This window comes from Ornithorhynchus anatinus, chromosome 11, assembly GCF_004115215.2.
Source record: "Ornithorhynchus anatinus isolate Pmale09 chromosome 11, mOrnAna1.pri.v4, whole genome shotgun sequence".
NCBI classification, from domain to species: Eukaryota; Metazoa; Chordata; class Mammalia; order Monotremata; family Ornithorhynchidae; genus Ornithorhynchus; species Ornithorhynchus anatinus.
Window position 1 is genome coordinate 3084180 of NC_041738.1, and position 56536 is coordinate 3140715.

The 56536-nt window shown below is 58.9% G+C and overlaps 5 protein-coding genes across 13 annotated transcripts in view; 3 read left to right on the top strand and 2 right to left on the bottom strand.

Moving 5' to 3' along the window:
- Nucleotides 1–820, bottom strand: part of CCDC15 (coiled-coil domain containing 15) — a 25753-nt gene extending 24933 nt beyond the window's left edge. For 2 of the 3 annotated variants that reach the window (XM_039913510.1, XM_039913508.1), the window contains exon 1: nt 735–820. The gene's annotated coding sequence lies outside the window, so the exon portion shown is untranslated. Of the gene's footprint in view, nt 1–31; nt 401–734 lie in introns of those variants that run through there. The other variant, XM_039913509.1, reaches the window with a different exon arrangement.
- A 9480-nt stretch (nt 821–10300) lies between these two features.
- Nucleotides 10301–20974, top strand: HEPACAM (hepatic and glial cell adhesion molecule). Of its 4 annotated transcripts, XR_003762860.2 has the most exons (8): nt 10303–10753; nt 13901–14242; nt 15352–15633; nt 16913–17012; nt 17782–17855; nt 18188–18258; nt 19330–20249; nt 20435–20526. XR_003762860.2 is itself a non-coding variant. In XM_029075312.2 (7 exons), exons 1-7 carry the CDS (start codon nt 10675–10677, stop codon nt 19589–19591), a joined length of 1215 nt encoding a protein of 404 aa, XP_028931145.1. In that variant the 5' UTR covers nt 10301–10674; the 3' UTR covers nt 19592–20602. The 4 variants fall into 4 exon arrangements, 3 of the variants coding, with proteins under 3 accessions (XP_028931145.1, XP_028931144.1, XP_039769523.1); XM_029075312.2 differs by having other exon boundaries at nt 10301–10753; nt 18188–18263; nt 19330–20602; XM_029075311.2 differs by having other exon boundaries at nt 19330–20602.
- A 3712-nt stretch (nt 20975–24686) lies between these two features.
- On the top strand, nt 24687–34941 carry ROBO4 (roundabout guidance receptor 4). The gene is made up of 18 exons (XM_029076301.2): nt 24687–24963; nt 25211–25558; nt 26391–26548; nt 26747–26867; nt 27007–27134; nt 27250–27493; nt 27827–27939; nt 28177–28345; nt 28520–28705; nt 30107–30149; nt 30636–30772; nt 31154–31405; nt 31633–31740; nt 31891–31990; nt 32078–32302; nt 32471–32811; nt 34026–34201; nt 34407–34941. Exons 1-18 carry the CDS (start codon nt 24909–24911, stop codon nt 34461–34463), a joined length of 2961 nt encoding a protein of 986 aa, XP_028932134.1. The 5' UTR covers nt 24687–24908; the 3' UTR covers nt 34464–34941.
- A 3069-nt stretch (nt 34942–38010) lies between these two features.
- Nucleotides 38011–43530, top strand: LOC103164801 (outer dense fiber protein 4-like). Of its 4 annotated transcripts, none has more exons than XM_029074680.2 (5): nt 38011–38103; nt 38475–38691; nt 41301–41447; nt 41630–41761; nt 43156–43530. In XM_029074680.2, the coding sequence occupies exons 2-5, from the start codon at nt 38478–38480 to the stop codon at nt 43416–43418; spliced, it is 756 nt and encodes a 251-aa protein (XP_028930513.1). In that variant the 5' UTR covers nt 38011–38103; nt 38475–38477; the 3' UTR covers nt 43419–43530. The 4 variants fall into 4 exon arrangements, with proteins under 4 accessions (XP_028930513.1, XP_039769595.1, XP_028930514.1 ...); XM_039913661.1 differs by having other exon boundaries at nt 41390–41447; nt 41667–41761; XM_029074681.2 differs by having other exon boundaries at nt 38013–38158.
- A 1227-nt stretch (nt 43531–44757) lies between these two features.
- On the bottom strand, nt 44758–54292 carry LOC100086800 (zinc finger protein 202-like). Its single transcript, XM_029074616.1, is given in 8 exon segments — nt 44758–46215; nt 46217–46767; nt 46916–47032; nt 48692–48821; nt 50664–50755; nt 51001–51289; nt 51583–52123; nt 54235–54292. Coding segments are annotated over 7 exon segments (1956 nt in total). The 5' UTR covers nt 52027–52123; nt 54235–54292; the 3' UTR covers nt 44758–45882.
- Between the last annotated feature and the right edge of the window lie 2244 nt (nt 54293–56536).

Here is a 56536-nt window from a genome sequence, read left to right on the forward strand (position 1 = left end):
TGGGGCACCATCCTGATGGGCATCGGGGTACCTGGGCGAGAGGAAGACACAAATTAGGGTGTCGGGGCAGCCTGGGGGTGCCGTGCTGCCTCGCTGGGGGCACCACCCTGATGGGCGCCGGGGGACCTGGGCAAAAAGAAGACACGTATTAGGGTGTCGGGGCAGGCTGGGGGTGCCGTGCTGCCTCGCTGGGGGCACCACCCCGATGGGCATCGGGGGACCTGGGCAAAAAGAAGACACGTATTAGGGTGTCGGGGCAGGCTGGGGGTGCCGTTGCCTCGCTGGGGGCACCATCCTGATGGGCATCGGGGTACCTGAGCAAGAGGAAGACACAAATTAGGGTGTCGGGGCAGCCTGGGGGTGCCGTGCTGCCTCGCTGGGGGCACCACCCTGATGGGCATCGGGGGACCTGGGCAAAAAGAAGACACGTATTAGGGTGTGGGGGCAGGCTGGGGGTGCCGTGCTGCCTCGCTGGGGGCACCACCCGATGGGCATCGGAGGACCTGGGCAAAAAGAAGACACGTATTAGGGTGTCGGGGCAACCTGGGGGTGCCGTTGCCCGGCTCGGGGCACCACCCTGATGGGCATCGGGGGTCCCGGGGGGGAGGAAGCCACGTATCGGGGCTTGTAAGGACCGGCCGAGGGGTCGGGCCCAGAAGGGCCGGGGGCAGGGGGTGGGAGTCCGAAGGGAGGGAAGGGGGAAGGTGCAAGGGGGGGCGGGTCGGGCTCCTCACACGGAGGCTGGCGGCGAGAACGGCTCCCTCGGGGCCCCGCTGCTTGTCGGGAAAAACAGGCCAATGGGCCGCCCCTCGACGTCACTTCCGGCCCGGCCAACGAGGGGGCGGCCAAGGGGGAGGTCAAAGGGCGGGGGTGGGCGTGGAATGGGCCCCGGGCCGGGCCTGCTCGCAGGCGCCTTGGCGGAGCCCTTGCTCCGCGCACACCCCCCGGCTAAACGCTCGGAACGGCCCGCTCGGCCACACACACCATCCCCGTGGCCGAGCTGCCCATTCCAAGCGCCCAGGACAGTGCCCTGCCCATAGGAAGCGCTCCATAAATACCACTGAATCCCCGCCCCACCACGGCCCGAACGGGGGGAGACAGACAACGAGAAACGAGGAGGCTGGCGTCCACAGCGGCGACATAAATGGGAATCGTAGCTGCGCATCCTTAAAATAAATAGAGGAATAAATAACATTCGTTCTTTCAGTCGTATTTATTGAGCTGTTATTAATAATGTCGGTGTCTGTTAAGCGCTTACTAATAATAATGTTGCTATTTGTTAAGCGCTTACTATGTGCAGAGCACGGTTCTAAGGGCTGGGGTAGACACAGGGGAATCAGGTCGTCCCACGTGGGGCTCACGGTTTTCATCCCCATTTTCCAGATGAGGGAACTGAGGCACAGAGAAGTGAAGTGACTTGCCCACAGTCACCCAGCTGACAAGGGGCAGAGCTGGGATTCGAACTCATGACCTCTGACTCCAAAGCCCAGGCTCTTTCCACTGAGCCACGCTGCACTGCTCTTAAGCGCTGGGGGAGAGACAGGGTCATCAGGTCGCCCCACGGGAGGCTCACAGTTAATCCCCATTTTACGGATGAGGTCGCTGAGGCCCAGAGAAGTGAAGTGACTCGCCCACAGTCACACAGCTGACAAGCGGCAGGGCCGGGAGCTCTGACTTTACTGTGCGGAGCGCTCTGCTAAGCGCTCGGAACGGACGGTTCGGCAGCACAGACCACCCCTGCCTCCCCAGGGGCTGAACGGGGGAGACGGAGAAGGAAACAAGGAAGCCGGCCTCCACAGCATCGAGATAAATGGAACCAAAGATAGATACACATCGTTAAAATAAATAATATTCTTTCAGTTGTATTTATTGAGCTTTTACTCTGTGCGGAGCGCTCTGCTAAGCGTTGGAACGGACAGCTCGGCGGCAGAGACCGTCCCTGCCCCGCCACGGGCCGAACGGGGGAGACGGACAACGAAACGAGGAAGCTGGCACCCGTAGCATCGAGATAAATGGAATCGCAGATACACATCGTTAAAATAGAGTAATAAATATTCTTTCAGTCGTATTTATTGAGCTTTTACTCTGTGCGGAGCGCTCTGCTAAGCGCTTGGAACGGACAGCTCGGCGGCAGAGACCGTCCCTGCCCCACCACGGGCCGAACGGGGGAGACGGACAACGAAACGAGGAAGCTGGCATCCGTAGCATCGAGATAAATGGAATCATAGATACACATCATTAAAATCAATAGAGGAATAAATAATATTCATTCTTTCAGTCGTATTTATTTAGCTTTTACTGTGCGGAACACTCTGCTAAGCGCTTGGAACGGACAGTTAGGCAGCGCAGACCATGCCTGCCTCCCCACGGGCTGAACGGGGGAGACAGAGAAAGAAACAAGGAAGCTGGCCTCCATAGCATCGAGATAAATAGAATCAGATAGATACACATCATTAAAATAAATAGAGAAATAATATTCATTCAATCGTACCGAGCTTTTACTCTGTGCAGAGCACTCTGCTAAGCGCTTGGAACGGACAGCTCGGCAACAGAGACCATCCCTGCCCCACTACGGGCTCACAGTCTAAATGGGGGAGACAAACAACAAAACAAGTAGGCTGGCGTCCATAGCATCGAGATAAACGGAATCATAGATACACATCATTAACAAAATAAATAGAGTAATAATATTGATTCATTCAATCGTATTTATTGAGAGCTTACTCTGTGCGTAGCACTCTGCTAAGCGCTTGGAATGGACAGTTGGGCAACAGACACCATCCCTGCCCCACAACGGGCTCACGGTCTAAACGGGGGAGACAAACAGCGAAACAAAACAAGTAGGCTGGCATTCATATCATCGAGATAAATAGAATCGTAGGTAGATGCACATCATTAACAAAATAGAGTAATAGATAATATTCTATTATCTAATATTCTATTTAGTTGCCATTGTTTTCACGAGATGTTCTTCCCCTCGACTCTATTTATCGCCATCGTTCTCGTCTATCCGTCTCCCCCGATGAGACCGTAGGCCCGTCAAACGGCAGGGACCGTCTCTATCTGTTGCCGACTTGTTCATTCCAAGCGCTTAGTACAGTGCTCTGCACATAGTAAGCGCTCAAGAAATACTATTGAATATTCATTCTTTCAATCGTATTTATTGAGCTCTTAGTTTGTGCGGAGCACTCTGCTAAGTGCTTGGAACGTACAATTCGGCAACAGAGAGGGACCATCCCTGCCCAATGACGGGCTCACAGTCTAAATGAGGGAGACGGACAACGAAGCAGAATAGGCTGGCGCCCATATCATCAAGATAAATAGAATCATAGATAGATATGCATCATTAACAAAATAGAGTAATAAATAATATTCATTCATTCAATCGTATTTATTGAGCGCTTACTATGTGCAGAGCACTGTATTAAGCGCTTGGAATGGACAAGTCGGCAACATAATAATGTTAATAATAATGTTGGTATTTGTTAAGCGTTTACTATGTGCAGAGCACTGTTCTAAGCGCTGGGGTAGACACAGGGGAATCAGCTTGTCCCACGTGGGGCTCACAGTCTTCATCCCCATTTTACAGATGAGGTAACTGAGGCACAGAGAAGTTAAGTGACTTGCCCACAGTCACACAGCTGACAAGTGGCAGAGCCGGGATTCGAACCCACGACCTCTGACTCCAAAGCCCCTGCTCTTTCCACTGAGCCACGCGAGACCAACCCTGCCCAATGACAGGCTCACAGACTTAACGGGGGAGACGAAACCAAACGGAACAAAACAAAGCTAGTAGTCTGACGTCGATATCATCAAGATAAATAGAATCATAGATACACATCATTAACAAAATAAATAGACTAATAAATATATACAAATAGGCGCAAGTGCTGTGGGGAGGGGAAGGGGGAAAAGCAGAAGGAGGGAGTCAGGGGCGATGGGGAGGGGAGGAGGAGCAGAGGGAAAGGGAGGGCTCAGTGGGGGAAGGCCTCCCGGAGGAGGTGAGCTCTCAGGAGGGCTTTGAAGAGGGGAAGAGAGTGAGTTTGACGGAGGTGAGCAGGGAGGGCGTTCCGGGACAGCGGAGGACGCGGGCCAGAGGTCGACGGCGGGATAGGTGTGAACTGGGGACGGTGAGGAGGTGAGTGGCAGAGGAGTGGAGTGTACGGGGTGGGCAGTAGAAGGTGAGAAAGGAGGTGAGGTAGGAGGGGGCAAAGGGATGAACAGCTTTGAAGCCAAGAGTGAGGGGTTTTTGTATCGTGCGAAGGTCGATAGGCAACCATGAGGTTTTTGAGGAGCGGAGTGACATGTCCAGAGCCTTTCTGTAGGAAGATGATCCGGGCAGCGGAACGAAGAATGGACTGGAGCGGGGAGAGACAGGAGGAAGGGAGAGCCGAGAGGATGCTGACACAATAATCCAGTCGGGATATGATGAGAGCTTGTACCAGCAAGGTAGCAGATTGGATGGAGAGGAAAGGCCGGATCTTGGCGATATCGTGAAGGCGAGACCGGCAGGTTTGGGTGACGGGTTGGATGCGTGGGGTGAATGAGCACTGTACTGAGCGCTTGGGAGAGTGCAACACAACACTGTAACAGACACCTTCCCTGCCCACAACGAATTTACGGACTAGAGGAGGAGATAGACGTTAATTTAAATAAATTACGGGTAGATACATAAGTGCTGTGGGGCTCGGTGCGGGGGGGCGGTGAATAAAGGAAGCAAGTCGGGGTGACGCAGAAGAGAGTGGGAAAAGAGGAAATGAAGGCTTAGTCAAGGAATACCTCTTGGAAGAGATGTGAGAAGTCGGAACACTGAGTATTTGCTGACCGTAAAAACAGGTCGCTTCCCCGTTGGCCGCTGATGCCCAGGTCCCCTCCTGGACACCTCGCTGCAGCACAAAGGGTCGACGGGGCGGGTGCAGGGTTGAGTATTCGTTTATTCGTTCAATCGTATTTATTGAGCGCTTACCGTGTGCAGAGCACTGTGCTAAGCGCTTGGAAAGTACAATTAGGCAACAGATAGAGACCATCCCTACCCAACAACTGGCTCACAGTCTAGAAGGGGGAGATGGACAACAAAACAAGTAGTCAGGCATCAGTAGCCTCAAAATAGATAAATAGAATTATAGAAATATACACAATTATAGATTATATACATGGAGTATGTCCCCTATCCTTGGGGGATCGATAAATCTCACTACTTCCAGAACATTTCAGCAAATTGGGGGGCGGAAGGGGCAGATATCTTTCCAAAATCAAATGTTCACCCTCTACATTCTGTCTTTTAGGCCACAGTAGAGTCTACCACCGCTGCCCTGGAGCTTTCTCAGAGGCTCTAAATTTCCTCAGGACCTCCTCTTCCTTGCGCCCCCACCTCATCCCTGAATTCTCAGCCCTCCTCAGAAGTCACAAGGAATAAGATTTGGGAGAGTCTAAGGCTACTCGCCTTCTCTTTTTTTTCCTTTTTTTTAAAAATGGTATTTGTTAAGCGCTTACTACTCATTCATTCATTCAGTAGTATTTATTGAGCGCTTACTATGTGCAGAGCACTGTACCAAGCCCTTGGAATGTACAATTCGGCAACAGGTGGAGACCATCCCTGCCCAATGCAGGGATAACAGTTTAATCAAGGGAGACAGACAGCAGAGCAAAACAGAACAAAACAAAAACAAGATGACATTATCAAGATAAATAGAATCAAGGGGATGTACATCTCATTAACAAAATAAATAGGGTAATAAATAATATGCATTAGGCACTTTACTAAGTGCTAAAATAGATACGTGATAATCGGGTTGGACACATTCCCCGTCCCAAATGGGGATCCCAGTCTTAATCCCCATTTTACAGATGAAGGAACTGAGATACCGAGAGGTTAAGTGACTACCCCAAAGTCTCACAACAGACAAGTGGCAGAGATGGGATTAGAACCCGGGTCCTTCTGACTCTCTACCTGGGTGTCTGCCCGCCACCTAAAACTCAACATGACCAAAACTGAGCTCCTCATCTTCCCTCCCAAACCCGGTCCTCTCCCTGACTTCCCTATCACCGTGGATGGTACGACCATCCTTCCCGTCTCTCGGGCCCGCGACCTAGGTGTCATCTTTGACTCGGCTCTCTCGTTCACCCCACACATCCGATCCGTCACCAAAACCTGCCGGTCTCACCTTTATAATATCGCCAAGATCCGCCCTTTCCTCTCCACCCAAACGGCTACCTTACCGCTACGGGCTCTCGTAATATCCCGGCTAGACTACCGTGTCGGCCTTCTCTCTGATCTCCCTTCCTCCTCTCTCTCCCCGCTCCGGTCTATTCTTCACTCCGCTGCCCGGCTCATCTTCCTGCAGAAACGATCTGGGCCTGTCACTCCCCTTCTTAAACACCTCCAGTGGTTGCCTATCGACCTCCGCTCCAAACAAAAACTCCTCACTCTAGGCTTTGAGGCTCTCCATCACCTCGCTCCCTCCTACCTCTCCTCCCTCCTCTCTTTCTACCGCCCACCCCGCACGCTCCGCTCCTCCGCCGCCCACCTCCTCGCCGTCCCCCGTTCTCGCCTCTCCCGCCGTCGACCCCCGGGCCACGTCCTCCCGCGGTCCCGGAACGCCCTCCCTCCTCACCTCCGCCAAACGGATTCTCTTCCCCTCTTCAAAACCCTACTTAAAGCTCACCTCCTCCGAGAGGCCTTCCCAGACTGAGCTCCCCTTTTCCCTCTGCTCCCTCTACCCCCACCTCACCTTTCAGGAGCTAAACCCTCTTCTCCCCCCTTTCCCTCTGCTCCTCCCCCTCTCCCGTCCCCTCCCCTCAGCACTGTACTCGTCCGCTCAACTGTATATATCTTCATTACCCTATTTATTTTGTTAATGAAATGTACATCACCCTGATTCTATTTATTTGCTATTGCTTTAATGAGATGTTCTTCCCCTCGATTCTATTTATTGCCATCGTTCTTGTCTGCCTGTCTCCCCTGATTAGACCGTAAGCCCGCCAAAGGGCAGGGACTGTCTCTATCTGTTACCGATTTGTACATTCCAAGCTCTTAGTACAGTGCTCTGCACATAGTAAGCGCTCCATAAATACTATTGAATGAATGAATGAATGACTCCCAGGGCCGTGCTCTATCCACTAGGCCACGCTGCTTCTCTGCTTTCTTCCCAGTCCTTGTCCACATGAGGTTTTCCAAGAAGAGGAGAGGCCTGGGAACGGGTTAAAGGAAAGCCTCCTTGGGTGGGGGTGGGGGCCGATCCTCCCTGTCCTTTTCCAGAAAAAGGCTTTTTGTTCCTGAGGGAGCCAGCCAGCCACTCTGCCCCTTGCCCAGCCGTTGCTGGAGCAGCCCAGCCAGACCTCCCCTCAACACAAAGCGATTCACAAATTCCTGGTTTCCCAGGCAGAGCTCGGTCCGGCTCCAGCTCCTGCCCCTCAGATCTCCCTGTCCTGTCGAGTGGGGCCCCCAGATTTCCTGAAGCGGAAATCCGTCCACCCTGACCTCGTTGCTTGAGGGCCTGCCCTTGTGGGAGCCTTGGGGGGGGGGGGGTCCTTTGTGACCCCGGAGAGCTGGGCTGGGGTGTGAGCTTGGAGGAGGGAGAAGAGAGGCATCGACATTTCACCACTGGGGTGGGGGGAGGCCTGTGGCCTCGGCCAGTAGGACTAGAGGAGGGGCAGAGGTAAGGAAACCTGATGGGCATTCAACCCCATCTCACACTTCCTTGCCATCTGTGGTTGGCATGGCGTGAAAGCCTATCCCTATCCTTTGCCCCTGAAGTCCATATCATTCCCCCATGGGGCTCCTCTTGCACCCCAGAGGGCCACTCTCCTTTCAGCCCCCAAACGGGGTGTATCTGGGACCGGGGCTCACACATTCAGGGCTTCATGGGTAACGCATAGGCCCCCATTTCCTTTTCTCCTCTCTCTTTTGTGTTACCCCTGTACTTGGATTTCCTCCCTTTATTCACCTCTCCCTCAGCCCCACAGCCTTCCTGTATGTATCAGTAATTTATTTATATTAATGTCTGTCTCCCCCTCTAGACTGTAAAGCTCACTGTGGGCAGGGAATGTGTCCTTTTCTTGTTATATTGTACTCTCCCAAGCACTTAGTACAGAGCTCTGCGCACAGTAAGGGTTCAATAAAAATGACTGATTGAAATTGCTTCCTTTGGCTCTTCAAGATGAGGTGGCCCGGAAGTCCTTAACTGTTTGCTGGTCCCGCTCTGTCTCCAGGTCATCGGATTTGTGACTTTTGCACTGAAACGTGTCTCCATGGCAAGACTTTGCAGTACTGGGGAGCAAATCAGACCCTTCAAAAATCCAAAGCCCATCGCAGGCAGAGACAATTTCTGGTTATTTCCGATCACTCTGGAGTTATGGCAACCCCCAACCTCCTTTAGCGGTTATGCATCTATACCCACACTCAGAACTTACGCATATGTGGATGTCCGACTGTTCATCTGATCATTTATTCCTCTAGTTAATCCCGACTGCTCATGCTATCACCTGTTGAATCCGTATTCTTCACTTTCTAGTTGTAAATGGTTTATGTCTGCCTGTCACCGCCATTAGATATAAAAGGTAGAGACTTTTTACTTGTGATGTACTCTTCCAAGGGCTCAGCACAGTGCTCCGCGCCTAGGAGGTGCTCAATAAATACCGTCGATATTTACATCATTGATATCACATCATACCACATCAGTCAATCAATCGTCACATATATTTCACATCATACCAGCCCAGCAACCGAGCGGCACCTTATATATTAGTGGCTCAGGGAGAAGAACATGAGACTGGGCGTCAGAAGACCTGGGTTCTAGTCCTAGTTCTTCTACTGGGTGACCTCGAATGGGACACTTAACCTCTCTGAGCCTCCGTTTCCTCATCTGTAAAATGGGGATAAAATACCTGTTCTCCTTCCCTCTTAGATTACAAACTGAGTGGATTATGTCTAATCTGGTTGTATTGTATCTATCCCAGCCCGGAGCACATAGTAAGCACTTAATACATGCCATGATTATTGCGCAGTTATCCTTATCCTTCCCCAGCACTGGTCTATATATAGTTCAGTCCAGGATTTATTCTGATGGCTCCAGTAATGCCTGTTTACTTGTTATGATGTCTGCTTCCCCCCTCTAGACTGTAAGCCCGTCGTGGGCAGGGATTGTCGCTCTTTATTGCTTTTGTACTTTCCAAGCGCTTAATACAGTCCTCTGCACACAGTAAGCGCTCAAGAGATACGATTGAATGAACAAATGAATGAATAAATATTTATATGTTGGACTCCCCCATTGGGGTGTAAACTCTTTGCGGGCAAGGAGCACATTTCATGTTTCTGTTGTGCTTTCCCAAGTGCTTAGTTAGTTGTTAAGTTTTCCGATGCCAGTGGGTACTCAATAAAGACCAATATGTTACCACCATAGATAATGTCCAAGTCCAAAGAGTTATATTTTAAGGGCCTTTTTTTCATGGTATTTGTTAACGGCTTATTATTTGCCAGGCCCTATACTAAACTCTGGGATAGGCACCAAATTATTAGTTCGGATGTGGTCCCTGTCCCACGTGGAGTTTACAGTCTAAGTCGGAGGGAGGAGGATTTAATCCCCATTTTACAGATGAGGCACAGAGGAGTTTAGTGATTTGCCCAAAGTCACACAGCAGTCAAGTGGTGGAGCTGGGATTAGAACTCAGGTCCTCTGACTCCCAGGCCCATGTTTCTTTCCACTAGCCGTGCTGTTTCTCATTCCATTCCTCCCTTCGAACCAAGTTTTCCCTGGGGTCTCCATCCGCACACACTCATCTGTGTTTGCCCAGAGATCGGGACTCTCACCAGACGTAGAATCCAGCCGACGAACTCTGTAAAGACAGCTCCCCAGTCAGGGCTGCAGGGACTCTGAGGTCATTCAAGGTCAAAGACGCACGCGCTGTGGAGGGTCAGATCAGTGACCCCAGGAAGCCTGGTGCCTGGGCCGACCTCTTTTAAAGAAGAGGAGAACTACCTTGTCGCCAACCCGTTGGAGACGGAGTATCCTGTCAAGAGTGAGGGATGAGCCGTGGTCCTGACAAGACCCTGTGTGGAGGAACTGATTGCAAGGCTAGTGGTTTTCACTCTGCCACTCACACTTTCTCTCTTTCTCATTCCCGCCGGTCCTGTTCCTACTGGGGCCCAGAGTGCCACGAACCAATGGGAGGGCGGGGGTGCAGCACGTGGCAAAATGCCCTCAAAGGACCCCGTTTACGGCCCAAGTGTCCACGGTACAGTGCCAATTCTGTGCCAAGACACTCTGACCCAGCAGACGGTGGCCTCGGCAATCGCCGAGGTCTCTGCCGCTCACGAATCTTTGAGGCTACCAGCCGGGCCCGTCCACCTCGCGGAAGGCCTTCGTTGGTTCTTCGGTCGGAAATCTTCCCCCCAGAGGCCCGGCCCCGGCTGACGCTCCCCCGGGGCCCTCAGCGGCCGAGGTGGAGCGCCAGGGAAAGTGAGGGTGTCGGGCTCGGGAAACCAGAAAATGTCAGGTCGGAGCGGAAGAAAAGAGCGAAGAGAGTGAGTGCGGGAACACACTGGGCCCTGTGTATTCTGGGAGGAGTTGGCAGCGACGTCCGAGGCTGAGAGACTCCTAGCGGTGCAAAGGGACGTGCCCGGAGTGGAGAAATCATGCTAATTGTCTGCGCCAGAGCCCAAGAGCACGACCCAAAATGAGGAGAGAGAGGGGAGCCCTGTCCAGAGGCGCCCGGCGGCCGGTGTCCCTCATCTTCCTCCTCCTGCTCCAGTCAGGTATGAGCTGGAGGTGTGTGGGGAGGGGGGGGGCGGGGAGGGGAACGACCAGGGCAGGGACCCTGGAGCTGGGTTGGGAGGGGAGGGCCCAGATGCCTTTGTGTGTGGGGAGGGAGCTCAGTCCGTGGGAAGAAGCCAGGCATCCAGGCTGCTTCTTACCCCAACCTCCCTCCTCCCAGCGAGCCGCTGGCAGGCCGCTTCCCGGCTCGCCCGGGGCTCCCCTGGCCGCCGAGGCCCTGGTGGGAAGGCTTCAGGCCCCACGGTCCCCATGTTGGGGGGCTCCTCCAGAGGCGGGATGGGGCGTAGGGGGGCTCCGCTCAGAGAGGAAAGGGAAACTGATCGGAGGGGCCGAGAGTCCGGCTTTCCTCACCTGCCCGTTGACTCTCGTCGGGTATGGAGTCCACCTCACCTGACCCTCGGCCTCCAAGGGGGATCCTGGGAACTGGCTCGTTCTCCCGGCCCCTGGGTGTGGATCTCACAAGGCAGTGAAAGTGTCGGGGGGCGGAGGCGGCCGTCTAAACACAGGGGGCCGGACCACCTCCCTCCTGCCTGCCCCCATCGACGTCCCACCGTCTTGAGTTGGCGGGGGGGGGGGTCGCCCGCCGGACTGGGCCAAGTGGGAGTGGGGTCTCAAGGGCAGAGTGACAACTGGGGCTGCGCCCTCCCCTCACCCAGCTCAAGTCTGGCCTCAGTGAGGACCCGGGGGCGGGGGTGGGTCTTAGCTTCCTGTCGGGTCTTCCCTCTCCGAGGTGTGGGGCCTCGGTGCCAGAAGAAGTCCGGGCCCAATCCCAGCAGGATCCAGCAGGACTCTGCCACTTGGAGGCAGGAAGCCTGAAGACCCTGCCTCGGCTGAAAACTCTCAACTGGAAGCTCTCTGTGGGCAGGGAATGTGTCTACCAACCCTGTTATATTGTACTTGTCCAAGCACTTGTGATTGCTTGATTGATTGAATGGCCAGAGCTGGGGGGGGGGGGGCGGCGGAGGCTCCTCTCTCCAGAGACCACCCCCACCAGCTCTAGATGAACCCGTTTCATTTCTCAGCCAACCCCATTTGTCCTTCAAATCTAATCCCACTCCCTCTTATTGCAGTCGGAGCCTAGCTTCTCTCGTCCTGCTTTCAGTACAACAGATTCATAAAACTGAATCCCACTGCTACACAAACGTTCACAGGGCCGAGTACTTCACCTGTGCATAAGAACGCATACAGGCAGATTCGTACAAATGGATTTACGCCCAGGTATTGACGCACAACACACACGCACGCACAGGGTGGTGTACATTCTCACCAATCCACATGCGCACCTGCAGTTTCGTACACTTTGTCACATATACTCGCCTACCCTTACAGAGCCTCACTGTGTGTACAGATGCACGAATACACGAGAAGCAGCGTGGCCTAGTGGATAGACCCGGAGTTAAAAGGATCTGGGTTCTAATTCCGGCTCGGCCACTCCTCTCCTGTGTGACCTAGGGAAGCAGCGTGGCCTAATGGTTAGAGTACGGGCCTGGGAGTCAGAAGGACATGGGTTCGAGTCCCGGCTCTGCCACTTGTCTGCTGTGCGACCTTGAGCACGGCATTTCACTTCGCTGTGCCTCACTCACCTCATCGGTAAAATGGGGGATTAAGACTGAGAGCCCCATGTGGGACAGGGACTGTGTCCAACCTGATAAGATTGTATCTACCTCAACATTTAATACAGTGCCTGACACATAGTAAGCCCTTAACAGACACCATTAAAAAAGGGACCCAGCCTCCCTTCAGTTTGAGATTCCCACAGGGTGACCGGCGCAGAGCTGGACAGAATGGGCCCGCCTGGAAACCACTGGAGGAGCCACTTGGTCCTGGATCCACAGCCCAGATGGGGTTCATCGGCCGGATTGAGATTTTGGCTCACACTCCTGCTCTTCCGGCCCGTAACGGGATCCAGAGCGGGCAGACGCCAGTCAATCAGTCAATCAATCTATCAGTAGAAATTATAGAGCGCTTATCCCCTGCAGAGCGCTGCACTAAGCATTTGGGAGAGTCCAGTAGATATTTACATTCTAGTCGGGGAGTCAGACACGAAAATAACTTGCGAGCTGGAGGAGTGTAAAAATATGGATGAAAGTGTAGCATCGGGGGGGAGGGATAGAAAGGGCCAGAGGGAGGACAGGGGCAAAGGATCAGTATGGAGGTAGAGGAAGTCGACGGACAGAGCGTAGATTAATGTTTGAGGAGCAGAGCGTGTAGACTGGGTTGTAGTAGGAGATCAGCGAGGAAAGGTAGGAGGGAGAGAGCTGATTAAATGCCTTAAAAGCAACGGTGAGAGGTTTCTGCTTTTTGCGGAGGTGGATGGGCAACCACTGGAGGTTTTGAGGAGTGGGAAGATGTGGACTGAACGGTTTTTCAGAATAATAATCTGGAATACAGAGCGAAGGGTGGACTAGAGAGGGGAGAGGCAGGAGGCAGGGAGGTCAGCAAGGAGCTCTGGGTGTGAGTTGAGGTACAGTGGAAGAGGAGCAAGGATAAGTAGTGGGGAGAGAGCCAGTAGAGGGACTCAAAGCCAATGATGAAGTGCTTCCGCTTGCCGCAGCTAGAATGTGAAAATATGTTTTAGAAAAATGATCCAGACAGCAGAGTGAAATCTAGATTGAAATGAGGAAAGGCTGGAGGCAGAGGGGACAGGGAGGAGGCCGACGCCACGGTCGAGTGGAATGTGGCAGGCGTTTAGGCCAGCGTGGTGGCCGCTTGGATGGAGAAGAAGCAGTGACTTCCGGAAATGCTGGGGAGAGGAAGGGGCAGATTCCGGAGGTGTCTTGAAAGCAGAGCCAGGGGTCGAAAGAGACGAAGGAGTCAAGGATAATGCCAAGGTTAGGGACTTGAGAGACAGGGAGTTTGGAGATGGAAAAGCAAGTTGGAGGAGAAGATCTGGGTGGGAAGGGGAGTTGCGGTTCGGACCTGTTGAGCTTGAGGTGCCGGCGGGCTAGCCGGGCAAAGGTGCCCTGGAGTCAGGAGCAGATGTGAGATGACACGGGAGGAGAGACTAGCGAGGAAGGTAGCGATGGGTTGGTAGCTGAAGCAGTGGGAACGGACCAGCTCCCTGACGAGGGCCTTCCGAGGGCCCCCTCCCGCCACGCTGCCCCGCCTCTCCCCCCTCCCCCCCGCAGGGCGGCTGGCGGCCGTGAACATCACCAGCCCGGTGCAGGTGGTCCACGGCACGGAGGGCCGAGAGGCCCTGCTCTCCGTCCAGTACAGCAGCACCAGCAGCGACCGGCCGGTGGTCAAGTGGCAGCTGAAGCGCGACAAGCCGGTGACGGTGGTGCAGTCGGTGGGCACCGAGGTCATCGGGACCCTGCGGCCCGAGTACCGCGGCCGCGTGCGGCTCTTCCCCAACGGCTCCCTGCTGCTCAGCGGCCTGCGCCCGGCCGACGAGGGAGCCTACGAGGTCGAGATCTCCATCACCGACGACACCTTCACCGGCGAGAAGACCATCAACCTCACCGTGGACGGTGAGGCCGGCCGGGCGGGGCCCGGACCCAGCCGGTTGCGTCCTGGGGTGGCGGGAAGGGGTCGGCCGGCCGGCCCCGGTCTTGTGGCCTAGTGGAAAGAGCCCAGGCCCAGGAGTCGGAGGACCCGGGTTCTCAATCCGGCTCTGCCGTTTGTCTGCTGTGTGACCTCGGTTGAGTCGCTTCACTCCTCTGTGCCTTGGTCATCTCATCTGTGAAATGGGAATTAATCGATACTCCCCCCCCCCCCCCACTTAGACGCTGAGCCCCATGTGGGACAGGGAGTGCATCCAACCGGATGATCTTGTATTTATCCCGGGGTGTAATACAGTGTACGATAATGGTAATGATGAGGGTTTCCGTTAAGCGCTTACTATGTGCCAGGCACCGTACTAAGCGCTGGGGTAGATACAAGCAAATCAGACCGGACAGAGTCCATGTCACGCACGGGGCTCACTGAAAAGTGGGGCTTAGTCAGGGGAGGCCTCTTGGAGGAGACGGGCCTTCAATAAGGTTTCGAATGGGGGGAGACTAATTGTCGGATTTGAGGAGGGAGGGCATTCCAGGCCAGGAAGAGCACCGGGAGCAAGTCGGGGAGACGCAGAAGAGGGTGGGAGATGTAGAAAAGTGGGGCTTAGTCGGGAAAGGCCTCGCAGAGAAGATGTCCCTTCAGTAAGGCTTTGAAGTGGGGGAGAGTAAATGTCCCTCGGATTTGAGGAGGGAGGGCGTTCCAGGCCAGAGGCAGGATGACGCTGTCACGGGATGGTTTCAGGCTCATGTGGTTGAGCCCAAGACAGCTGGACCCCGACCCTAAACGGCCCCAAACTTCCCCAAGTGGGGCCGGGACTGCCTTAGCCAGGTGCAGCCCTCAGACCCGGGGCCCACTAATCCCTGGACTGTCCCTCGCCCCGCCAACAGGAGTCCAGCACTGGGACCACTCCACAGTCTTCCTTCCCCACCGAGGAACAGAGGCAGGGGGCAGGAGCCGTGCAGCAGGAAGGATTTAGGGGAGACGTTTGGGGAAGCCTGGCGGGCCGTCGGGAAAACGGGGAGGGCCAGGGAAGGGAGCGGAGGCCCTGACCCGGCCCTCTCCCCGCCCACCCCCGGCCCAGTCCCCATCTCGAAGCCGCACGTCGTCCTGGCCTCGTCCACGGTGCTGGAGCTGAGCGAATCGGTCACGCTGACATGCGCCCACGAGAACGGCACGAAGCCCAGCTACACGTGGCTGCGGGCCAGCCAGCCACTCAGCAACGACTCGCGCCTGCAGCTGTCCGCCGACCAGAAAGTGCTGACCATCACCCGGGTGCTGCTGGCCGACGACGACGTCTACAGCTGCCTGGTGGAGAACCCCATCAGCAAGGGTCACAGCGTCCCCATCAAACTCACCGTCTACCGTGCGTCTCCCCCTCCCGCCCCTCGCCCGGCTGACTAAATCCCTCGGTGCTATATCCCGAAACCTCCTCTCCTCCAGGAGGTTCTTCCCCTCTTCAATCAATAGATCAACCACTGGTATTTAGCGAGCGCTTCCTGTGTGCAGAGCACTGACCTGAGCTCTCGGGAGAGTACGGTACAGCGGAATTGGTAGACAAGTCCGCTGCCCACAGAGAGTTTATTGTCTAGAAGAACAAACTCCCCACTTTGCATCTGTCAACTCCCTTATCAGCACCTTCGTGCCACCTAGGCACTTTAATCAGTCAGTAGTATTTATTGAGCGTGTATTGTATGAATAGCACCGTACTAAGCGCTTGGAAAAGAATAATACAACAGTCAGTAGACACGTTCCCTGCTCACAAAGAGCTACCGCAACTCACAGCGGCACTTACGGACCTTATCTACGATTAAATTTCCACCTAACCGTAACGTAGCTCAGGGTCCATCTCCCCGGCCCGATCATCAGCTCCCGGGGGGGCGGGGGACGGGGGTCTCTTGATTCTGTTGTGCTCTCCCGAGCACTTAGGATGGTTCTCTTCCTGCAGCGAGTGCTCAGTAAATACTACCGATGAGGTGATTGGTTGATGGCGGGCGAAGCACAGGGCTCAGAGTTTGGGAGTGGATTTATTGGAGAGGGGTCACGACGAGGTGAATAACCCGGGGTCTCTGGGTGGAACTTCTGGGCTAGCCCCTCCCTCTACAAACACAAGCTTCTCTACCCCGGGAAGCAGCGTGGCTCAGTGGAAAGAGCCCGGGCTTGGGAGTCAGCGGTCGTGGCTTCGAACTCCGGCTCTGCCACTTGGCAGCTGTGCGACCGTGGGCAAATCACTTAACTTCTCTGTGCCTCGGTTCCCTCATCTGTAAAATGGGGATGAAGACTGTGAGCCTCACGTGGGACGACCTGATGACCCTGTATCTACCCCAGCGCTTAGAACAGTGCTCTGCACATAGTAAGCGCTTAACAAATACCAACATTATTATTACCCTGATGTCCAAGCCATCTCTTATCCCAGGATTATTGTTATAGCAGACGTGTTCCAGCGGAACAGGAGAGGGGCAGTTTTTATTTCCCCGGCAATCTGAGCGGGTGCCTATGTCTACCCCAGCGCTTAGAACAGTGCTCGGCACATAGTAAGCGCTTAACAAATACCAACCTTAGGGATGGCCCTCCCTGACGCCCCCTGCTTCGGCCTGCGGCAGCTCCGATCCCCCCCAACTGCCCCTGGCCCCATTTCTCCCCAGGACGAAGCTCACTCTACATCATCCTGTCCACGGGAGGCATCTTCCTCCTCGTCACTCTGGTGACCGTCTGTGCCTGCTGGAAGCCATCTCAGAAATCTGGGTAACATTCCCCCTATTCCGGATCTCCCCAGTTCCCTGGTCCAATCCTCCCCTCAAATCTCAATCAGTCATTCAGTGATATTTATGGAGCTCCTACTGAATGCAACGAACTGTACTAAGTACCTATTCCTTGCCTTCAGGGAGCTTAAGGTCAGTAATTTTACAGTCTGTGCTCTTCACCACCCCCCCACTTCCCTCTCTCCTCTGCTCCACCCACCGTACCCGGGTTGGCAGGAGGCACGACCGGCCCGCTTCATGGTGAGATGTGCCAAAGTGCCGCAGGAAGGATTTGAGTTAGGTTGAAGGAAGAACTTTTCAGTAGTGGCAGGTGGTTAAACCCCGTAACAGGCTAGGAAAGTTTGTGGTCTCCATCCCTGGGGACAGATCAGGTCAAAGCCTCCTCTGCCTTCTGGGATAGGGTTGGGCCAGCAGGGTGGCAGAGGCTTGGACTAAATGACCTCGGAGGTCCCATCTTGTCCCGGGAGCCGTGGGCTCCTGGGAGGACATCTTGGGGGCCACGGTTGGGGCTGGAACAGGAAAGTGGACTGGGGGATTTGGGGAGCAGGAGATGAAGAGAGTGGAGGCCAGGCCACTGCCTTCCCTGCTGTCTCTGCACTCGGGGCAGGGGCTGAGGAGGGGCCCGGGGCATGGGCAGTTGCCCAGAACTACTCCATAACTCCACCCCACCCCTGTCCACCCCATCTGGGGCCCCCGTGCCCCGTCCCTCGTCCCTCTCCCTTCACCCGCCGAGCATCTGGACTGCCTTGCAGGACCAAGCGGAAGCTGGAGGCCCAGGGCTCGCTGGACTACATGGAGCAGAGCGAGGACCAGTTAAAACCGGAAGGTAAGAGGGGTCCAGCCTCTGGGGCCACTCCTCCCAACCCGGCCTCCGTCACTCTCCCCTGGCCGGATCCCTCCCCATCCACTTGCCCCTGCCCCCGTCTGGCTGAGACCCGTCGAAAAGATGTACTGGAATTGGGTGGGGGCAGGCGGCCCTTCTGAAACCCTCCCATCCCAAATCCCTCACGCCTATAAGGGGGACGGGGTGCAGCGGTGACCAGAGAAGCATAAGCCCCCGGGAGCTGGGGAACCAACCCCCCATGGGAAGGGGAGACCGAGGGGACCCCGGGGGCCGCCGTGGCCCATGACGGCCGCCCTGACCTTGCCCCTGAGCAGTTGAGACCCTCCCTCGCTGTGGGGGCGAAGAGCGCAAGAGCCCGCTGGCCCTGTACATCCTCAAGGACAAGGTGAGGTGGGTGGACCTGGGGGGAGGGCCCGGTGCACAGGTGGGTGGGGCCCGGAGCGAGGCATGTGGACAGGGCCGGGAGTGAGGCATTCATTCATTCAATCGTATTTACTGAGGGCTTACTGCGTGCAGAGCACTGTACTAAGCGCTTGGAAGGTACAATTCAGCAAGAAAGAGAAACAATCCCTGTCCACACTGGGCTTCCAGTCTAGAAGGGAGGGGGAACATACTGCAAAACAAGGAAACAGGAATCAATATAAATAAATAGAATTATAGATATAGACACATCAACACAAGTCAACAAGCATCAATAATATAAGTAGATATATCGATATATACTATATACATAAGTGCTGTGGAGTCGGGAGGTGGGGAATAGCACAGGGAGCAAGTCGAGGTGATGCAGAAGGGAGACTGTAAGCCCGTCAAACGGCAGGGACTGTATCTGTTGCCGACTTGTTCATTCCAAGCGCTTAGTACAGTGCTCTGCACATAGTAAGCCCTCAATAAATACTATTGAATGAATGAATGAGAAGCGGAGGAAAAGGGGGGCTTAGTCTGGGAAGGCCTCTTGGAGGAGAGGAGCCTACAGAAGGGCTTTGAAGGGGGGAAGAGTGATTGTTAGGTGGATTTGAGGAGGGAGGGCGTTCCAGGCCAGAGGTAGGAAGTGGGCCAGTGATCGACGGCGGGACAGGCGAGAACGAGGCCCAGTGAGAAGGTCAGCAGCATCAGAGGAACCGGGTGTCCGGGCTGGGCTGTAGAAAGAGAGAAGGGAGGTGAGGTAGGAGGGACCAAGGCGATGGACTGCTTTGAAGCCAATAGGGAGGAGTTAGTGTTTGATACGGAGGTGGATGGGCAACCACTGGAGAATTTTGAGGTGGGGAATGACATGCCCTGAACGTTTCTGTAGAAAGATAATCCGGGCAGCAGAGTGATTTATGGTCTGAAGTGGAGAGGCATGGGGGCTGGAGAGGCGTATGTAGGTGAGGCCTAGGGCGAGGCATGGGAGCGAGGCACGCGGACGGGGCCCTGGGGCAGAGCCGTGATGGCGGGACCCCGCGTCTCGTTGCAGGACTCTCCCGAAACCGAAGACACCTCCGCCCCCGACCTCCGGCGCAGCGGCGAGCCGGGTCCGCCCGGCTACTCGGTCTCCCCGGCGGCTCCCGGCCGCTCCCCGGGGCTCCCCATCCGCTCCGCCCGCCGCTACCCCCGCTCCCCGGTCCGCTCCCCGACCCCCGGCCGGACCCACACGTCGCCGAGCCGCTCCCCGGGCTCGCCGGCCCGCTCGCGCAGCGCTTCGCGCACCCTGCGGACGGCGGCGGGCGTGCGGGTGATCCGGGAGCAGGAGGAGACCGGCGGAGGTGGCAGGGTGGAGATCAGCGCTTGAGGCTTCCGGCCGAGGCCCCGGGGGCTGCTGGGATGCGGCTGGAGGGATGGGCGTCGGGGAGAGAGGAAGCGCGCGCGACGGCACGTGCCGCACAGGAGGAAAGCGCAGGTCTGCCCCGCTCCGGGAGGGCGGGGATCGAGCGACAGCGGAGCCGATAGCTTGGTGAACCTACACCCCATTCTATAGGATCCCCTTAGGGAGCGCCTCAGGCCGCCTCAGACCCCCCTCGGAGTGCAGAGTAGATTTGGGGTGAGGTCTCCCTCCCTCCATCACACACACACACACGTACTAACAGCTGTTGTTCCCTTAGCCCTCCTTCACTTCGTGTCTAATGCCGTGGGGGTGGGACACAGGACAGGGAGGGCTCTGGGCATGGAGCCAGGTGACTGGCCGCCCGCAAGGGGTAGGCCGTCTCCGGGCAGAGCGATGCCCTGTGAGTGCCGCGGGCCTCGTGTCTGCGAGCACGGGGACGGAGCTGCCGCGGAAGAGGTCGGGGAGGGGGGCACCGAACCCCCTCCCCCTGCAGACACAGTCCTCGACAGCCACTCGGGCAGCTTCCTGGCAGCCCCTGTTCCCAGCCCCTGTTTCCTCCTCCTGGCCCTGAGGTAAGAATCCAGCCCAATCCCCATTCCTCCCAGTCCCCTCATCCCTCACCTCCGGCAAATCCATGGATTTTCCATACAACCCCGCCGCTGGGGGGATGGGGTGGAGGGGCTGGGATGCCCAAATCCCAGGCACCCCAGACCGCGATGACAGTCAGTGAATCAGACCTTCCTGGGCATCCCATCAGACTGCTCCTGCTACCTTATCTTGGTGGGCACCAGAGACTGCACCGGCTGCCCTGGACCCGGACGCTCCTGTGATCTTCGTGGGCCCCACAGCAGACTGTACCAGCTGGTCCGGACACTACACCGGCCTTCGTGGGCACCAGAGACTGCACCTGCTGGCCCAGACATCCCACTGACCCTTGTGGGGACCAGAGTTTGCATCTTCTACCCTGGCCACAGACACCCGCCGTGCCCCCTCTGAGGTGCCAGGAGCACGCGGACCGCCCTGACTCCCTTTCTCGAGCAGAAGTGACCCGAGGCTCTGGGCTCCCAGCAGGACGAAGGGCCTCGTCACTCTCGGCCTGAGCCACCTGCCCTGTCCGCTCTCGGCACTGAGGCTCCAAGGGTGGGGGGGCTTCTCCCCTAATCACACTAACGTCTGAGTAGCGAGGGACTTGGCAGCGCCCCTCCTTAGCAGCCCCGCCGCCTCCCGGTCCGTAGAATCTCTGTGCGTGGAGAGCGCGGGGAGTGATTAAACCGCTGACCGTGTGAGAGTCCCCGACCGGAGCCTGGCTCTGTGCACTGTGTCACCCCCTCGTCTCCAGGGTCCTACTCCAGCCCCACAGACTCGCCCCCTCTTCATTACCCCCCCACAACTAGCCGCTTTCCCCTCGCTCCCCACATCTCGTGCCCCTGCCCCCCGGCCTAGCCAGACATCACCCTTCTTGTCCCTAAAGAAGAGAAGGAGGCTGGCGGGGGGTATGACCTCACTCTGGCCTAAAGACCCCCAGATCAGGGACGTTGGAAAAACTTTCACCATTCCCCTCCACCCCGGGAAAGGAGGGAGGAGAGACCAGCCAGGGCTGTGAGAAAGATCCTGTCGGGAGCAGACAGGGAGCATCCTGGGACCCCCACTCTTCCCACAGTGTACAAGGGTGCCGCAATTTTCCGGGAATTGGAGTATCGATTCATTCAGAGAAAGGCTGGGAGGTGGAAGGCAGCACACCGGCTGCACCCAGGGTCCAGTCCTACACTGGCCATCACACCTCCGGACCCCGGCCGGTCGCCGTACCGGAGCCCTGCGGCACCCGGGGGACGTTCTTACCCCGAGGGCCCCCGAGAGTCAGAAAGTAGCTCTTCTCCCTGTGTGAAATGAGACTCTGAACCCCCTGGAAATTCCGGGAAATGAGTGTATCTGTGGCTGGGAATCAGAAGGTTGTACATCCTTGACCACCGGAAATCCCACGGCCCCTCATTGTGTTTGCTCACCCCCCACTGTTTGCCAATACTGGATTAGGATAAAAATGGGGAGAGGGGAGGGGAGAGGGGCTCTGCTATAACTGCAAGCAAGGATGCGGGGGCAGGGGGAGGCAAGAAGAGTCAAAAGGTCTCCCCCAGAGATTGGCTTCCCATACGACGGTAGGGTTTCTGGGTATCGGTGGTGTCTTGTGGGATGCCATCATCCCTGGATGGTGTTTTGAGCTACGAGGGTGGGGTCATCTTTCCGCTCCCTTAAGTTGACCAGGTGTCCCAAAATAAGCGGGACTGGGCTATATGCGGGGGGTTCTTTCTTTCCCCTCTCTGGGACCCTCTTTTCTTTTCTGCCCTCCTGGGGGGAGGGGGGTCAGGCCACTGTCCTATCTAAGGGAAATCCGGTCACTTTATTCTCCCTCTCTCCCCACTTTCCTCCCTTGTCTCTCCCCACTGAGAGGCAATACCCCTACCCTTGCCCCCTCTCCTGACCCCAATCCAGCCAGCCTCTGCCCCCACATTCTTCATCCACACTTCATCCCAGCTCTGCCCCATCTTCTTGCTCCAGTCTTGTGTCCCCTCCAGCTCCTCAGACCCTAAGGCTTCCCCCGTCCCCCCCCCACTCTGTCTTTAGCAGAGTCAGAAGCTGCCTGATTCACTCAGATTCCCAGCCCTGTCTCTCAGAGGGCTAGCCTCTCCCCCGCTGCCTCCCTGTGAACGGAAGAACCGGGGCACAGAGAGGGTAGAAGGTGGGGGGAATGGAATCACCTCCCACTCCAGAACCTCAACCGGTTCACCGGCTTTGGCCCAGAGACCTGGGGAGCCAGGGTGGGGGCAGGTGGATCAGGTAGGCAGGGTGTGAGCCCCGTGTGAGGCAGGGACTGGGTCCAACCTGATTAGCTTGTGTCTACCCCTAGCGCTTAGTACAGTGCCTGGCACATAGTAAGTGCTTAAAAAATGCCATTTAAAACAACAAAGACCCGATGAAGGCGCCACAGAGAACACAGAGGAGCTTGGAGAAACCCTGCCTCCTCCCTGTCCCCCCCCCCCCACCCCCCCAGCTTCCTGGAAACCGCTCCCGCCAGGAAATGACTGAGATTCCAGGCCTCAGCTGCCCCTTCCCCTTCCCCCACCTGCAACCCCTCTGGCCTGGGCTCCCCCCTCGTCTCTCAATCCCAGCCCCCGCCGCCACAGAAAATCACCTTCCTCCGCTTCCCAGTGACTACGGGAGAGCTGTGGCTGCCCTTGACCTCTAGGCTGACCCCTCCCCCAGGGAAGTGGACGAAGAGCAAGGTGAATTTGGGAGGGCACAGGGAGGGATGGGCGGAGCTCAGACCTCACCCCCACGCTGTGACCCCTGCTTCTGAAGGAATGGGCCGAAGAGTGGAGAGTGGGCATCATGCCGGGCCTGTTCAGGTGTCCCGGGTTGCTGACAGGTGCTTAGTACAGCGCACCGCACCCAGTAAATACTACCACTGCCCCTGGGGCAAACCCCGGTCCAGCTCAGAGCTCAGAGTTTCAGGGAGGGGAGAGGAACAGAACAGGGCTTCACCATTCCCCTCCACCCTGGGAAGGGACCAGCCGGGTCTGGGAGGGAGGTTCCCCTGAGGAGAAGGTGGGGAGCATGCTGGGACCCCCACTCCTCCCACAGAGACTAATTTCCCTCCTGCTGGACTGACCAAAGTCTCCCCGCCCCGTCGAGCCCCCAGCCCCTCCGCACTGGCTCTGCTCGCCCCCTCCTCATGTCTGAAACAGCTGGCCGGACATCCTCCGGGAAGGGGTGGGGGGAAACGTTCTGCAAGGAAGGGGTCTGTAAACAGAAGTCCACTTCCCCTGGGAGAGGGTGTGGCTTATGGGAGGGGAAGTGACCACCATTCTCTCTCTCTCCACTGCTGAGTCTCTGCCTCTCGTCGCTCTCAGTCTCTGTTTCTCTGTCTCCCGGACACTCCCCAAGAAATGGGCAGGCGGAGACTCCATACCGGCCTTGAAAAGCTCCTCAGCACCTCGGCCCCACCTTTCCTCTCGGAGGGTGCTGGGATCTTCTATGGGTCATTAGGCCGGCTTTGGCCTGCTTCAGGACTCCTCCTGGCCACTTGTCCCCCACCTCAAGAAGCTAGCCGGGCCTCCCCCACTCCAACCCCACAAAGTTCCACCTGGGTCGTGGGGGAGGGGGACAGCGAAGATTTAAAGATGAGGTGATATGGGGAAGGGTTATGCTGGTCACGAGGGCATTAATAATAATAATAATAACACTTTTTGTTAAGTGCTTACTATGTGCCAAGCATTAATCTAAGCACCGGGGTAGATACGAGGTAATCAGGTTATCCCACGTGGGGCTCACAGTCTTAATCCCCATTTTATAGAGGAGGTAACTGAGGCACAGACAAGTTAAGTTAAGCCCAAAGTCACACAGCTGACAAGTGGCAGAGATGGGATTAAAACCCATGACCCCCGACTCCTAAACCTGGGCTCTTCCCACTAATCCCCGCTGCTTCTAGAACTGCAGGTCAAGGGTCTGGAAGAGGTAGAGTCAGTGTTTTGGGGGGTACAGACAGGTTGGTGTTAGGAGAGAGGAAAGGGGAAAGGTTAGGTTGTGGTTGGGGGTGGAGATTGGACTGGGGCAGGCACACAAGGGAGGACTGGCCCCAGAGGCAAACACTTTTTGGGATTAAGGGGAAGGGTTAGGGGAAGGGGAGGACACAGGATGTGGCGGGGTCAGGGTTCATTCAATAGCTTTTATTTCATTCAATAGTATTTATTGAGCGCTTACTATGTGCAGAGCACTGTACTAAGCGCTTGGAATGAACAAGTCGGCAACAGATAGAGACGGTCCCTGCCGTTTGACGGGCTTACAGTAGGTCCCGAGCAGACAGAAGGGACTCTAGCGTCGAGTCTGGGATCTCTCGCCCCCCTCCAGGGCAGCCCGAAGGCTGATGTCCCATTGTTCCGGGTCTGCTGTTACCTCACCGATCGGGTCTCAGGTGGCTCTGGGGGCGACAGGGGCCGGACGGACCCGGTGGCCGGGCCAGCCGGGGAGGAAATGGCCGCTTCCTCCCCCTCCTCCTGGGCGGGACTCCTGGTCACAAACAAGGCACAGCCTCCCGGTCCCGTTCCGTCTTCTGCCGCCCGCCGCCCCGTCCCACCCTGAGGGGCCCAAGGCAGCAGAGTGACCTCTGGAGAGACCAGACGGGAGCTTCCGAGGGGCCCGGGGGACCCTGCTGAGAGCGGGGTTTCCCACGGGAAGAGATGAGGGTCTGGGACACGGCACTGCCCTTGCCGGGCCTGCTCCTACTCTTCTTGAGTGAGTAAGGGCCGGGGGCACTGGAGGAAAGCGCAGGGGCCGGGGGCACTGGAGGAAGAGGGGCACGGGGAGGTGAGGCAGGCCCTGGAGCTCCTCAGCAGTGGAGAGAGGCCCGGGTTGGGGTGCTGGAGTCGTCCTTTGGAGTTCGGAGTTCTCCAGCGAATGCCTCCAGACACCGAGTGAGGGCGGGGGAGCGAGGGGAGAAGTGGGCCGGAGGTGCCCAGCCCTGATCGGCCCCTTCCACCAGGCTCCCGGGCCCAAGAATCCCAGCCCCGCGGCCTCGCCCCACAGGAGGGCTCGCTGAGCCGCGGGCCTGGAACCGCCACCCTCAGCTGTCGTGCGCCGGGAGGCCCCCCGTCCGCTGTCCGCTGGCTCTGGGACGGGGAGCCCCTGAGCTCCAGCCCCCCTGGCCCTCACCGCCTCCTCTCCGACGGCTCCCTCCTCCTCCTGCGGCCCCCTGCGAGAGGCCGGGCCCGCTCCGACCAGGACGTCTTCACCGACCAGGGAGTCTACACCGACCAGGGCGTCTATACTTGCGAGGCCATCGATGAGCTCGGCCCGGGGGCCGGAAAGGGGGTCAGGCTCCCCGTGTCAGGTGAGGGCCCGCGAAGACTTCGGGGGATGGGAGGGAGGCACATTCCTGGAGGAAGAGACGAGATGTAAGGAAGGCTTCTGGGGAGAAGGGAAACTGGGATGGGATGGGAGGAGAGAAGTGGGGGGTCCGGGCGGAGATGGAGAACTGCTGTGGGGTGGGAGGAGCAGGATGAGGTGGGGGTTCTGGGCAGAGGTAATAATAATAATTACGGTATTTGTTAAGCACTTACTATGTGCCAAGCACCGTTCCTAGTGCTAGGGTAGGTTCGAGGTAATCAGGTTGGACACAGTCCCCGTCCCACATAATTAATAATAATTGTGGCATTTGTTAAGCGCTTACTTTGTGCCAGGCACCATACTAAGCGCTGGGATGGAGGCAAGCGAATGGGGTTGAACACAATCCCTGTCCCACGTGGGGCTCACAGTCTCAATCCCCATTTTCCAGATGAGGTAACTGAGGCAAAGAGAAGCGAAGTGACTTCCCAAGGTCACACAGCAGACATGTGGCAGAGCCAGGATTAGAACCCACATCCTCTGACTCCCAACCCTGTGCTCTTTCTGCTGGGCCACACTGCTTCTGGGGTGGGTTGGGAGGAGCGGGAGGGGGTGGGAGGTCTGGGCAGAGGTGAAGAACTGTTGTGGGATGGGAGGGGTGGGCTAGGGAGAGGCCCGGGTGGAGGCGGGGAACTGATTTGGGATGGGAGGGGTGGGACGGGGTGGGGGTCCTGGCAGAGGTGGGGAACTGGGGTAGTCCTGGAGGAGGGTCATGGCAAAGGTGGGACTGACCAGGGGCGGGGGCGTCGACCCTCCTGCCTCCTCTTTCCCGGGCGCAGCTCTGCGCGAGGACTTCCGTCTGCAGCCCCGAGACGTGGCGGCCGGGGAGGGGGAGCGGCTGGTGTTGGAGTGCGAGCCCCCGCGCGGCCACCCCGAGCCCAGCGTCTCCTGGAGGAAGGACGGGGAGCCCCTGGTCCCGGTGACCGGCCGGCACGTGGTGAGCGTCGTCGCGCCCCTGGGCCCGGCCCCTAAACGGGACGGTTGTACCCAAGGCCAGGCCCCGCCATCCTCAGGAACCCCCTTCCCAGTTCCCCTTCTCCTTTGCGCCCCGCAGCCCCCTCGGCTCCTGAGATCTGGGGCGGCTGTGGGGAGTGGGAAGGGGCCGGCTCCTCGCCCCAATCCCCCTCCCTTCCAGGTGTCCAGGGGATCCCTGCTGGTGACCCGGGCGGAGAGAAGCGACTCGGGCAACTACATGTGCGTGGCGACCAACGCGGCTGGTCAGCGAGAGAGCCGGATCGCCAGGGTGTCCATAGGGGGTGAGGACGGGAGGAGGGGGCCGGCGGGGGGTGGGGGGGGGGAGTCGGGATCGTGGGGCCCCCGGGGGGCTGGGGGTTGTGGAGCTGAGCTCTACCTCCAGCCCCTCCCGGCCCCTTTTTTCCCCACTGCCCCCGATAGAGTCCCCGGCCTCCGCCCCTGATGAGCCTCTGAAGCTGCTGGTTCTGCGTGTCCAGCTGGAGAATGCGACGGTGCTGACCACCGGCCCGGGATCCGGTTCTGGCCCAGCCGTGCAGCTCACCTGGAATGTGAGGCGGGCGCTGGGCGGAGGGAGGGGCTTGGCCCCTGGGGGGAGGTGAAGGCCGGTCGGGGGCCGAATGGGGCTCCCCGGGCCCCCCTGACCCCTTCCTCCCCTCCATCCAGGAGGTAGGTCCCGCCGCCCCCGCCCAGACCTACACGGCCTTGTTCCGGGCCTGGGACCCCTCGGGGTCGGAGGGGTCGAGAGGCCTGGGCGGCCCGTGGGTGGAGAGTCCCCTGCAGGGCAGAAGGAGGGCGGAGTTGCGGGGCCTGGACTGGGGCCGAGGCTACGAGATCAAGGTGAGGCCGTCCTCCGGCCGGGCCCGGGGCCCAGACAGCAACGTGCTGATTCTGCAGCTGCCCGAGCAAGGTCAGGCCCGCAGACCTCTGCCCGCCAACCGGGCCCTCCCTCCCGGGGACCCCCCTGCGGGGATTTATGGCAGACCGCTGCCCGCTAGCCAGAATCCGGGACCCTCCCGGAAACTTTCACAGGGCTTTGTCTCTCTCTGGCCGTCCGTACCTCCTGGGCCAGGGGCTGAGGCTTCGGGATCCCGGGTGTGGGCAGGGGCAGAGCTGGGAGACTTCCCCCGACTGCCCGCCCTCCTCCGTCTCCCAGGGAGCCCCACCTTCACACTAGCAACCCTACCGCCCACCACCCACCGTGCCCACGCCTTCTCAGCCCTTCCTGGCTTCGTCCCCGCAGTGCCCGGCGCCCCTCCCGAGGCTGTCACTCTGTACCGTGGCAACGACACCATCGTGGCAAGCTGGGCCCCACCCCCGCCGGAGACCCACAACGGCCTCATTCTCGGCTACCAGGTACCGGGCTCGGCCACGGCGCGGCGCCCTCGCTGCCCGGGCCCTTCGGCGTCAGCTCGGTGCCAGGAGGGAGGGCCCGGGAGACCCGCGCCGGAGAAATAATCATAATCCCTGGAGTATTTGCTAAGCGCTTACTGTGTGCCAGGCACTGTGTTAAGCGGCGCTGGGGTTGGACACAGTCCTTGGGGTTCCCAGTCTAAACAGGGGTGGCCTCTTCCTCCATGCGGTGTGCCCCAGGTCCAGTGCCTGGTTAACGCCTCGATGCCTCCCGCCAACTGGAGCGTAGCCGCCAGCCCGACCCACGCAGAGATCGGCGCCTGGGTGCCCGGCTCCTACTGCGTTCGGGTGGCCGCCGTCACCGGGGCCGGGGCCGGAGCCCTCAGCCGCCCCGTCTGCATCCTCATCGGTCAGTCCGCCCTTCCTCCACCGGATCCCGGTCCCCCCCCCCGCCGCTCCGTCCTCCCGGCGGGATGCATCGGGCTGCCAAGGGCAAGCGGGGGGTCAACCGCTCCCTCTCTCCTCCCTCTGCCCCGCCTGGCGGATAGGCCTGGGCCCCCGACCCCCGGCTTGTCTCCCGCAGAGCTGCCGCGGGAGTGGGAGGCCCGGGACCCCGGGAAGGTTCAGCTGCTGGAGCTGGAGCAGCTGCAGGAGACGCTGCGCCGGCCGGAGGTCATCGCTGGAGCCGGGGCCGGGCTGTGGCTGCTGCTGCTGGGGGCGGCCGTGTGCTTGCGCCGCCGGCGCCGAGGGGGGCCCGGCCTGACCTCGGGTGAGGGGCGCGGGGCCCAGAGACGGGAAGGGGCCCGGCCAGCAGGACAGGGAGGGCGGGAAGTGGGGCACGACCTGGTTGGGGTTGGGTTATGTCGCCGGGGACAGGTCCTTTCGGAATCGGCGCGGCGAGAGAGAGAGGCCGGGGATGGAAAACCTGAGTTTCGTATAGAATTTATTCCGTGGGGCGAAATGAATTAAGCATTTAGACGCGACAAATCGGCCTTCCCTTTTGGGAGAAATATGGCGTTAGAGCTTCCCTAACGAGAGGAACAGACTGGTACGTTACTCACGTGCGGCCGGACACCCGAGCCCCCTCATGCTTTACTCACAACGTGGTGAGGCGGCTGGTTCCCACCATGCGCTCGCCCCACCCGGGAGGAATCCACCTTCGCGTTACATACACTTATGCGTTCAACGCTAATGAGTTACATACACTTATGAGTTACATACACTTATGCGTTAAACCCAGTTATGCGGTACCCACTTAGGGTTACTCGCACTGGGTGAGGCGGCTACCTCCCACCCTGTTCACGTCCCCCTGGGGAGGCACCCGCTTAGACATCAAATCCATTTGAACGTTACAAACCCATGGGGAAGCGTCTGGCTTCCAACCCCACGAGCGCTCAGCAGGACGGGACGCTCCCCCCTCCCACGGCTCCTCACTCGGTGCAGGCGGAGCGGCCTTCTCCCGCTCCGGACGGAGGCGACCCGCAGCCGGCTGCCGCGGGTCCCGTTCCTCTGCCCAGAAGGTTAGAGGCGGCAGGTATTTATCACCTGTGCCCTTAGGCCATTCCAGCTTCCGGCCTCAGTTTCTCCAATCTCTGCCCTCCCCCCTCCTCCGTTCCTAATTCGATCGGCACGGGGGCGAGGGGCACCTTCCGTATTCCCAGCTTGGGCTGTCAGTTTGGGTCGTGGGGGCGGCGTCCCACCCTCACTTCCGAGTTGGGCCTGCCGGCCCAGGAGGTCACGAGATAGCATTTGACCTTGAGACGGTCGGTACCCCCGGGGTCACCTTGGGACACGGGGGCAGTGCCAAAATACGGCGTATTGGATAGAGCACAGGCCTGGGAGTCAGATTCGCATCCCGGCTCTGCCGCTTCTCCACTGTGTGACCTCGAATAAGTCACTTCACTTCCCTGGGCCTCAGTTCTCTCATCTGTGAAATGGGAATGAAGACCGTGAGCCCCATGTGGGACGGGGACCGTCCAACCTGATTATCCTCTATCCACCTCAGTACAGTGCCTGACACCTAGCAAGCGCTTAACAGACGCCATTATTATTAATAAAGTCCGAGCGGGGGTGGGGGGTGCAGCAGGGTTCTGGGAAATTGGGAATTCGGTCTTACGCACCACCCCCCGCCCCCCAACCCCGTTTCTCCCCTCCGCCTCTCCGGCTGCAGGACTGTACAGATACTCCAGTGCCGACACCATCCTAAAACACCGGTGAGAGCGGGGGAGGGACCGGGGCCATCGCCCTCCCGCCCCCTCGTTTTCTCCCCCTTGTCCCTGCCCCCCTCCAGACCGATTAGCCCCGGCCCTCAGATGTGAGCGTACATGTGGGAGTCAGAGGACGAGGTTTCTAATCCCGGCTCCGCCACTGGGTTGCTGTGTGACCTTAGGCAAGTCGCTTCGCTTCTCTCTGCCTCAGTTACCTCATCTGCAAAATGGGAATTGAGACTGTGGACACGGGACAGGGACCGTGTCCAACTCGATTTGCTCGCATCCACCTTCGCCCTTAGCGCAGTGCCTGGCACACAGTAAGCGCTTAACAAATACCATTATCATTATGTACCAGTGCCCGTGCAGCGCCCCCGAAGTGCGTTCGCCCTTCTTGACCTCCCCCGGCTCTCCCCGCGCCCCTCGGTCGCCTCCGTCCCCCCGCCCCGGGCTTCGGGGGTCGGCGCTGACGGCCAGTGCCCACGCCCTTAGGCTGGACCTTAGCGAGTCGCCGTGGCTGGCGGACAGCTGGCGCTCCGCGTCCGGCTGCCGGGACCTGAGCAGCCACAGCAGCCTGAGCAGTCGGCTGGGCGGAGACACGCGAGACACCCTGGATGGCCGCCGCTCCCGTGAGCCCCATGGGGACCCCGAGGTTGGGGCGGGGGTGTGTGTTGGGGGGGGAGGGACACACCTCTCTCCCGCCCACCTCCCTGGCTCCCACATGCAGCACGGCCTAGTGGATAGAGCCCGGGCCTGGGATGACGACGGTCACGGGTTCCGATCCTAGATCTTCCACTTGTCTGCTGGGTGACCTGGGGCAAGTCACTCTACTTCTCTGGGCTTCGGTTCCCTCATCTGTGAAATGGGGATTGGGACTGTGAGTCCCTCATGGGACGGGGACTGGGGTCCAACCCGATTTGCTTGTATCCATCCCGTGCTTAGTACAGTCCCTGGCACATAGTAAGCGCTTAGCGAATACCATCGATATTATCCCTGTCGTTATCCCGCAGTGATTTCCAGCGAGCGCCGCAGCCCGGGGGTCCCCCTCCTGCCGGACACCAGGACTTTCTACGGCTCCCTGATCGCCGAGCTGCCCCCTGGCCCCCCGGGGCCCCGACCGGCCCGGCGCCTGGCCCCGCAGCTCGCCCGTCTCTCCAGCCCCTGGCCTAGCTCTGATAGCCTCTGCAGCCTCCGCCGGGTGACCCCTCCCCTGCCCCACTCCGTCGCCCCCCCAGCGGCCTGGAGGAGGGGGGCGAAGCTCGGTGAGGGTCGGACGGGGCAGGGGGCACTGGGATAAGCCCTCCCTTCACCAGATCTGGCGTGGGTAGGGGGCTGGATCCCCTGCGGTCACCTCCCGGGGGCCTGAGAGGGAGAAGGGGTGGGGGGGCTGGGGTCCCCTCCCTGTTTAGGGGTCCCCCTTGATAGAGGGAGGGAAGGAGGTTCTGGCTCTCCAGCCCCTTCCAACCCTCCCCCCCCTTCTTCTCCCCAGAGCTCCATCAGGCAAACAGCTCTCCCCTGCCGCCCGCCAGCCGCCCCGGGCAACCGTGGAGCTGGGAGCTGGGGGGCGGTGACACCGGGGTCCTTTCCCGGCGCCCACGTGAGAGGGGATTCCGGGGGGGGGATGTGGGGGGGCCTGGCCATCTGGGAGGCGACTCTGGAGGCGGGGATCTGGCCAGGGCCTGGCGGGCTGGGGGCGAGGCCCAGGCCGGGCCGGCCACCCAGTTCCCTCGTGTCCCTCTCTCCCCAGGAGCCGTACCCCGGACGAGGGCTTCTTGGAGACCCCTAGGGACTCAGCTCCTGGCCCCCCTCCCCCCGGCGCCCCCGCCCCCTCAGAGCCAGCAGCACCCGTAAGGGGGTGGGGAGGAGGGCTCAGGACCTGGGGGGAGGATGGGGGTGAGGGGTTCAGCTGACGGGTTGTTCTCCCTTCCGGCCAGCTCTGACAGAGGCACCTCGGACCCATGGACGTCTTCGTCGCTGCCCCCGGCGGCCCCCGCCCCACCCCCTGCCCCCAGCTCCCTCGACCCCTCCATCTCCAGCCCGACTTCCAGCCGGCTGTCCTCCTCCACGCTGTCCTCCCTGGGGGACGATCGGGACAACGTGCTGACCCCCGAGGACGTGGCCCTGTGCCTAGAGCTCGGCGAGGGGGAAGAGGGTCCTAGGTGAGGGGGGCGCGGGGGTAGGCGGGAGGGGTCCAGACTGGACACAGAGAGGCGAGAGGCGGGGGCGTGGGGGGTCTGGGGAGTCAGGGAGGGCGGCGGTGAGAGAGGGGCTGGGGCGACTAGCAGGTGGGCACCGGCCCTGCTGACAGAGAGGTCTCTCCGTCCCAGGATCGGCTCTCCCCTTCCACGAGCCCCATCCCCTCCCACCAGTTTTGGCTACATTCCAGCTGCCTCTGGGCTGGTGGGGGCGGGGGCCAGAGAGGGGCCTAAAGACCAGGCCCCCCTGTGCCCAGCCCGGCCATGCCGCACCCCTTCACCCAGCGAGGCCTCCCTCGCCAACGGCTGGGGCTCCGCCTCCGAGGACAATGGCGTCAGTGCCCGCGCCAGCCTGGTCAGCTCCTCCGATGGCTCCTTCCTGGCCGATGCCAACTTTGCCCGTGCCCTGGCCGTGGCCGTGGACAGCTTCTGCCTCAGCCTGGAGCCGGGGGAGAATGATCGAGTCTTTGCAGGTATCAATTCATTCAAACGTGTTCATCGAGCTCTTACTAAGTGCAGAACACGGTACTGAGCACTTGGGAGAGTGTGATATGACGATATTTTATCCACATTTCCTAACCACGAAGAACTTACAGTCCAGACGGGGAGACGGACATGACTAGAAATAAATTACAGATATAGCCATGAGTGGCGAAGGGTTGGGAGGGGGCATGCATAAAGGGAGTAAGTCAGGGTGACACAGAAGGGAAGAGGAACGGAGGGCTTGGTCAGGGAAGGCCTCTTGGAGGAGATGGGCTTTCCATAAGACTTTGGGAGAGTCACTGTCTGACGGTATGATGCAGGGTGGGCGCAGCCCAGGGAAGGTTTGGGCCAAAAAGACAACAGAAAAGTACGAAAAGAAAAGAAACAGCCCCTGGCCTCCAGCATCCAGGAGGTAAACGAGTCAGAAAATTCCCAATTTCCCAAGGGCCAAACTTCCCACAGGAAAGTCCTTTCTCAGTCGGGACAGATGGGGCACTCTTGATATTAAAGATCCCTAAATCGGAATCTTCACACCAGAATCCCTGACTTTTTTTAATGGAATCTGTAGGCGCTTACTATGTAGTCACACTGTACTAAGCGCTGGGGTAGATACAAGTTAATCAGGTTGGACACGTTCCCTGTCCCTCATAGGGCTCACCTTCTTAACCCCATTTTACAGACTTGCGAAGTTCTTCTTTCAATCCACCCTAAATCCCACCTTTTTTTTTTTTTAATGGAAAATCAGAGGTAGAGGGGAGAATTGAAAGAAGTGAGAAGGCGTGCGGTCTAGTGGGTAGAACACGGGCCTGGGAATCAGAAGGACCTGGGTTCTAATCCCGGCTCTGCCACTTGTCTGTCGTGTGGCCTTGTGGAAGTCACTTCACTTCTCTGTATCTCAGTTACCTCTTCTATAAAATGGGGATCGTGAGCTCTGTGTGGGACAGGGACTGTGTCCAATCCGATTATCTTGTATCTACAGTTCCTGGTACACAGTAAGTGCTTAACAAATACCATAAATAAATAAAAAAAAATGCCCAGGAGTTTTTTCTACACTGTAAGCTCATGGTTGGCAGGAAACATGTCTACCAACTGTTGTGTTACGCTCTCCCAAGCACTGTGTGCTGTGCACAGAGTAAGCACTCAAATATGACGGACGGGTAGGGAGGTGGGTGCCTTTCAACAGCGTTCACTCTCTCTTCTCCAGACTTCTCCCCTCCAGCTTCTCCACTGCACGGTCCCTTACCCACTGTCCTAAGCCTGCCTGGCCCAGTTCCACTGCCAGGGTGGGACTGGATGGAGGAGATGGAGGCCAGATACAGGCTGTGGCTAGGGCGAGGGCCCCAGGCCCGGAGGGCGGCCAGCCTGGGTCCAAGCCCTGTGGTGAGTGTCCGGGGGGGGAGGACGAGAATGAGGAGTCGGTGCTCCTGGGCAGAGTGGGAAAGGAGAGGAGGGGAGGGCAACAGCAGGTGTGTGTCAAAGGCCCCCAAGGAGGAACGCACCACTGGGAAAGGGGGCATCAGTGGAGCGAGGGCTGTGGGGGGTTGTCAGCTCTGCCCTCATCCCGCCTTCCCCCCAAATCTACCAGATTCCCGATCAGCCCATCACAGAGCCTGGGGACCAGGGAAGAGATGGCACCTCCTGATGCCCAGGGAGCCGGAGATCAGGGGCCTCATCTCTGCCAACTCCTGGCTTGTGAGTCCAGGTGATCTCTACCCCACCCTGAGCCAAATCTCCCTTCCTGGGCACCACTAGGAGGGTCCCCTTTTTCTTCCCCAAGCCAGCCCCAGTCATTCTCAGTAGAGTGGGCCTTCCCTGCCCCCCTACAGTTGGAGGAGGATTGGGGAAACCCTCTGGAGCTTCCGAGTTTCTGGCAGACTGGTGGAGGGAATAGCATTTCCCCCCCCCCCCAACACTCCCGAAAGGATCCGGCATTTCAGTGGTTCCTGCCAAATTCACACTCCCACCAACGCCAGGAGAGATTCCGACCCTTTACCCAATTTCTGATTCCTTCCCCCAACACAAACCCTCTTTCCCCATACAGCCCCTCCCCTATCCTACTGACCCTCATTCCCTCCCCCGACACCTCCCCACATTGTAAATAAAGTGGAATTTTTCTGGAAGATGTTGATCGAGCCCTGTCTCTCACTGATGCGGAGGCACCTGGGATGGGAAGAGGGAGGGTGAGAAGAAGGAGGAGCAAGTGGTGGGCACCCAGCTTGTGGAGGGGAAAGCGTAGGGGGAAGAGGGAAATGGGGGAGAAGGGGAGGTGATGACAGAGGAGGAAACGGGGCTCGCCCTCATCAGCGTTTTTCCTTGTATTTGTTAATGATGTATTTATTCACGGTGGGTAATCACCACCGGTATCTCTTGCCACTCTTTTAGATAGTTGTATAGTCACCAGTGGATGTCTTTTCCCTTCCTCATCCCTTGAAGACAGGGTTCACATCTCACATTCACAGCCCAAGCACTAGGTACAGGGCTCTGCACAACATAGGCCCAGTCTGAGTGTGATCATTTGGAGGTGGGTACAGGCTTCAGGACTCCAAGAGGAAAGCCAAAGCGATGGGGAAGGGAAGGAGGAGGAGAAGGACTCAGCGACCAAATCCCAGACCTGAAGGAGACCCCAAACGTCATCCTTGGCCTCTCGTACGGGAGAAGGGCCAGGAGTTACTTGTCGTGGCTCAGGAGAAGCCCTTGGCTTGGGGGAAGGAGATGGCTCGAGGAGCCCACCCCCATCTGCAGTCTGAACCCCCCACCCAAGGAAGAGCTGCCTCACCTGTTGGAGTGAGACGAAACAAGTTGCGGAGAGAGGGCGGCCAGTGTTTCGAGACAGGAAAGGACTCGTGGTTATTTAATCGATCAAATTCCAATCGATGGGATTTATTGAGCACGTGGTGTGCAGAGCTCCGTTCGAAGCACTCGGGAGAGGACAATATAACCGCGTTGGTAGATACATTATCTGCACACAATGTCTTTCCCGATACGCGGACTCCTAGACGACCCTCCTGGCTCGCCCCCCGGCCACCTCGTATATGTATTGGCTGCCTTCCTAGCCTCACTCCTTCACACGCCTAGTAACTGATTACCACCCAGCTCTACCCTCTCCCTGGTGAATTGGCAGCACTCCGGCTCTAATTCTCCTCACCTCCACGTACCAGTATTGGATGAGCCCCGGCCCCTCCCAGACCTGTCACCCCTTCGCACTTTATCGCTGCATTCTTGGCCCCACCATTTTACGACGACTCTAGAATCCACCCCTTCCTCTCCATCCAAACTCTTGTCCTATCCCGCTTTGACTACTGCCATCGATCTCCTCTCTGACCTCCCTGCCTCCTGTCTCTACACTCTCCAGTGCATATTTCTCTCTACTGCCCAGGTCATTTTTCTAAAAACCCATTCAGTCCATGCTTTCCCCACTCAAAAGCCTTCAAAGGTTCCCCGCCCACCTCTGCATCAAGAGATTCCTTACCTCTGGCTTTAAGGAAGCAGGAAACAGTGTGGTCCAGTGGGTTGAGCACCGGCTTGGAAGTCAGAAGAACCCGGGTTCTAATCCAAGCTCTGCCTCTTCTCTGGTGTGTGACCTTGGGCAAGTCACTTAACTTCGTCGTGCCTCAGTTACCTCATCTGTAAAATGTAGATTAAGACTGTGAGGCCCATATGGGTCAGGGACCGTGTCCAACCTGATTTGCTTGTATCCACCCCGGCGTTGAGTACAGTACCTGGCACATTGTAAGCGCTTAATAGGGTTATTAGTGAGTTCTCTCCAGGCTACTTGTCCTCCCCCCTCTCCCATCACAACCCAGCCCACACACCACGCCCCTTTCACGTGTTTCTCCACTCCTGGCTCTGCCCAGACCCCACCTCCTGCACGGGTACTGGCTGCGCTCCCTGATCCGCCCTCTCACTCCTGTGCTCGCTGGCCACTCCTCTGGCCATCCCGCCGGCCCCGAGGAAGCCCGGCTCCCGCCTTCCGCCGTGGCTTCCTCGGGGCTCCAGCCTAGCTCCCCGCCCCTTTGCTCCTTGGGGTTCAGCTCCAAGGACATCGTGAACCCCACCAGGCCACTCAACCTCTGCCTTGGGCACTTGTCACATCAGCCAAATCAATCAATCAGTCAATCAGTGGTATTTATTGAGCGCTTACTGTGTGCAGAGCGCTTGGGAGAGAGTTGGTAGACACGTTCCCTGCCTATAAGGAGCTCACAGTCTAGAGGGGGAGACAGACATTAATATCCATCGATCAATCAATTGTATTTATTGAGCGTTTACTAGGTGCAGAGCCCTTAAGTGCTTGGGAGAGTAAAATATAACAGTTGGTAGACACGGCCCCATAAATACATAAATTAGGGATATCAATCAACTGCATTGATTGAGCACTTACCATATGCAGAACACTAGGCTAGGCGCTTGAGACAGAAGAGAAGACCAGATCCTTGCTATTAAGTCGTTTATAGTCTAGAGAGGGAGACAGACACTTAAATAAACTCCCATGGAACTTGAATATAAGTCCTATATACTCTCTTACCTGAAGTTTATTGTCGGTCTCCCCCATCACTCTGTAAACTTGTCTACTAATCTGTGCTTTCGGGTGTTTAGTAACGTGCTCCGCATGCAAGAAATGCCCGATAAATGATTGACTGATTAAGGGCTTGGGGAGCAGGGAAGAAGAAATGGGTTAACAGAGGTTTGAAAAGGCAGAGGGCTTTGGTTGAGGGGGAGGGAGAAAGTTCCCTGAGGGTCAGGGAATAAGGAAATGGTAATAATAATAGTGGAATTCCTTAGGTGTTTACTATGTGTCAAGTATATTAAGCATTAGGGTAGATGCAAGATTAATCAGACTCAACATGGGGCTCGGAATCTACGCAGGAGGAATAGGTATTGAATCCCCATTTTGCAGTTGAGGAAACTGAGGCCCAGGGAAGTTAGGTGACTTGCCCCAGGTTACCTAGCAGGCAAGCGGCAGAGCCGGGATCAGAACCTAGGCCCTCTGACTACCAGGTCTGGGCTCTTTCTACCAGGCCACTCGTCTTTTCTGGGTGGGTGGGCTTCCACCCCCACTGTCCCCATACGATATTTCTTCCCCTGGGGCTCAGGGGTGTGTGGGGAGAGGGTCAGGGGGTCGGTCCCTAGAGTAGGTAGAGGATTTCTTGTTAGTCACATGGTCTCCGGCGCTCCTTATGACATCATCGACCCCCCCCCAGGCTTCTGAACGACTGAGCAAGATGATTCTCTGGGGAGGGAAGAGCTCCTAGGTTCCATTGATTCCTGAAAGTGCCAGGGGACAGGTTAGGCTCCTCCCTTCCTCCCCCAGGGTCAAATCCTGCCTGAGTCTCTCCTGAGGTAGGGGAGCCGATGGGGAATCCTGCTCTCCTTCCCTGTGCTGCCCACCCTTCTCCCACGGCCACCTGCCCCCTGGCTGGGTTGCCATGGCTACAGAAGGATGAGAAGGGAGAGGAAAGAGGAAGATAAGGGGGGAGGGAGGGATTACATATGCAGCCCTCTCGAAGCAAAGAACCATTATCAGTGCCCCGCCACTGAAAGTGGGGGGGTGGTCCCTGGGCTTTGCCCTGAACTGGAGGGAGGTGACGGGGAGAAGAGATGGTACAGCTCCCTAGGTAGCCAGAGGGCCCCAGTTTGCCCTTGTGTCTCGCCCTAGGTGATGTGGGCTCCAGGCTCTGACGAGGAGGCCCCTGGCCACCAGCTGAGTATGGGGGCAAGCCTGGGCCTGGCCTCCATGGGCTTCATCCTGCTCCTGGCGGGCTCTATTGACACCAAGTGGATGGTCCTGGAGAAGGCGAACGGGGAGGAACCCATGCTGATCAGCCCTTGGCTGGTCTGCATCAAGAAGAACTGCAGCAGAGAGTACACCACAGGTCAGGGCGGGCCCACTGGACAGGTGGGGGATCGGCGGGGGGGTCGGGGGTCGCTTCTCCGTGCCTCGGTCACCTGGGGATTAAGAGTGTGAGCCCAGGGTGGGACAGGGACTGAGTCCACCCTCATCATCTCGGATCTCCCCCGGCAGTTAGTTCAGGGCCTGGCATGTACTAAGCGCTTAACAGACATCATAAAAAGAAACGCTTCAAAGCCTAGGTCCTATTCTCGGCTCTGCCGCGGCCTTGCTGTGTGACCTCGGGCAATACAATAACCCGATGTAACCATAAACAGACACATTCCCCCTCGGGCGATACGATAAAAAAAACCCAATAAACAGACATTCCCTGCCCACAGGGAGCATACAGTCTAGAGGGAAAACTGTGTGCCCCATGGGGAAGGGGGAGCGGGGGGAGAGCAGGTTACGCGTCTGATCTCAATATCTTGCGAATACCCCAGTGCCTAGCCCAGTGCTTTGACCCGTGGCTTTATATATTTATATTTTATATTCTATATATATTATATAATATATACTAGACACAATTATATATTTATTAATACCATATATACTATATATAATATATATTTTATATTCTCTATATATTCTCTATATTTATGGTATAAATATATATAAAGTACCGACGAGGGGATTAAATAAGTATACGAATTAGTGGTGCTTCTCTGCCTAATAGGTGGTTGGTTTTAAGTCCAGGCCTCTTAGGCAAAGCACTGAAGTGTTAGATCCGTTGGCCGGATCTGACTTCCTGTTACTGAGAGAAACTCTACCTGCGAGGCAGCACCTCGCAGGGACAGATGCTGGATGCATCCTCATTTGCAAATCTGCCAAGAGGAAGAAGCCATTGCCCTGTGCCACTGCTCTGCTCCCCCCTCCCCACCCATCACCCCAAACAACATACGCCTATGCCAAACTGTCGCCCCTGCCGTTTCCTGGCTCCAGCCCGGCCGGCTGGGTGCAGGACGACGGCTCGTTTTTTTTGTCGTTAGCGCTGTTAGTTTGCATCGGTTGTTTCTTGCTTTATTCCCCCCTCCGTTTTTTGGTAAGCAAATGGAAAGTTCTGGACCCCTTAGGCCTTTCTGCGTGGCTTACAGAGGGTGTGAGGATACAGCGGTGTCGCAGAAGGTGTTTGCTTATTGTTATACTGTATTCACCCAAGCGTTTAGAACAGTGCACACAGTAAGCTCTCAAGAAATAGAAATGAACGAACGAACCAATACTGCTGCTAGGCTCAGAGGGATAGTCTTTTCCGCAGCAGGCCTCCCCTGTAGCCACCTCACCATGGGCGTCGTGGTCGCGGGGGACCTTACGAGGGAGTGCGGATAGTTCAGGGCAAACCACCACAACTCCCGCGGGCCCACGAGGGGTGAACATATCTTTCCCCCCTTCACCAGCAGCGTCTGAGCGATGCTCCTCGGAAGGGCAGGGGGCCAGAAAGGGTGCCCCGGCCGTGACGCCGTGGACGCGGGGTGCAAGTGATTCTCAACGTGACATACTCTTGGGTCCGTTCTCCCCATCAGAAGACTATCAGAAGGGAGGGTGAGGCTCACTTATTCACTTTAATCATGATGGAATTATTAAGTGTTACTTGCCAAAGCAAGTGCTGAGGTGGAAACAGATTTAGATTCCACCTAGGTCCTGTCCTACACAAGGCTCACAGTCTCGGAGGTCAGGCGGGTGGCTATTGTATCTTATTTTTTTGGAAATCGTTAAGCACTTACTATGTGGCAGGCACTGTATTAAGCACTGGGTAGAAACAAGTTAATCAGGTTGGACACAGTCCCTGTCCCACAGAGGGTTCACAGTCTTAATCCCCATTAAGCAGAGGAGGTAACTGAGGCACAGGGAAGTGACTTGCCCAAGGTCAGGATTAGAACCCAGGTCCTTCGGACTCCCACACGTGTAGTCTATCCACAAGGCCACTCTGCTTCCCTATTCCTATTTTATAGAAGAGGAAACTGAGGCCCAGTGAGTTTAAGTGACTTGCCCAAGGTCACGCAGCATGCCAGTGACAGAACTAGAACTAGACTAGAACTAGAGAAGCAGCATGGCTCAGGGGAAAGAGCACGGGCTTTGGAGTCAAAGGTCATGGGTTCGAATCCCAGCTCTGCCACTTGTCAGCTGTGTGACTGTGGGCCGGTCACTTCACTTCCCTGTGCCTCAGTTACCTCATCTGTAAAATGGGGATGAAGACTGTGAGCCCCACGTGGGACAACCAGATTCCCCTGTGTCTACCCCAGCGCTTAGAACGGTGCTCTGCACATAGTAAGCGCTTAACAAATACCGACATGATTATTATTAACTGGGACTGGAACCTGGGCCTCCGGACTCCGCGGCCCGTGCGCTTTGCTCCGGGCCACGGTGGGGTGGGGGAAAGAGCAGGAGGGTGGCTTAGGAGTCTAAATGAACCCGTTCGTCGTTAACGTTCGCAGGACCTAAGTATTGTCTCGGTTCTCGTGGGGTCGGTTAACTATCCCCCTACCCTGGAGGGGTAGGATGAGGGTCAGACACCACTCGAGGGGCTCCAGAAGGGTGGAAAAGCCCTGAGGGTCCACAGTTCGACCCCAGGCCAGCTTCCCTCCCTCTTCCCTGCAGTGGATTTAAGAGTGACCCAAACGCTCATGGTCACAGCCCTATGCCTCTCCCTCCTCCTGGCCCTCGGCCTGGTGCTGGCCTTCCTCCAGATCATTCCGTGGTTGGAACACCACCACCTCACGATGGCCATCCTCAGCTTCCTCACAGGTACCCGGGCTCCCTTGGGCCGGGAACGCGGCTGGCTCTGGGGAGGGGGCTCGGTGGACGCAGTCCTGGGGAGGTGACTGACCCGGGTGAGCCGGTTAGGGGGCTGGGGCCCTCGGAGCCGGGGAGCGGCTCAAGAGCCGGTTGTCTTCAGAAGGCATTTTGTCCCCGGGTCCGGATGGCAGTTTTCTTCCTGCTCCTCGCACTGCTGATATTCAACAGACGTATGAAGCGCGTGTACAGAAAATCCAACAAGATTACCATCCTGTGGCCTTGTTACACCCTGTGGGTCTGCCTCGTCCTGTTCCTCAGCTCGGGTAAGTGGGGGAGGGGGTGCTGGGGGTGGAGGGGGCAGGCCCAGCATTGGGCCTTGAGACTGGGGAGGGGCTGACCTGTCCCCCCAGCCCGCTACCCGAATCCCGGCTCTGCCACTTGTCAGCTGTGTGACTGTGGGCAAGTCACTTAACTTCTCTGTGCCTCAGTTACCTCATCTGTCAAATGGGGATTAACTGGGAGCCTCACGTGGGACAACCTGATTGCCCTCTATCCGCCCCAGCGCTTAGAACAGTGCTCTGCACGTAGTAAGCGCTTAACAAATACCAACGTTATTATTATTATTATTACCCCTAGTCCCTCGACTTCTCCCTCCTCGCCCACTACCGGTCCCTAGCTCCCAGGATCCCGTCAGGTTCCCCAGGCTGGGCCCTCCTCCCCAGCCACGTCGACCCGCTCGACGATTCCGCCCACCCCCCCATCTGAACCAACGTCTGGGTCCTCAGGCAGGGGGTGGGCAGAGTCGGCGGCTGAGACGGGACCCTGGCCCTCGCCAAACGGGCCCCTCTCTTCCTCTAATTGGGCCTCTTCCTCCAAGAAGCCTTCCCAGATCACCCTAATTTTCTTGGCCCATCCCTCGCCAAAATGACTCCTAGGAAACTGAACCCACCAGTTCTCCTCTGCTATTTTTTTTCCATCTGTTTTCCCCTTCCCCCAGGGGCGGGGAGTGGGGGGATGCCCGCCACCCTTTCCTAATACTGTCTGCCACACTTACACGAGCTAGTGTGTGTGCTCGCACTCAGCCCTTTCCCATCCCCTTCCCCCACACTCACGTTCAGTCTCTTGCCTCACCCCGCCCCCCCAAAACCCCTTCCCCTCCTCCCTTAGGGCGCAGGTTCCCTATCTTGGCCATAATAATGACAGCGAGCGAGGAGCATGGAATCAGGTCATGGGTTCTAATTCCGGCTCCACCCTTGTCTGCTTTGTGACCCTCGGCAAGTCCCCGTGCTTCTGTGCCCTCAGTTACCTTATCTATAAAATGAGGATTGAGACTGTGAGCCCCACGCGGGGCTGTGATCAACCCAATCTGATTGTATCCACCCGTGCTTAGTAGCCGGCACATAGTGAGCGCTTAACAAATACCACGGTTATTATTACTGTTATACTAGTGATTATTTGTTATTGCTTATTCCGTGCCAAGCGCTGTACCATGGCCCAGGGGAAGGCACCGGATCATCGAGTCGGCTCGGTCCATCCCACAGCGGGGCTCTCACTGTGATGACACTCGCCCTCATCACAAGAGCCCCAGGGGTGGGGACCCGCGCCCCCGTCCTACTCCCGCTGCCCCCCGCCCCGGCCCAGATGTTGACCCCCGGAGGGCGGGTGGGTTCCCGTCGGCGACCAGGTCCGAGCCTCACCTCGGCCTCCGCTTCCGCAGGGGTCGTGTGTTGTCTCAACTACCGGAGTTGCCGGTTTCGCGCCCAGAGGTCCTCCGCGGTGGCAGAAGGGGTCCAGATCCAGCTAAGCAGAGAAGCTAGCGTCGCCACAGTGGGAAGCAGCTCCCAGATAAGCCAGGGCCTGCTCTCCACGGCCTCGACCGCGGTCTCCACCGCCTCTTCCTCACTTCCGGTCCCCAGGTCCCATAAGGCCTCCCGGATGGTGCTCCAGTCTCCCTCTGGCCTCACCGCTCTGCCCTTCTGAATGACCCAATAAACTATTAGGACCGGGGGCCTGACTACAGCCCAAAGGGCCTCTCCCTGGCCACCCCAGGGAGGGGCGGAGGGCTGGCCGGCGCGCGGGCCCTCCGATCTCACCCCTCTTGTTGGCCGAAACTTGGCACGTCCCCTCCCCGCCAGGGGCCAGAAGGGACCCGCGGGAGAGTAGATCGTGGCTTCGGGCTCCTCACCGATCCCTCTGGGGTTCCGGCTCTCCAACTCCCTGCGGACCTCGGGTTCCGGGCAAGGCCACCGGGCCCTGTCCACGAACACACGCTCCCCCGGTTGGGTCTCGGCGGCCCCTGGACGAGCGGGCGTCATTTCAGACGCAGCCACCACAGGAGGCGGGGGCCCAGTGACGCCGCTCCAATGTCCGACCCCGCTTCCGTCCTTCACGGGGGTCGATCTGCAGGGGACGCCGGGCTCCGCTGTCGGCAGCTGCCTGCACTCCTCGCCGGAGAGAGGGGAAGAGTTGGGGGCAGAGAGGTGGCCGTATGAGGTGAGGAGACGACCTCTGGGACGGCCTGGGGGGCCAAAAGGATCCCTGCGGCCTAGTGGTCGAGCGGATTACCCCAAAACCTGACCTCTATTCAGCCAATGGCTTTCTTAACTTCATGCTCCTTATCCCGGATGCCCACCTTGGGTGTTTCGGGAACTCCAAGCTTAAAAGTAGGCCCTAGGCACAACCCGAGATAGTCACGGGAGGCCGGCAGAGCGCAGCCCAGGGAGGTGGGTAGACCGGCACGGACCACCCAACACCCCCTAATTCTCCCCTCTCCGTCCCTGACTTTCCCTCCGGGGACCCGGCACAGACCATCCGACACCTCTGACTCTTTCCATCCACGACTCTACCTCAGTGACCCAGCCCAGGACGGGAGTTCTAATCCTGGCTCTGCCACATGTCTGCTTGGGCAAGTCACTTCACTTCCCAATGCCTCAGTTCCCTCATCTCTAAAACGGGGATTAAAACTGTGAGCCCCATGTGGCACAGGGACCGCCTCCAACCCGACGTGCTTGTATCTACCCCAGGGCTTAGAACAGTGCTTGGCACATAGTAAGCACTTAACAAATACCACAATTATTATTACGAGGGCTCGGCCCCGAAGGGGCCGAGCTGGGAAAGGAAGGACCCCGGGGTTTCCGGTCTGGTTCCTTCTCCCGGATCCTGTCCAGCGGCCGCCCGTTCCCCTGCACCCTGCCGCTACTCCGTCGGTGGACCCCCCCATCTTCCCGCCAGGCCAGGTGGCCTTCTCCTCTTTCCCTCCCACCACGGGGGGCGGAGAGTCGCGGGGCCCAAGACTAGAGTGGGACATGGAGCCCGGAGCTGATGAGTTGGTGGTGACGGCAGCTGCCGCTATCCCGCTTTATTACAAACGCGTCTGGTTTCTGGGGCAGAAGGCGGTGGGAGAGATCGGTTGGGGGCAAACCCGGAAACGAGACTGACCCCTGGGGTCCCCAAAGAGTTATCCTTGGTGGAGGGGCTGGGAGGGGAGGCGGGGGTGCCACGGCCGGCGGGGGGGGGGGAGACCGCTTTGTAGGTGGAACCAAGTAGCCATGACTGCCCTGTCCCCAAATCCCATAACCTGTCATGGGGTCGGGGGGTGAGGGAGAGAGACCGTCTCCTAGACATTCGCCTGTCCGACGGGGGAGGCGATATGGTTGCCCTGGCAACCGTCGGCCTTGTCTCTACGGCAACCCAGCCCGGTCTTCCACACGCTGGGACGAAGGGACCAAAGAGAAGACAAGAAAATGCATCAATCCCCCATATCATGCCAACCCCGCCCCGCCCCGCCTGTCCCTTCCCCCCCTCAGAGTCCGGCCAGAGATGGGACTCTGGAAAACGGCCCCCTTCCCCGCCCCGGTGCGGTGGGGCCGGCACGGGAGGCCGCCGCGGGGCATCGCGGTCCCAAGAGGCTCGGCCCCGGTTCCCGCCGGAGGATTTCTATTTCGGACGTCCCGGCCGGCCACAGCCAGAGGCGACTGCCCTCCCACGCCCCCCAGATGCCCGATGGAGGCGTTGGGCGGCACGGGGGGGTCCGGGATCCTGCCCGAGTGGCCGCAGCCCCCAGTGCACCGACGTCACGGCGCCTGAGGGACTGGATTGAGAATCCGGAGGCTCTGGCCTTCCCCTGGAGCCCAGCCCTCCGCCTCCCGCTTGATCGTTCCCCTCCCCAACCTCGTGACCTCCTGCTTTCCCGGGGGAGGGCCACGGGCCGCAGGGCTCATCCGCGGTCCCCTGGCGGGTCAGCAGCCAAGTCACCGAAGCGGAGCCACAAGCCTGCTGCCCCCCGGGTGGCGGGGCTCCCTCCGCCTCCCGCCCCTCCCACCCACGGGGGCTGGGGCAGCCCCAGGGGCAGAACACGCCTAACGCCGGGGGCGCAGGAGGCCCAAGGGGTGGGGCGGTGGCTTGACGACCGCCCGGCCTCGGGTCTCCTCCTTGACCCGGCTCGCTAGAGCCGCTTCTCCGAGTGGGTCCTCTGGTGCCGGAGGAGGTGGTAGCCGCGGCCGAAGCCCTTGCCGCACGTGGGGCACCTGTAGGGCTTCTCCCCGGTGTGGGTCCGCTGGTGCCGCACCAGGTGGTCCCGGCGGCCGAAGCTCCTCCCGCACTGGGCGCAGCGGCAGGTCCGGCCGCCCCCGGCGTGGGCGCGCAGGTGGGCGGCGAAAGCCTGGCTGTGGTCGAAGCCCTCCCCGCACTCGCCGCAGAGGAAGTGGCCCTCCCCGGCCGGCGGCGGCGGGGGCGGGCCGGGGGGGCCGGCGCCGGGGGTCGGGGCGGCCCGGCCCCCGGTCCAGGTGGACGCGCCGGTGGGTGGTCAGCACGGACTTCTGGCCGAAGTGCTTCCCGCAGACCTCGCAGCGGAACGGCTTCTCTCCCGTGTGGGTCCGCCGGTGCCGCACCAGGTCCGAGGTCCAGCGGAAGCTCTTGCCGCACTGCCCGCAGGAGTACGGCCTGGCGGCCGCGGCGGCCGGGGGCCCGGCCGCGTGAGTCTTGCGGTGCGGGCCAGGTGGGCGGCCGCGGGTGTAGCTCTTGCCGCAGTCCCGGCAGCGGTAGGGCTTCTCGCCGGTGTGGGTCCGCAGATGGCGTTCCAGGTGCGAGTGGCAGCCGAAGCCCTTCCCGCAGTGCGGGCAGTCGTGAGGCCGCCCCGGCGGCAGCGTCGGCAGTCCCGGGCTCTCGGGCAGCGACGGGGGTCGGGCCCGGCCCGGGGGGCTGCCGGCCTCCTCCGCCTCCTCGGAGAAGACCTCCAGGTCGGGGTCCCGCCGGGTCCGGCCCCGACCTCCCCACGCCGTCCCGGGCAGCGCCGCCGGGCCGGCCGGCTCCTCGTCCTCGCTTCCGTCGCCTGCCGAGGGGAGGTGGGGTGAGGCCGGCCCGCGCCCCGGCGGGGACGCCCCCCGGACGTGCGGCCCTTCCCGGGTATCGAGGGCCACCTCCCGTCCCCGTCCCCCGCGCCCCGGAGGGGGCCCTATCCCCCCGCCCGGTGCCCTCACCTGGGTAGGCGAAAGTCAGGATCTCCGACTCCTCCGAGTCATGGGGACCCGGGGCCTGGAGCCCCTCCTCCTCTCCTCCCATCGGGGGGATCTCCTCCAGCCTGGGGATCGGAAACGCTGCCCGGGGGGAAGGAAACCGGGGTGTCGGGGTCCGCTTGACCCGTTCGACGAGGTCTGGGCCGACAACCTCCCCCTTTCTCCCCGCTCACTGTGGGCAGGGAACGTGTCTATTCGGTGTCGTACCGTCCTCTCCCAAGCACTCAGTGCCGTGCTCTGTACACAGTAAGCGCTCAATAAATATTACTGAATGCACGAAGGACCGAATGAACCCCGAGGCCGGCCTTCGAGACCGAGCCCTCTCCCCACCCCCGTCCCTTGATCCCGCCCTTCGCCCCAGCCCCGACACCGGACTGGCCCCCCGACGTGCTGAAACCGACCCCGCCCCTCCTCCACCCTGGGTCCCCGAGATCAGCCTGTCACCTCCATTGGCTGCTAAGCAGAGGAGTCAACTCAACATGAGCAAGACTGAGCTCCTCATCTTCCCTCATCTTCCCTCCCTCATCTTCCCTCCCAAACCCGGTCCTCTCCCAGACTTCCCTATCGCCGTGGATGGCACGACCATCCTTCCCGTCTCTCGGGCCCGCGATCTCGGTGTCATCCTCGACCCGTCTCTCTCGTTCACCCCACGCGTCCTATCCGTTACCGAGACCTGCCGGTTTCACCTTTACGATATCGCCGAGATCCGCCCTCTCCTCTCCACCCAGACGGCTACCTTACCGCTACGGGCTCTCGTTATATCCCGGCTAGACTACCGTGTCGGCCTCCTCTCCGACCTCCCTTCCTCCTCTCTCGCCCCGCTCCGGTCTATTCTTCACTCCGCCGCCCGGCTCATCTTCCCGCAGAGACGATCTGGGTATGTCACTCCCCTTCTTAAACAACTCCGGTGGTTGCCTATCGACCTCCGCTCCAAACAAAAACTCCTCACTCTAGGCTTCGAGGCTCTCCGTCACCTCGCCCCTTCCTACCTCTCCTCCCTTCTCTCTTTCCACCGCCCACCCCGCACGCTCCGCTCCTCCGCCGCCCCCCGGTCTCGCCCGTCCCGCCGTCGACCCCCGGGCCGCGTCCTCCCGCGGTCCCGGAACGCCCTCCCTCCTCACCTCCGCCAAACTGATTCTCTTCCCCTCTTCGAAACCCTACTTAAAACTCACCTCCTCCGAGAGGCCTTCCCAGACTGAGCTCCTCTTCTCCCTCTACCACCCCCCCTTCACCTCTCCGCAGCTAAACCCTCTTTTCCCCCTTTCCCTCCGCTCCTTCCCCTCTCCCTTCCCATCCCCTCGGCACCGTACCCGTCCGCTCGACTGTACATATTTTCATCACCCTATTTCTTTTGTTCATGAAATGTACATCGCCTCGATTCCATTTAGTCGCCATCGTTTTTACGAGACGTTCTTCCCCTCGACTCTATCTATCGCCATCGTTCTCGTCCGTCCGTCTCCCCCGATGAGACCGTGCGCCCGTCAAAGGGCAGGGACCGTCTCTATCTGTTGCCGACTTGTTCATTCCAAGCGCTCGGTACAGTGCTCTGCACCTCGTAAGCGCTCAATAAATACTTTTGAATGAATGAAAGGAGTGACAGAGGAGGTGCAGAACCAGGGTGGAGACATCAATCCTTCCATCCCCGTGCCCCGCCCCTTCCCTCCCCAGCAGCTCCCTCTAGGAGTTCCACCCCGTGCCTGAACGCCTCCCGCTCGGCCGCTCCCCGGGCCACCCCCTTACACAGCGACACCACGATCCCGCAGTCTTCCTGCAGGACGTATTCGCCGTAGAAATCCTTCTGCGAGGGGTCCAGGTGGCCCCACTGCTCCTGGGAGAAGCACAGGGCCACATCCTTGAACGTCGCCAGCCCCTGAAACGACAGGAGAGCGCGAGAGTCTCTCAGGGCCCGCCGGGCGACACGGTCCGGTGAGGGCAGTGCCCGGGGCAGGGCCGGCCGAACGGCGGCAGGCCAAGGGCGGGCAACCGGGGCCGCTGGCTCGCTCGATGTCAACGAGGAGGGGTCACCCCAATAGCCTCACCGTGAGGTCATTTTTGGTGATGCCGCATCGGGGCAGACGGATCTACTTCCTCATCCTCCACAGATGGTGGGTTGGTCCCAGGGAGTCCCAGGCCCGTGGCCTCGCTCCCTAACCCACGTTCCTAGGCCTTCGGTGGCTCCGTGCGGGCCGGGGGCTGGGTCCCGATCCGCTCACGCTGCCTCTACGTCAGCGACCAGTGTGATTATGACCGTTGTGACCGGAAGCATCCAGTGGACCCTCGACGAATCCCGGGACCACCTCCGACACCTGGGCGGCGAGCCGCTCTGGGGTTGGAGGGGGGGGCCGTGCTGCCGACTCGAGGGTCCCCGAAGGGTCTCCAGCTTCGCCCCCTTCCCTCTAGGGGGGCGGGGGCCGAGCCGAGGCTCAATCCAGGTGAGTGGGGGCGGGAGGGGCATCGGCCGGGGCCGGTGGGGCCCCAGGCCGTTCCCAGTCCACAGTTGGGTCTGGGGGTTCGGTTTAATCCGACGGGTCGAGCGGGGGCCGGGCCCGAGAGATGACGGCAGCTAAACCCAGCGGTGGTCTTCTCTTTGGGGAAATGGGAGATTAGCTCATAAACTCCCCGAGGGAGGGCGGGGACGGCGGGGCTCCGGCTTAGGGCCCTGCTCTCCGGGGGCGCTCGGTAAATATCACTGAGTGATGGAAGGCGATCGATTGGTTGTCTGGAGGCTGAGGGGGTCTCGTCCGGGGGTTCTCTGTCCGCCCGGGGCTCCTTAAAGGGCCGCTGCAAACCTCTCTATTCCGTCTGGCGCTTCCGCCCCTGAGGAGTTAACACTTGAGCGGGGAAAGTTAGCAGGGTGGCACAGTGGAAAGGGCGTACGCCTGGAGTCGAGGTCCTGGGTTCTCATCCCGGCTCTGCCACTTGCCCGCTGCGTGACCTCGGTCCAGTCACTTCTCTGGGCCTCGGCTTCTCCATCGATTGAATGGGGGCTCAATACCCATCTCCCACCCCCTTAGATTGGGAGCCTCAGGTGGGGCAGGGACTGTGGCTGACCTGATCAACTTGGATCTACCCCAGCGCTTAGTACAGAGTCCGGCACGTAGTAAGCGCGTAACAAATACTATTATTATTAATAACAAGCAAGCACAACTTGATGAACATACGGTGTCAGTGTCATAGTAGTAACAGCAGCATTTATTGAGCGCCCACTTGGTGCAGTGCACTGTACTAGGCGTTTGGGAAGTACAGAATGACAGAGTGACACGTTCCCTGCCCCCCGTGGAGCTTACACTCTAACTAGGGAGACGAACGTACAAAATATTCACCACTCTGTCCACATGAATCACCCGGGCGGACAGACACACGCACACGAGTACGAAGGAGAGGTAAATACGTTCCAAAGGGAAGTATCGACTCAAGAAATGACACGTTCCCTGCCCACACAGAGCTGACACTCTAAAACAGGGGAGACAGACACGAAAGCGTTTACGACGGCCTCAACGACCGACAGTAAGAGCGGCCCGGGAACGTCCGGAGGAGGACCGGTGCCCGGTTGCGTTCGGCCGGGCGGCCCGGCAGGAAGGCACGGGGGTGTGGAGGGAGAGGGGGAAATCGAGGAAGGTCTCAGAGGACGGGGAGCCTCCCCCGTGCCCGAGGACCGTGCCCCGCGCCTCCCGGTCCCCCGTCTTCCGGCCCGGGCAAGAGCCAAGCTCACCTGGGTGATGGCGGTCAGGAGGGCCACCATCTCCTGGTCTCCGCTGCTGCCGCCCTCCTCGGGAAGAGCTGAGTCCTGGGGGGCGGGAAGCTCTGGAGGTTCGGGGGGGGGGGGGGGCGGAGAGAAAGGGCTCATGGATCGGTCCGGTGGCTCTCCCGGGCTGGAGCCCCTCTCTCTGGGAGCCCTCTGCTCTCTGGGGAAGAGGGCCGAGACCACAGATTCCTCCGTCCAGAGACTGGGCCCACTTCCCCCGCCCTGAGCCCCCAGTTCCACCCCACCGCCCGCCCCCCCAACCGCAACCTGCCCCGCAGCCTTGGGCCAGCCCCTCGCCCCCTACCTCTCTCTTCTGGGGCGGCCAGCCGCTCGAGCTCCTTAGCGCAGTGGGGACTCGCTGAACCCAGGATGCCCAGATCCAGGCTCTGTGGCCCCTCCTCTTCCACCAGAGACCCTTCCTCCTCTTCTTCCTCCACTGGGGGCTCCTCCTCTTCCTCCTCACCCCCGCCCTCCTCTTCCTCCACCGACTGGGGCAGGGCGGGCTCCGGCCGGTGACTTGAGGACTCCGGCCCGGCCCCCGTCATCCCCGTCTCCTCGGACAGCACCTCCTGGTCTTGCACGTGGACCGTCACCTGGGAGACGAGCCGGGGACCCGGTCACCTCGACGCCTGGGAGGCGGTGGCCCCCGGACCGGGCGGGGTGGCGACCCCGAGGAGCAGGGGGACGGGCGGACCCCGCTGCCCATCCCCGCCGCCCAGTCCCCGGGGACTCCCGTGACGCCCCGAAGCCCCCGGGGGCCGCGGCCGTGCGGGCTGGGGTGGGTTAGCCGCTCCCTCCCCGGGGCCCGGAAGCTAAGGGCCTCCTCCTCCTCCGCCACCCGGCTTTCCCCCTCCTCTTCGCACAGGTCAGGATTCCCCCTCCTCACCCACCGCCTTGGTCTCCTGGGCTCTTTCTGCAAAGCCTCGACCAGCGTGACGGCCTCCTCGCCGCTGCGCGGCCGCCGCCCCCGCACCCAGCGCTGGGTGTCCCCGGGCAGGACGCTGAGGAACTGCTCCAGCACCAGCAGCTCCAGGATCTGCTCCTTGGTCCTCCGCTCGGGCCGCAGCCACCGACGGCACAGCTCCCGCAGGCGGCTCAGAGCCTCGCGGGGCCCCGCCGCCTCCTGGTAGCGGAAACGCCGGAAGTGCCGGTAAGAGGCCCCCGGCCCCGGCTCGGCCTCCGGCCCCGGGTCGGAGTCGGGTTCGGCCCCCGGGTCGGAGTCGGGCCCGTCGCGCTCCCAGCCCGGGGTCTCCTCCGGCTTCACTGTCAGGATCCCCTCCGGCTCCCACGGAGGCGGGGCCGGCGGCGGTCCCAGGGCGGCGGTGGCCATCGCGGGGCTGGGGGAGCGGCCTCCCTCCGGCCGGGGCTCAAGCCTCCATCGCCCCGGGGTCTCGGGCGGACGCTGGCCAGCCCCTCTCCCGAGGGCGCTAGGGCAGAGAGAGACAAAACAACATCAGCGGGGACCCAGTGACCCTCTCCCCACCACCCTGCCTCCCCCTTCCAACGGGAAAACAGCGGGGACCCGGGGCAATGGAGCCGGGGAGGGGTTTACTTGCAGGGAACGCGTCAAGCCACTCTACCGTACTGTCCTCTCCCGACTGCTTGGCGCAGCGCTCTGCACCCAGCAAGTGCTCGATGAATACCGTCGACTGACTGAAGGGAGAATCCGGGGGCAGCCCTGGGGTTTATTCTTTCCATTCGGGCACGTGCAGGTGCCACTCCGGCTCGCACCGATCACAATCCCCAGCAGCCTTCGCACGCCAGCCACGGGGGCCGCGGTGGCGGCTCGATGACATCGCCGGGCACGAGCGAGCTAAATATTCCAAAGTCCCCCCGGGAGCCCAAGGAGGCCGGAGTTGGGCGGTGGTCAACCGGTCCCCTCATTTAGGCCCTAGGCCCTCCACCTTGGGCCCCAACGCTCAGTGGAATCGGGCGCCGCAATTAGCCGATTGGCGGGGCCAACCAGGATTCATTCGATAGTATTTATTGAGCGCTTACTAGGTGCAGAGTACTGTACTAAGCGCCGGCCCCCAACCGAGCCAGGTGGGAAAACTGGGCCGGATACAGGGGTGTCTGGCTCCTGAGGGGCGCGGGTATCTCCGCCCGGGGACCCGGGCTCCGACAGGGCGGCGCGAGGCCTCCACCCAGAGGGTCCACTCCATCGGCAGGGCAGGGACGGCATTCTCCCTCCAATCCAGGTTTCGCCCCCGCGGGCCAGCCGGGCCCAACCACCTCGGCCTCTCCTCGCTAAACACAAATCCCCGATAAAATCAAACCCAAAGACTCCCGGGGACGTTTAGCCCGCCCCGCTAACCCCGGCTCCCACCCCAGGGCGGCCGAGCGGAGGGAGCAAGGAGACGGGAGATCCCGGTTCCGCCACCGGCGGCCTCGGGCCGATCGCTCAACCTCCCTGGGCCTTAGTTTCCCCACCTGTAAAATGGGGAGATTCCCCACTCTCCCTCTAGACTGTAAACGCATCGTGGGCAGGGAACGTATCTGTCACACGGTCCTCTCCCAAGCGCCGAGTACAGTGCTCTGCACGCAGTACGCGCTCGATAAATACAACCGACTGACTCTTGGACCAGGAGAGCCCCGTGAGGGACCGTCTCTGAGTCGATTACCGGTATCTACTAGGTGTTCGGTACTTGGGGAGTACTTAGCGTGTAATTAATTTCATATAATTGCAACCGTAGTCATATCACTGCGCTCAGGGTCCCCCGCCTCGATCATCTCCTCCAAGCGTCGCTCGGCTCACGCTTCTCTACCCCTCAAAATCCTCGGCTCCAGTAAGTTCCTTTTGGGTACGCACTGCGTGTACCCACTCTGGCGATGTGTTCTTTCCCAAAGTGCTCAATGAACACCCCGACGGATCGATTGATAACGGCACTTGCGGAGCGCCCACCGTTTGCAACGCACTGTGCTAAGCACTTCATAATAACGTTGGTACTTGTTCAGCGCTTACTAGGTGCCGAGCACTGTTCTAAGCGCTGGGGTAATAATAATAATGATGTTGGTATTTGTGAAGCGCTTACTAGGTGCCGAGCACTGTTCTAAGCGCTGGGGGAGACACAGGGGAATCAGGTGGTCCCACGTGGGGCTCACCGTCTTCATCCCCATTTTACAGATGAGGTCACTGAGGCCCAGGGAAGTGAAGTGACTTGCCCACGGTCACCCAGCAGACAAGTGGCAGAGCTGGGATTCGAACCCATGACCTCTGACTCCAAAGCCCGGGCTCTTTCCGCTGAGCCACGCTGCTTCTCCAGGGATCCACAGGGGGGGATCAGGTGGTCCCACGTGGGGCTCTCGGTCTTCATCCCCATTTTCCAGATGAGGTCACTGAGGCCCAGAGAAGTGAAGTGACTTGCCCACGGTCCCACAGCTGACAAGTGGCAGGGACGGGATTCGAACCCATGACCTCTGACTTCCCAAGCCCGGGCTCTTGGCAGTGAGGCGGGCTGGAGCGCCGAGTAGAGCGCCGAGCACATAGTAAGCGCCCAATGGGGGCGTCGCCCGCTCCCCCCCGGGGCCCCGCACTCACCGATCCGGGCGGCAGGTGCCCCTGGCCCTGACCCCTGACCTCCGACCTCCGACCCCCGACAGGCGGGAACGGGGGGGGGGGGGGGGGGGGAGGAGGGGGAGCGATGGGGCCGCGCGGCGCCGAGCGGGGTCCGCACACGTGGGGCCACACACACCGGAACCGGAAGCGCCCCGTCCCCCACCGGCCGCACTGGGGACCTTCTAGGACTTGGGAGGTTCCCCCGTCTCGGTGGTTTCCGCCCTCCCAGCCTCTCCCCATCCTTTCCTTTCTCCTTTCCTTTTTCCTTTTCCTTTCCTTTTCCCTTTTTCATTTTTCCTTTCCTTTTTTTCTTTTTTCCTTTCCTTTCCTCTTTCCTTTCCTTTTTCCTTGCCTTTCCTTTTTCCTTTTTCCTTTCCTTTTCCCTATTTCTTTCCTTTCCCTTTTCCTTTTCCTTTCCCTTTCCTTTTCCTTTCCTTTTCCCTTTCTTTTTCCCTTTCTTTTTCCCTTTCTTTTCCTTTTTCCTTTCCTTTCCTTTCTGTTCTTTCCTTTCCTTTCCTTTCCTTTCCTTTCCTTTCCTTTCCTTTCCTTTCCTTTTCCTATCCTATCCTATCCTATCCTATCCTATCCTATCCTATCCTATCCTATCCTATCCTATCCTATCCTATCCTATCCTATCCTAACCTATCCTATCCTATCTTTTCTTTTTCCTTTTCCCTCTCCTCTCCTCTCCTCTCCTCTCCTCTCCTCTCCTCTCCTCTCCTCTCCTCTCCTCTCCTCTCCTCTCCTCTCCTCTCCTCTCCTCTCCCTCTCCGTTTTCCTTTCCGTTTTCCTTTCCTCTTTCCTTTCCTCTTTCCTTTTTCCTTTTTCCTTTCCTTTCCTCTTCTCAGGCAGAGCACTGTACTACACGCTTGGAAAGTACAATTCAGCAATAAAAGAAGACCTTGCCCACCCACATCGGGCTCACAGTCTAGAAGCGGGGTGGCAGCAAGACAAGTAAACAGACATCAGTGTAAATAATTAGAATTATAGATAGATACACATCAAAATGTAGACAGATTCACAGTATGTAGATATGCCCAATGATGGGCTCACTATCTAAACGGGGAAGACAGACAGCAAAACAAAACAAGTAGTCAGGCATCAACACCATCAAGATAAAGATAATGCCCCACATCCGAGACCCCAGATTCTTTCAGTCAGTCAGTTCATTCATCTGTATTGATTGAACGCTTACTGTGTGCAGAGCACTATGCTAAGTGTTTGGGAGATACAATACAACGATATCTGTTCATTCATTCATATTTATTAACAGAGCTCTGCACACTGGAAGCGCACAATAAGTTAATCTGTTGCTGAACTGTACTTTCTAGGTGCTTAGTACAGTGCTCGGCACACGGTAAACGCTCAATCAATACAATGGAATGAATGAATAAGTATGATTAAATGATTGAATGTGTTTATTGAGCGCTATTGAGGCTTGGGAGTCAGAGGTTGTGGATTCTAATCCCGACTCTGCCACTTGTCAGCTGTGTAACTTGGAGCAAGTCACTTCATTTCTCTGGGTCTCAGTTCCCTCATCTGTAAAAATGGGGATGAAAAAATGTGAGCCCCACGTGGGACAATCTGATTACCCTGTATCTCCCCCGGCGCTTAGAACAGTGCTCTGCACATAGTGAGCGCTTAACAAATACCATAATTGTTATTATTATTATGATTATTCTTATTACTTCACTTCTCTGGACCTCAGTTCCCTCATCTGTAAAATGGGGATGAAGACTGGGAGCCCCACGTGGGATAACCTGATTAGCTTTTCTCTCCCCTGGTGCTTAGAACAGTCCTTGGCACACAGTAAGCGCTTAACAAATACCATCATCATCATCATTATTATAATGAAGGCTTAATGTGAATTATTGTTAAAAATCCCCAGGGTGAGGCTTTGTCCTGCCAGAGGGAGCAATAGACCCGAATTCCCTCCATCCCCAGGGAGCAAAATCCCATCCCACACAGCTCTAGCCAGACAGAGAGGCGTCTCTGGGACACAGCTCTCATCTCTCCGGATCTCTCCGGAGCTGATGGCTCTGGTGGCGAGGAGAATAATACAGTGCTCTTCATGCAGTAAGGGTTCAGCAAATACTACCGACTGACTGGCTGATGATTATCATCATCCTCCTCAGTGGTACTAATTGAGCACGTATTGGGTGCCCAGCCCTGTACTAAGCATTCGGGAGAGTCTAAAAAATTAAATAAATAAATGTTGGTCTTTGTTAAGCGCTTACTATGTGCAGAGCACTGTTCTAAGCGCTGGGGTAGATACGGGGTCATC

Bases quoted from the DNA above. Each gene is read 5' to 3' on its own strand.
- HEPACAM (XM_029075311.2), top strand. From the start codon at position 10,675: ATGAGGAGAGAGAGGGGAGCCCTGTCCAGAGGCGCCCGGCGGCCGGTG. The intron at 15,634-16,912 runs GTGCGTCTCCCC...ATTTCTCCCCAG, and splicing joins CATCAAACTCACCGTCTACC to GACGAAGCTCACTCTACATC. The intron at 18,259-19,329 runs GTGAGGTGGGTG...GTCTCGTTGCAG, and splicing joins TGTACATCCTCAAGGACAAG to GACTCTCCCGAAACCGAAGA.
- ROBO4 (XM_029076301.2), top strand. From the start codon at position 24,909: ATGAGGGTCTGGGACACGGCACTGCCCTTGCCGGGCCTGCTCCTACTC. The intron at 26,868-27,006 runs GTGAGGACGGGA...TGCCCCCGATAG, and splicing joins CGCCAGGGTGTCCATAGGGG to AGTCCCCGGCCTCCGCCCCT. The intron at 28,346-28,519 runs GTCAGTCCGCCC...TGTCTCCCGCAG, and splicing joins CCCCGTCTGCATCCTCATCG to AGCTGCCGCGGGAGTGGGAG.
- LOC103164801 (XM_029074680.2), top strand. From the start codon at position 38,478: ATGTGGGCTCCAGGCTCTGACGAGGAGGCCCCTGGCCACCAGCTGAGT. The intron at 38,692-41,300 runs GTCAGGGCGGGC...TCTTCCCTGCAG, and splicing joins CAGCAGAGAGTACACCACAG to TGGATTTAAGAGTGACCCAA. The intron at 41,762-43,155 runs GTAAGTGGGGGA...CCGCTTCCGCAG, and splicing joins CGTCCTGTTCCTCAGCTCGG to GGGTCGTGTGTTGTCTCAAC.